The 72,089-nt window shown below is 36.6% G+C and overlaps 2 protein-coding genes across 3 annotated transcripts in view; both read right to left on the bottom strand.

Moving 5' to 3' along the window:
* LOC140153777 (heparan sulfate glucosamine 3-O-sulfotransferase 1-like) overlaps positions 1-869 on the bottom strand; it is a 15,865-nt gene extending 14,996 nt beyond the window's left edge. Inside the window, exon 1 of the mRNA XM_072176630.1 lies at positions 520-869. The gene's annotated coding sequence lies outside the window, so the exon portion shown is untranslated. The remainder of the gene's footprint in view (positions 1-519) is intronic.
* A 22,944-nt stretch (positions 870-23,813) lies between these two features.
* LOC140153782 (inositol-trisphosphate 3-kinase B-like) lies at positions 23,814-58,135 on the bottom strand. 2 transcript variants are annotated; one of them, XM_072176635.1, is made up of 8 exons: positions 56,888-58,135; positions 42,363-42,462; positions 38,740-38,880; positions 33,036-33,108; positions 31,194-31,248; positions 29,360-29,509; positions 28,460-28,633; positions 23,814-24,491 (listed from the first exon to the last, which is right to left on the bottom strand). In XM_072176635.1, the coding sequence occupies exons 1-8, from the start codon at positions 57,110-57,112 to the stop codon at positions 24,117-24,119; spliced, it is 1,293 nt and encodes a 430-aa protein (XP_072032736.1). In that variant the 5' UTR covers positions 57,113-58,135; the 3' UTR covers positions 23,814-24,116. The 2 variants fall into 2 exon arrangements, with proteins under 2 accessions (XP_072032736.1, XP_072032737.1); XM_072176636.1 differs by lacking the exon at positions 56,888-58,135 and adding an exon at positions 47,150-47,391.
* Positions 58,136-72,089: the final 13,954 nt, after the last annotated feature.

Here is a 72,089-nt window from a genome sequence, read left to right as displayed (position 1 = left end):
ATTATATCAAGATACAACTACTGCTGATTTCAAGTGAAAACCATCTCCAACCATGCCATGCATGCTCAATATTGATACTGCTCTACAGCAACAGCTATAGGCTATTATATACTGGGCATGCATGTAGATAAACATCAGCATACCAATTTAACCAACCAGGCAAATTTCAATTTGTGACATGTTTTAATGAAATACAGAGCAGGGTTGGAATTTTTTGAATGGTTTCGAGGAGTACCCAAATTGCAGAGAATAGAATTGAAATCTTATTTTCCCCCAGTTTCCTTCATATTTTGTAATTTCCACACAAAGACTCGTAAACGCCAGCTAACGAAAATAGGAGCAGTGTCACCACTGATCTGTCAATGATGTATGACACGCTGTGAACCATGCATGCATTTGGCATTGTATGTTGAAAGTCCTCCGTATAATACCATTTCTACTTGCATACATTACAGCTTACTGTATATTAGAAATACACACATATCGAAGTGCATGCACTGTTCAAGACTAATAACTTACCCAAACTTATTCCAACAGTTGCCGGCATGAGATATGCATCTGCTTAAAAGTTTCCCCAAGATGAAATGTTATAAAGGCAAATATCCACGGTGGTAAAATAAAACACGTTTCATGTAATGGTTTGTGTTTACAGCGGATTTAATTACATACTCGGCCAATACAAGCGACCTGAGATGATCGCAAATGCGCTACTCTCGAGTGAGCTTGCCCCGTGAGATTACTTCAAATGACCTCATACACGTTTGGGATGTAAAGTATTTTGCTGATTAGTTTGGCAAATTTTTCAGTGAACCCGGCCCTGATTAAGAACTTGACTGAAGTTCAGTGTCGTGTCACATTCACAGTAAATTAGCAAGTTTGGGGTTGGTCATTTATTTATTATATAATCATGATAATTGAATGTGCACCTGGGACGAAACTCTCAGATGTGCGCATCAAATTCAGGGTATACCTGGATTCCGGTTCGAAGCCGGAATTCCGGAAGCACCACAACATGACACAATCATTTCCTGGAATCATTTCCTCTTTAGTAATTTCCACCACGGTCTAAACGATGTGCCTCCGTCGTTTGATATTTAATTTGGTTGATTTATTATTTCATGAAGCATGGAAGTCTAATACTTTCATGTTTAAAGTGACATAAAAACTAGAGCGATAACCGCACCATAGCTGAACCATGTGGCTTCGGCAGTATATTATGGTAGGCCTATACCACTGTCATCATTGCATTTAAATTTCAGCTCAATTGAAGCATTTTGAAAACTTGACATTTGACCCCTTTATTGCCCCTTAATGACCTTAAATGAATTTAAAATATTTTAAACATGTTTAGAATGTCATAAGGATCATTGCGTTTAAATTTCAGCTCAATCGGACCATTTTGGAAAACTTGACCTTTGACCCCTTAATGACCTTAAATGAATTTTAAAATATTTTTAAATGTTTACAATGTCATAAGGATCTCTCTCTCTCTCTGTGTGTCAGGTGGCGCTGTGTAGCGCTGCTGTGGTCTTCACAAGAGTACGCCATCTCACTCGATCCGATGCCAAGTGTGTTGCACCTTGCATTCCCTGGTTAGAAACCAGCTTCACGTCATTAGTCCAAGATGTTGGTGGACGTCCTCTTCCTCGTTTGCCTTCCATGGCCCCTTGCAAAATCTGTTTTCTACACCTCCATGTTTCCTGACAATATGGCCAAAGTACTTCAGCTTTCTCTCCATTATGCTGCTTCTGATGGTTAGACTTGTACCAATCTTGTCAAGGATCCAGGAATTTGTTCTCCTGTCTTTCCATGTCACTCGTAGAAGCCTCCTGTAACACCACATCTCAAAAGCATCTACTCTTTTCCTATCATTCTTGGTCATAGCCCAAGACTCGCATCCATAAGTGGCAATGGAAAACACAGTTGCACGAAGTAGGCGTACCTTGAGGTCAATGGATAGGCCTCTGCTTTTCCATATGCTTGACATGCCCTGCACAGTTGTCCTTGCAATAGCCAGTCTTCTCTTAATTTCAGTTGTGCTGTCACCACTGTTGGATCATTGCATTTAAATTTCAGCTCAATTGGAGCATTTTGACAACCTTGACCTTTGACCCCTTTATGACCCCTTAATGGCCTTAAATAAATTTTCAAATGTTTTAAACATGTTTAGAATGTCATAAGGATCATTGCATTTAAATTTAAGCTCAATCGGAGCATTTTCAGTTAAAATGACCTTTTTTGACCCCTGTGACCCCTGGATGACCTCCGACGTTTGGAAATATTTTTATTATATTCTTTATGTTTTCCTCTTTCATATGACACCACTCATGGGGTCATACCTTCGTGGCATTTAGAGATATGTCCATTTCAGACCAAATGGTTAGTCAGTAAGCTAGTAACTTAGTAAGTAAGCTAGTAAGTAAGCTAGTAAGTAAGCTAGTAAGTAAGCTAGTAACATTCACTCTTATAGGCTGATACCATTTCATGGTTCAGCAAAAACCGGGAACAAAGTCACGCAAGTAGTTTCAGAATAGCTCAGAATGATCACAATATATTAAAAAAACCCAGACAGCATGATATTTTATAAGATTTCTTTCTGGCTTTTATGCATTAATGGTTTTATCTTTGGGATTGTCTATTATAGTGGACCCTGACTTATGGACCGACTGAACGAACAAACACCCCTGACAAACATATAAGCAGTCGCATATTAATATAATAGATTCTATATATTACATAGGAAACTATTGGGTTTCCAGGTATATGGCTAGCAGGAATAAAAAGTGCAATGCGCAATGCTGTTTTTTTTAATACAAAAATTTCAAAAAAACTGCAACGCTCAATGCGGTGATTATTTTATTTGAAATAATACAAGAAGAAAGACACTTCCTTGAACATTTATTAAGAAAATAAAACAAAAAATCAAATGTTTATTAATGTAAGCTAATGTAACTACAAATCATAACAGAGTCGTTGCTGATCGTAAATTATTTCTATAGCTTCTTTCTTTTCTTTTCTTTCGTTTTCCACACAAATATTACAAAAAAATGCAACACGCCAAAAAACCAAAAAAAAACCGGCCGCCAGAAAGCAATACGCGCGCTATTTTCCTTACATTATTTATAGGATTGCATTACATTAGAAATTGGACCTCGGCCATTGTCCAAAATAGGTAATTTCTTCCAATAATCATAAGTAGTGCCGGGTCAGTGCTCAATTGCCCGAGGTCAATTGATAATACCTGGATAAACGAATGCAATGGACTGCTAACACAAAACGTTCAAGGTACACTAGTAGTAATAGATACAGTTAGCATCCTGGACAACCGATTCTTTTGTTTGGCAAGGCTCACTCAGTCATTTAATGAGGCAATACAAACGATCGAATTTGGTGTTGAAATGAGCTAAATTTTTAGTTACACCTTTTCGATGTAAAATTAATTTTCTCGGCCAAATGAAAAGCAATCATTTTAATTTTTTCAGTAAATGTCAGAAAAATTGTAGTGCTTGATACTGTATTTTTTTTCAAATTCTAGTGTTAAACTTAGGCGTGAAATTTAGTCATTTAGTGTAAGATTTTCGATTTTGATAGGCTTAAACTCTGCCCGCGAGCCTTTTTTTTTTCAACTTTTTAGCTTTTCAAAGTAAGATAGTTCGCTAATGAAGGATTTTTCCCAACTTTCTAACGCACATCACCGTGAGCGATATATCATATATAGTTTTGTCAGAATTTGCGTTTTCATTTCACCATTTTTACTGCCGGCTGACCATTTGTCAAAATCAACGAGTGAAATCTAAGGCTAATACTAGCATTGTGGATCGATATCCCTGGGTTTAATAGGAATACCGGCATGGCTACAGTCAAGGGGGTGACACTAAATTCACGGTTGTTCTATTAGCAACGCAAAATCTATGAAAAATTCAGCTGGTTTACTAGCTAGAAAGTGAGGCCAGTTATCGATCCGTTATAGCTCGTTATGAATAATTCATGTTCGACCCTTGGATCATGTTAATTGAGTTTGGCAAATAACAACGTTGTTAGTTTTGCGACCTTTGCCTGGTCAATGCGAGGATAGCGCGACGCCAATACATCTGGGCACAAAACAGGCGAAAACGATCCAGTTTAATGAAATGGCGGACGGGTATTCCCATCAGGCACCAGTGATATGTTTTTTCAAAGAAAGTCTACTAATTTGGTATGAAATGACATTTTGCAATAGCAAAGTCAAAATTAGGACTTGCTGTCAATAATATGAAGGAAATTATGTGACAGAGGCAAGGTGGGAAATACAAGTAGTATTTAAGTTATAATAACCTTTGATACCCGACCTGACCTTCCATCATGGCGCCTTATTCGTCTTCATGTATTTCTATTATGCTCTCAAGTAAAATAAAATACCAATCTGCTCTGAGCAGACAATGTTACTTGGCTCCCAGCATGAATTATTGATTTTATACGGAAGTAAAGAAATGCACGTGTATGTGCATGATGTGCAAGCATACTCCAAATATTTACGGTAAATCTGAATAGTGGTCACATGTTAACATATCATGTGTTCGGGAAATCACGTGGCAACATTTTAAGATTTCAGGCTTGTTTACTAGTTAATTGCCATTTGTACTCTTTATTATTTATCTTTGTTAATTAACATATATTTTAAATGCTGATAAATCGTGGTTGGCTACCCATGATATCTGTTAAATTCAATGTTTTATGAATATAATTCTACCACGCAGAGGGGGTCACGCAGCAGAATTTCACATCACCTGACTTAGCTACATTTCGAAGCTCTGCTCTTCAAATTCGTGTAAATTTCAAAGTTTATACATTTAATATATTTAATATGATACTAATTTTTGTTATAACCAACTGGTACACGAAATATACTAGCTTATTACCTATACAGAAAGGTGATTATCAGCCTTCACTCAGCAAATTGACATGCCCGGCATATGCAGCCATTCTCCGTCTGGATAACATGACTGTCGCCCTCAATACGTCTGGGCGCAAATTTAAATAACAATACGCTATTTACATATCAATGCGGCCTCATGCTAATTAAAGCTGCCCCATCCAGGAGTTCATCTATGCTACAGTGTTGCTAGAACTTCAATATAGCAAAGAAATTCCCAGGCCAAAAGCGCTCCTACTGATCATGTTTAACCAGAACACTCAATTGGGGATTTGGGCTACCAAATCGCTGGTCGGGCAATTTGCTTTCAATGGAAAATTGACCTGGATAAACAACAAAGGAAATATGGACTATTTCTGCTGGTTGCTCTCGAGATAAAAGTACTGAGTTAGACATTTTCGGAGTATGAAGGGAAAAGGGGTAAAATAAAAACGGAAATTCTAACAAAACTATAATATATAGACCCACACGATGTGCTTTACAGAGGTGGGAAATATCTTTCTTTAGCAAACTATATTAGTTTGAGACGCTAAAAATGAATTCCGTAAAAAGCTCGCGGGCGAACTGAAGGCCTATAAAAATCAAAAATATCACACTAAAAGACACAATTTGATGCTTAATTTTAACACCAGGATTTGTAAAAAAATGTATATCCAAGCACCAAGTTTTTAACACACATTACTGAAGAAAAAAAAATATTGCTTTATATTTGACCGAGAAAATTAATTTCATAGCAAAAAGGTGTATCTCTGAATTGTGCTGATTTTAACATGTATCGATCGACTTTCAGCGCGACTAAGCATTTCTAAAGAATCGGTTGTCCAGGTTGCTAACTGGATACACTATTTTAAAGTGTTGCGATTTGGTAGTTCACAAGATCTTGCGAATGGTAGTGAGCTTTGGCAAAAATTACATTACTCATTTCCTTGCGAGCGTGTAGAAGAATTCAAATATCACAGAAATACTTTTGTAGGTCCTGTGGTTCTTGAGTTATGTTGTAAAGAGGGCTGAAACAACAACACTTTTGTAAAATGTATACATAACTCATTAACAACAATAAATTAAGCAAGGTTTCAAAGTATATGATTTGTAGAATGAACGTTTGCAAAACATCAAATTGTTATTTTTCAATAATATATTTATTTAGACAATAAAAATCGATTTTTTTTTGCTGCTTCGACCAACAATACCGCATCTACCCTATAAAACGTCTTATATTCCATTGAAATCGAATCGCTACGCACCTTCGCCTCCGAATATGTTATACTACATGTAGTATTCCGTGTTCCAAAACATATAGACCCAACATGTCGGGCCGTTTATACAGGGTGTATCAAAATTAAGTATACAGTTTGAAAAATGCTACTAGATTAAAAAGTATGAAGTGGTCATATACTTTACTTGATAGTTGAATCAACATCTTGTCATCCCACAAGGACCATAGGAGTCAGTGGCTATTTTTGTGAGCCGTGTAAAAATGCAGTTGCAGTTATATTTTGATACACCCTGTATAAAGATCGTGAAAACGTTTTTAAAACGATTTAGATGATAAAACACTACACTACAATAACGTCTTTATGTTGTAATGTTATTGTAAATTATTTTTGCAAAACATTTTGATAACATTTTAAATTGCATTAGCCTTCTATATACTTCAACACGAAGTACTGCACCGTCACTTTTATTAACGCATTTCTGTGAGTGCACAGTATCGGCCTAACCAGATTCAAATAAGGGGACCTTTGTGTTTTAGATTCTCGCCACCATGCCCCCCCCCCCCGGGCATGTGCCACGCGGACTTTCGGATGCTGATTTTCTCTATACCTACTTTTTGCTGTTTTTGCCAAGAAGCGCGCGAAAAAATTGCATAATGAAGCTGATGGTGCAAAAGTGGAATAAATGCGCGCGAAGCCCGCGAAAAATTGGCACTTTTGGGCCAAAATGGCCAAATATGAGGTTAATTTGGTCGAAACCCATATACAGGCGTCCAACATTAGGGGTGGTGATTGTATGGACCACCCCCCAAGCAAAATATGGGGGGGTTTACCCCCCCATCCCCTAGGATCTACGCCTATGACTAAGATAATCGGCCAAGTGAGTTTGCTTTCATTTTACGTCATTAGTTTGGCTTAAACTTTCCTGACGATTGTTGGTTTGTTACTAATAATATTTGACAAAGAATAACCAATCGATCTGCATTTATAAATGTGACGCTTTATGTCTTTCACATGGATTTGGGGCAATGTGTCTTGCTTTACCACCACCAGCGTCAAGGTCAAGAAAACTTGAGAAACGGTGACCGACCAACCCCGGGCCGACTGAAAAGGACCTACAGAATGGAGAGCTAGAGAACACCTTAGCTCTGCTCCACTCTTTAACAACAGCAATAGTCAACCATCAACTACCATGACTACCTCCACCGGCTGCTCAGGACCTGCCAATTTAGGTCAACTTCACCAACACGTGGGAGCCAAACTCCAATTGAAGAACAACAAGGCTGCACACAGACTCTAGACGTTTCTTGGGATATGTGTTTTAACTGTACCATTATATCTTGGAGCTTCCCGTACTGCAGTAGCCTACACTCTCAAACCCCCCAGCCTACACTGGCCAATGTACCACTAGTGTCAACGTCCCTCTACTTATGAATGGATAATTCGGCCTCGTCCAATTACCGAGAATTTTTCTTCTGTCAATTACAGCTATTACTACAAGATCCTGTTGTCTTTGAACAAGTTCATTTGGAATGTTAGAGAAGTAATTCATTTGCCTCTTCAATGAAGGGCATTATGCCATCTGCTACAGCTTTCAGTGTCTGATCATGTCTCCCCGCATGTCTCCAGTTGTATCTACCACTCTGCAGAGAATATCTATTTAAGATATGGAACAGGGTACTGTTATTATGATGACACAAAAGGCAGGATCCAAGGTTGGTCTTTCCCCAGAGTCTCAAATTAGCTGGTGATGGACGTTAGTCGTGGATAGCATTGACATGGAATGATAGGAGCTCTGGTGTCCATGCATACAGGAGTTTCTTCCACGATGTATCTACTTGCATGACAGAGTCCCATGAACCACTGTCCTTGTTTGGCGCAGCCATAGAGGTACACAAGCATGTCATCTTCATCTACGTCTTTTACTAGACTAGTGAGGAATTCCCTGTGTTCTTGGGGTTTCATGTCTTTTAATAGTTTCTGGTTCTTTTTAAAACCAAGGCCTGCCTGTCTGTTTGACCTCTGCCATTATCATTCAGTATTAGATGTCACTCTCTTTGTTCGAGTTCTCTGACTCCATTCCACCTTGATTTCTTTTCTTTTCTTTGGAGGCTGTCTTTGTAGAGAGTCTGTGTTCTTTCATCTATAGAATACTTGTTGAGATGGTGCTTGATGCCTTGCATGCATTTTACAGAAGTGATGAGTCTTTTAAGGTGAAGTTCGTACTTCTTCCTGCTTCTGTATAGAGCACTGTTGGTGGTACATTTGCTTATTCTGCAGGTTGCTTCCACAGTCTCGATGTACGTAATTGGGAAGTTGTAGTTAACTCCCATGTCAATTTGGGTAAGATTGCATTATTATATATCCACATCTTCATGATTCCATTGAGTATAAGCTTTTGTCTGTCTTTATCAGCATGTCTGTTAGTTTCTGCTTTGCAGACTCTCTGTCAATATTTAAAGTATTCGTTCTCAGTCAGGTAACTTATGGTCCTCTGAGCTAGGAGTCCCATTCCAAGGTTAGCATTTTGTATTCTTAAGTGTGATTGGTTCGAAGTTAGCGGGTTCAGATGTATTTTCATCTTTGGAAATAAGAATGGTTTCTCCCACTCGCCAGCTCATTGGAATATCACCTGTTCTCCAAGCTTCTCCAGATATTGCAGATTACTTCGTGGAGGAGTTCTGTTGTTTTAGGGCACTTCTTCCACACTAAGTAAGGAATGCGATTGATTCCTGGAGCGCTGGAGTTTCTTCGTTTCATAAGATAATCAGTCAGTTCTGTGAAACTTGGTGGTTTGGTATTGAAGGGTTTGTTTAGGGTGTGACGGTCTTTTCATCCCTTTCAGCATGTTCAGTGGGTGATACATATAGCCACGCTTCTTATCATTGTTGACAGAATTGAAGTACTTTTCTGCAGCAGGTTTGTGAAATGTTGGGTTTCTATTTAGATATTTAGAAATTTCTTAGCAAACTGGTGTGGATTCCTTCTAAAATTTGCTGCTTGAGGCATTCTCCAGTTTTCTCAGTTCCAACTTCCTTACTTTGTTATGTAATCTAATATGAAACTCTTTCTTCAGCTCCTTAGAAGTTCATGTCTCCCTTCTTCAGAGCTTGTTTGAACTGACGTTTGGTTTCCTCCTTTAGGTTTGTCGGTTTTCTATCTCGAGGTCAACATAGTTCTTTTTTGTACAATTCCATGAAAATCGTAGGTGTTTACCATGTTTACTCTCATATAGCATGTATAGGCGGTTCTTGTCGCCTATAAAAGGAAACGTCACTATTAATGTGAGTAAACATTTACGTTTTTCCTGGAATTATACAAAAAGAACTATGTTTAACAGGTGATCCTATTATACTGAATCCGAGATCATGTCTACCCTATCTGAAGGAGCAATCATGCTTGATTTCTCTGCTCGTGAATACTGCACTGCGAAATTTAAACATTTCTTTTGCATACTTAGATCAGGTAACTTCAAACCAAGTGATTTATCTTCTTCACACGATTATATAACAAACTGAAATGAAAACCAAATCTCCTTGCTACAAATTTTAAGTTTCTAACAAAGGGTAGAAACAAAGATATCGATAATCATGTCAGTCAAGAGCTTAGGCAGGATAATAGGAAACCACGTCACTAAACCAAAACCAAAACTCAATATTTGAAATGAGGGATTGTCCTTAAAATGACTAAAAATGGGACACAAAATTGACAAATGGGGACGAAAATTTGGCTTTGCGCCCTCCCAAAATCCTGGCTACGCTACTGTGCCATCCGGGGTTGAAACATATCCTCACCGCTCCATATATGTCGTAAGTGTAATTGTAAAGAACTTTCATTTTCCTGATGACATTGCCCTGTTGAAATCCCCTAATTGAGTGTGCAATGCCTGTCTATGTTTGTACAATTGTATAAAAATATAACTCTTGTCAAATTTCCTTTTATGAGGCGAATATATCGAGAATCAAAGCCAAAATTTGGGCATATGCTTCGTGTAAGATGGTACGAAACAAATCCTATCCATAACCCTAAATTTTAGTTGAAAATATCGGAAAATAGCCGAAATAATCGAGCATGATTTAATTAACCCAAATGCATAATGTGAGTTGCCTGCCTGGTCACAAAACAAGAAGAAACACATTTTAATTGTTTTTAGTCCAATTATGACTCGATTGCTGATTCTCACGCTTTATCTGCTAGATATCACTATAACTTGACCAATAACTTCCCATCGACTTGCGAATAGTACAACAAATGATAGGAATGATTACATAACGTAGGCCTACATGTAATTGCACTTTGGTTTGGAAGAATGAGAAGGCACTATTGGACAGTGGGAAAGTTCCTTCTTGTCTTTATAAATAATGTTTATTAAACATCTACCAAAAAGTTTTTTCCCCCCCGTTAATAAATTACCATTATTCCAAAACGGTTGTTTGTATGCCAAATTTGAGATATGCATTCGAAGCAGAATTTAAACTCTTCAACAAAAGTTTGGAAAGTTTTTTCAAGCATCTTTATCTCAGCTTATTTGTGACATGTTCTTATCGTGTTGTATATCAATGGATAGCTACTTTATTCCCCTTAATAATGACATCACATTGAAACAATCGCCTTTTTCACATCTGAGTACATGTCTTGTGAATGTAGTGGGACCTAAAACAGAATGTGCCAAATTGACCATTTATATTGTGTGCAACAAGCTGCAATCCTATATTTTCATAATCTGGGACCTATGCAATCTTCCAAGATGACAATGCTCGCCCCCATGCACAGAGCCAGGGTAGTCAGGAACTACCTACAGAATATGGGAAGCTATGGGAGTAGAGATGAACACTTGTGGGACCAGTTAAGTTTGGTCGTGTTGTGCGTGCCAGAGTAGCCAATGCAACCACATTGAATGACCTGCGACGAATCCTGGTTGAAGGAATGCCATGGAGTAGCTATCCAAAGATATACAACACGATATGAACATGTCACAAATAATCCCGAGTTATAGATGCTTGGAAAAACTACCCAAACTTTTCTTGAGTTTATTTCTACGCATTATGACACCTAATTTGTTGCAATGGTCCCAATATACATTTAAATGAAAGTACACCAAGATTTGAAAGTTGCAGCAAAATCATTGCCTTGTATTTAGTGTCCATGGAAGAGAGTTTTTGTGTATGACCTGTAGTAAGATTTATAAGGCCAAAAAAGTCCAAGGTCGATTAGCATATTGACACAGGGCCAAAGTTGCTCCAATTTTCGTCAAATTGTTGGCAAATTGTTCATCTAGCTTAAGAGGTTTCAGAAAAAGAATAGTTTGCACTATCAGCAATGTCTGGTTAGTATGTTACATAGCAAGAAGTTAAAACTTCAGGGTTGATTAGGATCCAATGGCCTTTGTCTTTATATGACATACTCTTCTGAACTTCACCTTGCAGATAGGGCAAACTATTCTTTTCCTGAATCCCAAGAGCCTGAGGAACCACTTGCCACCATTTTTACAAAAATCAGAGCAACTTTTTAATCTCCAGTACAACATGCAAATTGACTATGGACCTAATGAGCTTCATAACTTAGGGCCATTTTAGGGGTCCATTTTTAGGTGATTGGAATTAAATATTGCTTGGCAGACAAAATATACAAATTCTGCAAACCCGAATTAACAAAAATAAGTCAGTTGCCAACTGTTACACAAACTTGCCAAATGATGATTAAATCAGCACAAATTTCTAAAATAGCCCAAAATGGAAAAATGAAATTTTTTTGATCTTAGAAATGGCAATGACACATTCTGTGCTGCAAAGTAAAATATGTGACCTGCTACCACAATGTGAGTGTAAAGTCTAACTTAAAAGTTGGTAGTTTCAAGATGTCCTGGCTGCTGCTTTGGTGTTCTTTGTTTCACACGCACCTGTTCAAGCCAATAGTATGCAGTGTCTTAGCTAGCCACCTGTCTGCCTGTCATTTCAGATGGGGGATTAGCTCCTGGGACAGGCAAAATTAATGCCTTTGACAGATGCTACATTGTAATTGCGGTGTTATAATATAAGGTGTTGAGAAAGGATATTGACCTTTTTAGCAGACCATATTTGCAAAACAAGGCTATAGCAATACATAATGAACTCATTGAACCCAATGGGCTGCAGAAGTCTGGTAAATGCTTTTAAAGGTCAAATTAGGACAGGCAATTTTATTCAAATGATGAGCAAACCTAGCTAAGATCCTGATAGTATGTCTGATGTCCTTTGTGAATGGGGACACAATGGGCCTTTCACAAAGGACAAACTACTTGTACAGGAGCATATTAAAACAAAGAACATCAACTCAGCAGCCAGGATGTTTCAAAATTACCAAACTTGCGAATTTACGCCCATTTCGTGGCAGCAGGTTACATATTGTGATATATAATTATGTAAACATCGCAAAAATAAATCATACGACACAGTTATTTATTAAATAATTCTTAACGTTTATTTATTTCAAGTTGAATTCAGATAATAAACACACAAAATGGGTACAATTCAAGAACTTACCATGTACCATTACAGTAAAATCTTAGCAAAATAAAAGACAAAAGTTCTCCCCATCTCCGGCAGATATAGTACATGTATATATATATAGTTGGCATTATTATCCAACTATTAACATTTCACAGTTAACTTAATGCTGTAGTACTTTGCTTTGTACAAAATAAATACTGAGAAGTTAATTTATACCAATTTATGCAACATCAAAATTTATACAGCAAATAATTTGCATAAAGTGGCGCATTATATAGTTCTGCAGACAACCCCGTAACAACTGTCTTCTGCTTGAGTTGAGTGTCGTCTGCATAACAAAAAGAAATTATACAGTAGCTACAAAATATACAATTTGAATCTCGTTCTGAAAGCAACAAAATATGGTTGATAGAGTAAATTTGTTGCTATTATTGTTTACAAAATTATGAATACAGACCAAATCAAAAACCTGATCATATAAATATTAAGATAATCTTTGGATATATGCGACTTATTCAAGCAAAATGAGTAATTTGTGAAGCAAATTGTCATTTTATAATAATGAATATTCACACATTGCAGGAAACAACTAAAATAGAAAGAAATTTGAACTTATAGTACTCAACCGGCATCTTCAGTGCGTGTTATTACTCTTGCAGATTTGTTGTTGCTAGTGATGTTCTTCTTCTGATGTCACAGATGTTGATGTCATCATCAAAGAAGATGTTGCACCCCCCTTGATTCCTCTTGGGATAACATCCTGACTAACCCTCCATAACCAAAGGGGGGGAGTGCAATATTTTCTTGCATGACATCATCAATACATGTATGTGATGTCATCCAACGTATCAGAGTAATAATATCTACTGAAGATGCCGGTTGAGCCGGTGAAATCGCTGAAAACCGGTGGAAGTGAGTGTATCAAATTTAGTAGCATAGGCATTTAAAATTACTTCCTATTTAATTTTCATATTGTTTACATTGAACATTCTTGCCCATATAAGTTTTTGAGTGATATTTTTCTGAACACAATGTAATACAATGGAATTGAAACACTTTTTGACCATTATCTTCAAATAAATTTCACAAACAAATTACTCAGTTTGCTTTTATTACATCACAGTTTTACTTTGAATTTCACAAATAAGAAATATTAGCATTTTATTTGAAATCAAGTTTGTGAAACTGCTTTTCGGTTAGTAAACTCCTATTGCAGCTGGAACTACTGATGAGGAGGAGGAGAGCATTTATGAATCAATTCCGGGTGTAATATCCCATGCAAATTTGGGCTGGGGTAAAAAGGGGCTTTGATCAATGGAGCTTGATCTAATTCAACAACCTTACCAATGAGAACCAGTTAATGAAGTGCTAGTACTCAAATCTGACATGCTCAACTGTTTTGCATTCTTATGATATCATAAAGACAGAGGAAATAAACAAAATGGTCCCCTCTGATTACAGGAATATCAGTTATGTCAAGATGTTTAAATCTTCCTTTCCCTGTACAAAAAGTAGAGGAAAATACTAATTTTCAAAATCAGTATTTCAGGATATCCTATTGCCCCTACTTGCAACAATGTCATGAAGAGGAACATCCACTTTAGCCCAGGTCTAATGTTAGTCCCCGTTTTGTAAATACCAACCATTGAGAATACATGGTCCTTGGATAATACCCCAAATCCATGGTATGTTTCCCAACTGCATACTAAGTTATCATGAGTTATAAGGCACTCAAGAAGATGCTGTGCCAATCTTTGGGAAATCAGCTCTTTACCCTCCTCTCTCCATTTGCTGCAATCCCAAAATTAAGAAGGTGTATACCTGAATGCACACAATTGACTACGATATAAATATGCTTCAAATTATTGCGTTTCTTCTCAAAATAGTACTCATTAACGGGACAAGTCTCATATGTGTCTAGTTAGTAGCCGAGTAAAACATACAAAATTAGTTATGGAGAGTACGCAACATTTGACAATTGCAAAATGTTATAGTCCAGCCAGCCAGTCTCATTTTTGACGAGACCAGTATCATGCAACTAGGTTATATCAAGTACTGGTACTTTTGACCCAGTACTGGTATACCGCAAGTTAACATTTAGTTGGCTATAATTTCTGATTTTGTCAAATATTATCTACATCCTCTTTTCCATAAATTATACACCAGTCCTATGAATTTGAAATTATAATCAGATCTATTGGACAACAAATGGCAATATTTCACACCCTATTCCGGATGTATCATCTACTGAATTTCTGCCACTCATAATAGATAAATCCAGTTGATCAAATTATATTCTCAAATTAATAGCTGGATAAAATGATAATCTTCATAATTATACACTACTCCGTAAGTATCCTGCTTACCCAAAAAGATGACACAAGATTTGAAGTTACAAGCCAAAATCGAATAGGTTATGATAACATGACCCATGCTTATCTTAGACACATGCTTAATACGCACATTAGCTCAGATAATCTGGTTTACGATTAGTCCACCAAATTTCAACTTGTCCAGATAGTCGAAAAAATAATGATTTATTTTGCTAAGTGCATGATCACCAAAGTTTTGGTTAATGAGTGCCTTCCGGTAAGATTTTACTAAAATACAATGCTCAAATTTACGACTAAGCAAGTTAACAGTTGTGTTGCAACTTTCCTAACATGTGAACACCTCTCAATTATAAATTAGCAAGTGACAAATTTGGGCCTTGATTTTAAACATCCTTTCATGAATGAAATCATCTTCAGAGATAGAGCAGAACATTTACAGAAAGTAACATAGGAAACAATGGGCTATTCCAGTTGAAATCCTTACTCCCTATGGAAGACATGCCCTTAATCGTACAGGGGTGTAGATTTCCAATGGAGTCACCCATTCAGGTAATCCTATATGAAATTCACACTCCCTGTGTGGGAGATAAATGTTGTGTCTTGCATAGGGGGTGTATGGATTTCAACTGGAATATATCCCAATGTAGGAAATAATTACATAAATCAATACAGATAAACACATATTTTCAACTTAAAACTTTAAACAATGAGCTAACAATGTTTCTGTTGACAGCTCCATTGTTGTCAACTGGCAATTAACATGTTTCTGTCAATACAACCATTAAAGAAATGACAGAATATCATAAAAATGTTTTTCTTCAGTAAATATGGAATAGAATTTTGTTATGAGAACTTTATAGCACTCTTATGTCGATAAAATATATTTACAATTTTTAAGTGCATAGAGTTTCTATTCCAAGTTGGAAAAATGTATCGTGTATGTGACCAAAAATCTTAAAAAGCTGATACAGTGTGTATGATACATCTGATATATATTCTCAATCTAATTAAAAATATAGGTGATTTATACAATCAAAACAAAACAACAACACAGAAAATCTACATTGTGGGAACTATATTCATACTTGCAACATTTCAAGGACTATTGAGTGATTTGCTCATCCAGAGGATCATAAAAATGATCAAAATTCAGCTTTTGGCTTCTTTGTTAGCGTCATAGTAGTGCTAACATAGCCTGCTTGTGGTTAAGCCGAAAGGCCTGGTAGTAAAAACAAAATGAGACATTTTAAATGAATCTGTAATTTCTCTACCCAAGTCAAGAAATTAGCTACATGCATTTAAATGGGGTTTCAACTTTGTCAATACTGCATTTTCTTATTTTTCGCCAAATTTTCATTAAAAAAATACCTGATGTCAATTTTAATGACTTATCCTTCACTTTTAGGCAATTTATACTTGGTTTAATTTTTTCGTACACTTTCGCTGGGATCACTGAATAGGCTTTCAAACAATCAAATATGAACATAGTTTTATAAATATAGATATAATTCACCTGTGAACAAATCTGCACCTGAATATTTGTTCTATCTTATAAAAACTTTGCCATGCTTGGATGTATGTATTAGTTACACGTTTGACAAGCGTCTTATTTGTAATGTATCTACTGGCAGGTGGACCTCCAATCTCTTCTTTTATAACGGGGGTTAGAAGTCGGGCATCATTCATGATTGTTTTGGAATTACTGACACTGTCTAAACAACCATCTTGACTGGGAATTAAAAACATTACAAGGGCATACATGGCACAATATTTAATATATTTCCTGAAATGTCAATTAAAACTACATTACTGTATTATCAAAAATAAGAATCATAATTTGATATCTTGGCAATTATAAGTACATCAAATCAAACAAAACAAAACAGGAAAAGAATTATTTGAATATAAACTCAAACAATAAAATTTCATTGCAGTAAAATATTCAATGAATTGAAGGTTTACATGAGAGGCACTGTTATTGCAGTGAAGGCATTTTCTTTAATCAATAGATCATTCTATAAGCAAAAATCTTACTAGGTTTAATTGACTAAGTACTGTCAGGCATGTGTGTGGCTTGTCCAAACGACGACATAGAGACAAATCGGCAGAGACACTTGACCGTTAAGTATTAATTGCTCTCTTGTAGGCAGGAAGTACCATCAATTAAAAGAGCAGGGTGTTATTTTTACAAATTCGATAAATCAAGTTTCTACTTGAGTGGTGATGGTGTTTTCAAAGGAATTTCTTGTATCATAAATTGATACCCTTTTAGTTTGAATGGTGAAAGTAAAAAGCATGCTATAAAAATACTGAGGCCCCTATTTCAGTGGGCACAGGTACCATTGCACACTGTGGTCATAAGCCTTATGGCAATACAGTATTATTGTAACATGAAACCAAAAAGTCTATACACCATCTTTTGAGAGGGAATCGTTTCTCAGCTTATATTTGGTTATAAAACCGGTTTGCACCTGTCCGTATTTGATGTGTGCATATGAAATGAGATATCAGATCTTATCAAAACTTGGCATGAATGACCAAAACACGACATCATCTTACATGCCAGATCAAAACAATCAAAATTAGATTTAGAAGTAAGGTCATTATGTAATCAAGCTGAGACTAGTAAACCAAATAATCAAGTAGGGAAGAAATATAGAGGGCTCCTGCCTTTGCACTGTATGTCACCAGCAGATGGTAGTCATGAAAACATAATTTGGTGTTTGCTGAGGTACACAATCACATATTTGTTATTCTCCTTCAATCAAAGTAACAAATTAAAGGTGGGTAACCTGATTGACAGCATTATCCCTCTACTTTACCCCATCAAAATGCAGATTTTAGTATCAGGTGAAACCTCATATTTTAACATATTGAAATTAGGTGTTCCAAATCTGTGTATTTCCCAAGAAATCATCAAAAAACCGTTGAATTAGTCTTAACTGTGGTATACCACGTTTGAGACAAATTTTTGACAGTTTTTTGATGATATCTTCGGAAATACACCGATTTGGAACTCCTAATTTCAATATGTCAATGAGAAAAACAGGATCTCTCATTTGATATCAATTTGTAACATGAATATCATTAATAAAAACACTGTAGACTATATTAATCCTGATTATCACGCTGTATAAATGTCAGTAATTAGTCACATTTACATGTTCTTTTTGCATGAATGCATGAAAGGGAGTACATTTTGTGTTATACATCAATTTTAAAGAATTCAATTTTCTAAATATATCAGGTCACCTTCCTTTAACATGATTAAAGGAAATAAAGAACATGGAACAATTTTGAAATCACCTTGAGCTTGTATTCCAAATAAACCAACATCAATAACAAACTGTTTAGTGACAATTATAGCAAATGCATTCGTTGTACTAATACAAACATCGTTCAACAAATTAATGTGCATTTTTAAAATCAATAAAATAAATTGTTAACATCAAAAACTCAAGTAAGCATCACTGATTATATCCGACAAGGTGCGCTGCATAAAAACAAGACTGGCAGAGTGCACTTTATAAAAAGCCGCCTTGGAAATTAAAAAAGACAATCAGTAGACTAAGTAATGCAACATTCATGTGACAAGGTCAAGTGGATCCACCTCATCTATCTGGGGCACAGTTCTTTAACCCCAATACATTTGCACATTCATTGCATGACCTTTGAAAATTTGGGTACAAAAACTCATACTCTGCAACTTGAGGTCAAATTTTGCACTATGATTATTTAATTGAGGTTATTGGACTATGCCATTGGGATGAGGCTATTGTGGTCCATTGTGTAATATCACTAGTATTGATTCCGATTTATTGATACCAACATGTGATACACTCTTATGTTTTAAAGAATCGCTCATAACTTTGTAACCAGAAGCCCCATTTCAATGGGTTTGGGCCATACTTTTGCATTTTTAAATAATGAACAAAGATCAAAATGGTTAAGGGTGTACTACACCCATTGCATTTTTGTATGTTTTTTGCATTTTGTGAAGAAATGAGGAAAAAAATTGGACAAAGTGGTACGCAAAATGAAGGGGCAAATCTTCTCGTTCTATTGGTGGCATCAGTATCAATGTAGCTCACATGCTTTTAAAGGTAGATACCAAAGTGCTACATCACTGATGTGCCACTTTTTGGCTTCTACCTTTAAAAGCATGTATAGTTTATCACCTGGTAATCGGCGGGCCTTATATTATCGCAAATTAATATCGATATATTTTATTTCCAGAATTGTCTTATGACATCTCACCAAAAGCATCAAGTAATATCAATTTAAGTGCTATACTTTGTCTACTTTCTTTAACATGTACACTATAGACCAGACAGGTAAATTATATCACTCTTAATGTGATTCTACTTTTCGGCGTGGTGGTCAAAGCCTAACGATTCCTGCCGATTACGAGCTGATCAAACTATGCCACCAAAAGAACGAGAAGATTTGTTCCTTCATTTCCTCCTCCTTTTGCATACCACTTTAACCAATCGTTTTTCTCATTTCTTCACAAAATGCAAAAAAAAAAAAAAAAATGCAATGGGTGTAGTACCCCTTAACAATGGACTATTTCCTTTTGATTATGTCATATATACGCATCATTCCCAATGTTTGGAGCTCAAGTTGTGAGTATGTTTACGTAATGTCCTTGTGGATGTAACGCACAGCATTATTACAATCCAACATGCTCATCTGTGCGGGCACAATTCTTTGACCCCCCACATGTTTCCACATTTATACAATGACCTTTCACTGTGTTGGGTACAAAAATTCACACTGAAAAACCTGAGGTCAAATATTGAGCAATGATGAGGAATAGGGGTTGAATGAACTGTGACATTCTGTATGAGAGTGGCCACTTTGGCTCATCTTGTATGCAGGAATGAATGCAATGCATTAAGACATTAGGGAATGTTATCCTAACACATGAATGTTATTACTGCCACATACTTCATAGTGACAAGAATGTATTCCAAGTGATTATACTGAAATGTCAAGTCCTTAAACCCAGGGTTTTTTCCCTATAATGTATTACTATCAAAATAGACTTCATCTCATCGTACATTTTATATGTTCCACTTATATTAGCAAAGCATGGTCAGAAAATAAACAGTTGAACTGAGTAGTACCAGTGTACAAAATGAAATAGTAAAATCTTGGATAAAAATTACGTACAATACACGAGGTTGAACTATCTTATTATATTTAAGGCATTGCATTTTAACATTGTGTCTCATGACAGAAAAGGCCTCCTTTGTATACTTTGATTACTGCTATATTATAGATAGGAATCGCCAGGTTTTTGTAACTAGGCCTGTAAAAATTAGACATTTTGGGCAGCATTGTTCTGATTGACATAGAGCATGAAGGCACTGATACGCGTTTCTAATACTCTGAATTTCACAGATGTAGATATCGCTATGCAAGACTCAATATTACAGATTTTGATACCAATCTGCAGTGTTTGCTAAGACCTGCTTATTTGGACCTGATCAAACTGTAGGCATCTCTGGGTTGTTTCGCTCTAATCAATCAAACTTACAGCTTGATAGTTTGTGACAGCGCTATGAGTGTTGCCCACAAAGTCTCAGATTTGGTCAAAATAATGTGCAAATTGTAAATTTATTGGAGTGATTTTGTTCTTATCAGACAGGTTAGCATATATAATACACCTACCTACAATAGCCTACTATAGTCAGGCTCAGTTCATTTTTCCATGCGACGGATCTTCAGTTTGAATTATATGACACCATGATTAAAAACCTATCACAAAAAAAAATGTGCCAGAGTAAAAGATAACATAAACATTATCTGATTGGCTGCTTGGCAGACAACATTACCAAATAAGCCTTTACATGAGGTTTCTATATGGTGCGAAAATAGTCTGCACAAACCCAGCGATAAATAATTTGTCGCATAGAGTATGTCGAATATAAATCAATTATGTGATAAAACCGTGGTGAACATTTCACAGGGGAAAATTCATGTGCACAAATCTGAGCATGAATCGCCCTTCAGCAGTGCTGTACGGTGCAAAAACTGATTGAGGAGCCAATGGCTCCTAACTTTATAAATTTAGGCGCCCAAATTTTGCTCCCAGGTAAAAAATCTGAGGTGCCAACTGAACAGCCACATGCGTTGAATGTTCATAGCTGCTGTACTCTGATCTACATATTCCCATTTCCATTGAACGCTACATACTTCATATGCAGCATGTACAGTGTAGGCCTATATGTTTTCCAGGAAGTCCCCATTGAGACATCATGATAAATGTATATTCATAGCATACATTCGTACTCTTGAATGCTACATTACATACATGTTTTGTTTTTGGCGATTAAAAGCTTCTGCAGTTGGTCGCCATTGGCGCCAGGGATTGAATATTTAGTCGCCATCAGCAAAAATCTAGTCGCCAATGCGCCTAAAATGGTCGCACCATACAGCACTGCCCTTCAGTTCTCACACTTGCATTTTTAATTTTGTATTTTAATGAAACTTGATTTAAGCTTCCAATTGTCATGATTGATTAAGCCGCCAAAAATGTATATATTATGCTGATGAGAAGATGACGATAGCCACAGCTTTGACCAGGGCTATGCTTTGACAAAGCAGTTTTGTAAATTGTGTAGACATACTATTGTCACATCAACAATTTACATCAGAAATTGTTGATGTAATTAATGATTTTGCTTATGTGCAATAAATGCGAGTCCATACTTTCTATATCTCAAAAGAAAATAATTTTTCATATTTTACTCAAAATTGGAAAGTCACACAAACAACATTCGACTACAGATTGATATCAGCAAGCAAAAATTCCTACACAGAACTGAACTGGTCCAAAGAGCCCAATTTTGCTACAACTAACACAAGAGTTAAAAAGACGACACATGCTGCACGATGATTACATAGATGATTATTGTGTAGAAGTACAAATTCTTTGGTCACAAAACTTCCTGTTGCCACATGGCAGCTATTGCCATTAGGCAGCTATAATCAAATACAACTTAAAATACATCAAGTATCAAATTGAATCAATCAAAATGTGAATTATATTCATTGTTTCAGTGCTGTATAAAAAATTAAAATATTAAAAAATGCATGCTTGCATGATGAGTAATCTTGATCAATCCATTATGTACTTTACCCCCTGAGCACTACCTGCTGATCTAACATTGCCCCTGATTGGTCAATTATGTGATATCTTCACTTTAATCACCAATCAGAATGGAGCTTTCCAAATAATTCACCCCAATTTTTTGTGTGGTGAAATTACTCTAACAATGTTGCCGATTGGTCCAATTGATAATGAAAACTTCTTTTTGGCCAATCGGCAGGTAGTTCTCATGGGGTTAACTCAACTGTATCATTACGAGTCAATGTTCTTTCCCAAGATTCTTATTTCAGGCACAGCTAGTTTTCTCAAATTCAAGGTCTTAAAAAAAAAGGCACACATTTCACATATAAACCCAGGCATTATTCGTCTCTGTTGCAAAGGTCTGAACTTAATTGGCAAAGCAATTCATTTACTAAGTACTTATGCACATTATCTGCAGTATTGTGCAGCTTGCGAAAAATCTTTGTAATAAACTAAGTACACTTTACCTTTGGTTGAAGCATAATTTATGGAATAATTATGTTGGATTGTATCAAAAATGACCATTCCATTGTTTGAAAGACAAAAATGACGAGTCTTCTTCAGAGGTTAAATTCAATGTCTTCCCATAATGCGTGACTGTCAACACCATTCATGTGTACTCCACCCAGGTGTAAAATGGGGAGCCGTTCGATGCCAGTCATACTGGCATATTATTGTTGGCTGTCAAATGGTATGATCTATCCTAGTGGCAGCGGAATCAATGTGAACTGCTTTGATATCCGTTTGGTCCACTAGAAACACAACATCAACGCATTTCTTATTGGAATTAATAATAATTGGATTTTTGAATATTGGTTCGAAAATAGTCGTCATACCCAAAAGAGTAAAATAGTTTTGTAATTTTTTAACATTTCAGACATCAAATGTTGGAAAACATGTATCAACAAACTTCTGTAGAAAGTGTATGCATAAAGACTATTGTTTACCTGTGAAGCATGAGCATATCATATCACCTTTGAATAATGGCTTTTCAGATTTGTGTCTTATGCTGCACAGTATTATGGGATTGCATCGGGCTATTACGGATGAAATCCACACACCCTTATGACCGAAATGACCTTAATCTCCCACACAGGGAGTGTGAATTTCAAATGGGGCTACCTGAATGGATGACTCCCTTTGAAATTTATACCTCCTGTGTGGGAGGTTAAGGTCATGTCTTCTATAGGGGGTGTATGGATTTCAACTGAAATAGCCAACTGAATCACCCTCTGAATCTCCACTTGAAGTATTACAAATTAGGGTAGAAACGTATGAATGTTTGTTGTGAATGTCATCGTGTTTGGCAATGTTAGTAAACACTTGTCTGCAGGGTCATTGTACTATTTGTTCAACAAAGTTGTCCCTGTCATACCTGCTGCTTGTTATTTGATCTGAAAGCCACACCCCAACAAAAACAAACTTTTTGGGTGGTGAGCCTTGAAATGATTCATTTATGCCGCATGATAAATATTTTACAAGTTTCCTGATTCTTAATCAAATGTGATATGATCAAGGGGAATGAGTCACATGTCGACCCTGATCGAAAATGAGTTTTACATACGTTTCTAAAGAGGACATTTAGAGGTTTCAGAAATTGAAAACCCCATGTTGATAGGACTTTTCTTTGCAAAGTTACGTCACTTTATCAATCGCTGAAAACAATAGAAAACAAAAGAATTTTAACCCATATTACCACGATAAGATCGGAAGAGCATCGTGTAGCGACATCCGACTCATTCCCCTTGATCGTGTCACAAATAACAAATTCGACATGTCATGTCAGGTACAACTTTCTTGCATTCGAATGACGAGTTATCTTCTTGTGAGGTACTCTATGCTCAATATGCTTGCTTCAGTGGTTCTTACTATAGCAGAAGAAAGTATAATCATTTCTAGGACGACCGACTCATGACTGGAAAGCATGGAATGCTTCTACATGTAACATGCATGTTCACTCCTCTCTAGCCTATACCTTGGGATGGAACTAAGAAAACTATTGCAATTACGACTTCCTTGCATCTCGGTTTGCTATGATAGCACTTCTGTACTGTTTGATTTGGTTGTGCTAGATTGAGCGGTCGTTGTTGTTACGACAGAGTTCGGTGACGATGTCGTCGTCGTCGTTGATGACGATGATGGTACTGATGACGATGTAGCATCTGTTGATATTAAGTTTGTTTCTGACGGTGATGACGACACCGACTGAGGTTTAAGTTCTGACCATGTATCAATAAGACAATCAAGTCCAAACAGATACCCATCTTCGTGATTTCCTTCCACCCATGGTGTCCTGTGATCGTTGGTCAGGTCTTCCGCAAGGGGCGTGGTCTTGCCAAAGTCGATCATCCATATACTTGCTTTACCGTTTTTGTCGTGTACAAAGAGTAATGAACTACCAATGACCTGCAAAAAGAGAAAATATAAGACTGATAAGTCAAGAGGGCATCATATTAGTTGAATTATAATACCGTAAAAACTCGATAGTTAGCATATGTGCTTACTATTGAGCGCTTTTAAAAACATAAAATTGTACCAAAGTCTGGCGCTTTACCAACTCAGCTAATGGGGTTGAGACACAAATTTGCAGGTTTACTTGTTCGTATATAACTATGTGTATCGATGATTTGCTCAAAACCCATTACACTTTTGTGGATGGGGCTCATGTTTGCAAATTTGAATAGCGCTCGATAGTAAGCACATATGCTAAATATTGAGTTTTTACAGTATAATAAACTGATACAATTTCACTGCATGTCACTTCCACCTTCATAAAATGATATTGATCACACAAAATCCCCCCAAAAAAGCAAGAATAAAATCAGATCTAATAATTATGTTTTTCAGGTAACGCATACACTATTTCAAAAATATCCACTGTGTACGTAAAGTGTGCTGAGCTTATGGATCAACATCTAGGCGTACTAAAAATTACTGCACTTTTTTACGTTGAAGGATTGAATTGAAATGTTTGTTTAATTTGCATGTATCGTTACTGTGTCAAGAGCCTTTTGCCTAATTAACAAAATGGATTTTAACCATCCAGGCATGCAACATAAATAAATAAAATATTGCAACGAGGGAGGTATAGTGGTAAGCCAAATTAAATCAGACAAACACTTGATTTCACTGGATTTTAATCCTTTCAATCTTAAAGGCATGTACCGGTACTATTTTCTTTCCACCCACAAAATGTTGGTTTCTACCTTAATGGGTCATGGATAAACAAATTCTTAGATGTAATAAAACATTGTATGGGGGTAAAGTAAATAAAATTTATGTAAAAAGGTTTCCTGCATTAAAAGAAGCCCTGGAAGTAAAATGCACCAGGCTTCATCAATTGATTTGCCACTGATGACTTTGTGCTAATAAATTCATTTCTAAGCCCGTCTACATGGTGACCATGTGTGGTTTTATACACAATTGGGTTAACTAGGAGAAATCAAAGAGACGAAAGATGGGCCAATTTAATAACACCACAACTCCCTCTCTCCATCCTGTTGGCTAGTGTATTTCAACAATAACAAGATTACTTATATATTGGTAGCCTGTAAGATGCAATTATTATGAGGCCATGTCTGGCAATTACTGTTTAAGTGCACATTTGCCGTGCTACATTGAATTTTGTGCTTTCTGTATTCGGCTATTCTAGTTCAAATCCACACTACCCCTGTGGAAGATTTGAGAAATATGTTCCATAGGGGAGTATGTTTTTCAAATGTAATTGGTCAGGGTTAATCATTTTGAAACCCATACTCCCCTGTATTATGGCTTAACCTATATCTTCCACAGATGGAGGGAGTATTTCAGATGGAAGTTACCCCCAATTGTCTATTCTTTTCAAAACTCATACTCCCTCTGTGGAAGACTTTAGCTAAATCTTTCACAGGGGTAGTGTGGACTTTAAATGGAATAGCCCATTCCAAGCAGCTGGGTAAATACATGTATATTACTTCTGTAGTCAGGTCAACGTAAAGAAACTTGGAATCACTAATTGAAAAATGAGTGAAACAGTTCAAAAAATTGATAACAAGTGCTAACCTTCTCAATTTTACAGTAAAGCATTGCAAGACAACATTGGGCAGGAAAATCTCTCATGTACTTGTGGCCCTTGAACATGTTTACAACAAAACTGCCAAGAGGTTACATATTCAGGAGCCAATGACATATTGAAGGTTTTTCCTGCCCAATGATGAAGATTGGATTGATGTTTTATGCAAGAACTGACCTACAGCCTTTGTGAAGTCTCGCATGTGTAGGTGGTAGATTTCAAAAGCTAAAAAGCTTGTCAATGTTTTGCATAATTCACTTAATGCCCACCTTCTTGGAAAAATGCTCACTTATAGTAACAGAACGAATTAAGTGTCTTGCTTATAAAATCAGGAATTTAACTAAGTGTCAAAATAGGCATTGGTAAAAGTTGACCTTTTCATGTTCTTTGCGACCTTTTCATATCCTTTAGCAACTGACACAAGTAGCAAATTTACATTGTTTTTTTTTAAAGTATGAAAAATAAACAAATGCGTTGAGCCAGCAACGGTGTGAAACAATGTTAAATTGGATTTTTTTTAAACAATTGCAAACAAGATAATGTTTGGGGCTACAAAATTTGTACTATGACATTAAAAAATATGTCTAATAATATCTAAACAAAGCATCATATTTGACATATTCAAAAAAAGAGACAAAATGCACAATGATTTATAATGCCCTATGCGCAGCCACAATGCCTAGACATTGATCCACATGCCTCAGGATGCTATACAGGTTGTCACTGACTACTATGGCCCCATATCATACCATAAACCATTTAACAACAACACAGGGACTTGTGAAGCACACACCCAGGAACCTTCGCAGTCAGGATCAACTCCCCAAGTTTCTTACGGGTTACAACGAGACAATTAGCAGTAAGTTCCTTGTCCAGGGGAATTTCAAGCTAACTCAATTTTACACAAGAGCGTACTAACCACCACCAAGGTTCAAACCCGCAACTTCTTGCACCATTCAGCCAAATTGGGTCATTTGTCGCCTGATATTATTATTTTCTAAAAATTATCATTCTTCCTGAAGACAAAAACATACTGAGAGCTACTCAAACTTAGACTTTAACCCTAAGATTAAAAAACCAAAAAGTCATGTTGCGGAAAATTGGCAATTGGAAAAAAAATTCAACACCCATTTCAGCCACATCTGAAAACTTGATTTTTACAATAAACATCATAATCTTGATTGCTTCACTAAATTTGCAGAGCCAATAACAGGTGACATTATACAGATGACATTATAAAAAAAAAAACTTGATTGATTTTTGCATTCCAAGGAAGAGTTAAAAACACGGACGTTTCAAAAATCAATCAAGTATTTTTTATAATCAGTTAATTTAATGGAAGATGGGTATTTAATTTTGACCGTATCAAGAGTGGATGCAAGGGATGTTGAAACCAAGCTCTTCATATGAATGTATAGTGCAAGGTCCACAGTCTATACCTGACAATGCGCATGAAACAAAGTGCCCAAATTCATGTTCATTTTGATATTGTCAAATCTGATGCAAATACTGGCCTTCAAAATAACGCCCAGGACCCGGCCTAACCTTTTGCTGCAAGGAGAAGAGGCTGAAATGAGTTTTTTTTAATTCCAGATATTAATGCATGTATTGTATTATATTCATACAGCCTCCACCAATGAGAAACATGTGTTACTATTCCCAATCCTAATGGTAAAAGAACGATCAATAGTCATGTATATTTAGAGACGTTGTATCACTCTAGCCATGAAACAGAACCTTTTAAAATCCTAATCATTTGCCATATCCAGACAACCTGCCACACTGTGACTTTACAAAATGTCATATACGTAAACTTCTTTTGTCTTTTGTGTTTGTAACTTGTGTCACACCTATTCAACCTATTCATGTGAAAATTCAAAGGAAACTAAGAACCCTGATATTTCGTGTCCTGTACGTATTTATTCAATACACTGTTACCCTGGTTTCAGCACAAAATCGACATCCAAAACCTTGAATTTATAAAGTATCTACTTTTTTCAAAAGAGTATTGCGATACTTTGATGGACGAGATAATGACATCAGGACTGAATTCCTAGACAACGTGCGTCACACATTTTAAACAAGTTATTCAAGGTTGGTTTCATTTTCATTTTATGTAACATCACAAGCACAAAGTAAAGTGATGTTTCTTCCTTAAATCATACACTTTGCCCACATAATGGTAACCATGGTAACATAGTCATAATAAAAAGGAAATGGTATATCAATACTGCAGCTCTATGACATATTTCTTTGTTGGCATTACTAACTAACTCACCCGCTGTATGACATATTTCTTTGTTGGCATTACTAACTAACTCACCTCGTGTTTAAGGAAGAATTCTGATGACTCTAGTGTTGCTCGGATGGCTTTTAATCGGCGTATGTATTTGGCTTGGATGCCTGCGTCACCGTCAGAGAACATGTTGAAGCAATCTTTAATTTGCTCACGATCCCTTACCGTCTTGTAATCTCGACTTGAGTGGCCGTCTCCTTTCTGCAAATGCACATAAAAACACAAAATATTGCATCATTAGAATACACTCAGCCTCTTGATAGATCCTTTAATTAATATTTATGCTTCTCTGGTCGTAAATTGATATGTAATACAAACACCTCACATAAGCGCTTGCTTTAATGGTCTCGGCTGTTTTTAAAGTATGCATAAATTTGTTCGCCACAATTTGATGCATTAAGGTGTGAATAAAGGATCCAAAGTGCTCGCTCTTGAATGATGGACTGAATGAAATTAATGCAACTCCATCTGGTCCCTATGCAAATGAGTCAGCTTTGTAAAATTAACCTATATTCATACACTCCTAGATAGTGAGAACCAATCAGAGCAAGCATTAGTAAATTACTAGCCATGCATAAATATTGTATAATTGCACGGCGCGCAATCCGCGTAGTACGCGCAGTGGTTTTGGACGCGCTCATTTTTCTTGCGAGTGGATGCCTGAAATGAGAGATCATAAAAGCATGATTGTGACTGTCATATACTTTCATTGCCAGCAGCATGTCTAATGGTGGAAACCCATTTAAGCATAACGGCACTGGCCTGGCTTGTAAATTTGCACTCGTCTTGAATTGCAACAATGTTCATCCCATTGTTTGGTTAGAAATTGAATATTTCCATGTTTTTTAGTTTACAAGTGGACTTGGGCAATTTGAAGCCCACATGTGAATGAATCATGTTGAATTAAAAAAAACATGATATTCTTACCTTAATCCCCTCTATTCTGAAGCCCATGGTAGCAGAGGAACTGACATGTTCCCTCCATTGCATATAACGAGGTTTGGTGATGGCACCCAAGGCGTGCTCTTCCGGGGTTGGTTCTTTTGGATCAATCTCAATCATCTTCTGATACATATCCTGGTAAAAGATAAAGTAACACATATTATAAAACTAGCAAGTGAAATGGTAAAACCATTATGTATCAACCTAGAGTTAATCTATTGTAAGAGAATAGGAGCATGCAAAAGTCACCCAGCTGCAAACCATTCTCCGAGGTTCTTTCGTACAAGCTTAAGAAGGAGTCACCTTGAAAACTGTCAACACAAGCAATTCACTATGATTTTACCTTTATAATATTCTCCACTTTTAACAAGGACAATATCAAAGCTGAACAATATGTAACCGATTCATTTGCCAAACTTGGACCAGAATAAAACAAAAGAGTTTTTGTTATATTTGACTTTCCTTGTTTCAGAAGAGGTTAGACAACAGAGTCTGGACTTGCCATGGTTATATGTCATTCGTGGAGGACAAAAAAGTGTAACACAGGATCATTTTGCAATACGCCAGGTACACTTTGATTTAAAGTATATACATGCCTGTGTGTGGTCGGTGCGTAATGCATTGTAGCGATAACATGCACTAGGCTTAAAGATATCTTGTTCTTTTTATTTTCAGATCAAATGCAGGAGCTACAATATTTTCAGCATTTTGCAGATAAACGCAGGAAGAAGTACACTCTTTTTGGCCCCATCAGGGCTATTTGGACTCCAGACTTACTAGGCTAACCTCTTTGGTGTCTCTCATTGAAAAAATATCCATGTATGAATTTGAACAAGTTCCACCTGACATTTAAATATTAGCAAGGTCGGTAAACTCTTTACATCATCTCAGGTTTATGCTTGACATATGTTTGATTTAATTAATGGTGCTCCCCCCCCCTTATCGTTCTCTTCTTTTACAACCCTGGTATATGACTTCTAGATTTGTCTGTAGCTTACCAACTGGCCAATGTTCAAGAAATGGATTCATATGATCCAACTCAATAATAACACCTGGCAATCTGTTGAACTTACTGAATTTTTTAACACTTGTGACGTCAAACCATATAGGTATTATTGTAAACTTTGTAATTGGCAACCAATATCATGCAATAACAGATCTATAATTAGCAGGTGTGTACATAGGACCACTTGATACCAAAGGGTGACAAAATATTTGTTTTGTTCACTGACGTGGTCTCTGGCCCTTGTTATTTACACCAAACTTTTTGGCAGTAGAATTGGTGCACAGTAACAAATAAAGATGACGTCAAAACACTAGATGGTGGTGGAAACAGGTTGTAACTACCTTTTCTGTCACTAATGCAAAACAAGATGTGGGAGTTGAAATCCATTCACCCCTTATGGAAGACATGACCTTAATCTTCCACAGAGGTAATGTGAAATTCCAATGGGGTTACCTAAATGGGTGGCTCCATTTGAAATTAGGTCACACACCATGTGGGAGATTAAGGTCAGGTCTTAGGGGTGTATGGATTTCAACTGGAATAGCCCCTTATCTGTTTCAGCTACTGTGTCAGCTCATTAATCGTGGCTCCGGAACTGGACCCCAGTAATTTTGGTGGTTATGGAAAAGTACCATTGCCCCCACCCCCAATAATTTGAGCTAGGCACCATTGGCCCCCACAATATTTAACATTTTCCGGAGCCTCTGTTTATAATTTCTTAGAATCTTTGGATGAATTGTAATAGGTCCGGTTAACATATCCTACTAGAAGAAATAATACAATAAACAGGTTGACAGTCATTTAAATACAAACCTTTCTGAGTTTCGGCTTTTCTCTCGCTTTCTTCAGCTCTTCTTCTAAATATGTTCTGCAGCATAAAAAAACAAACAAATGTGATTATCATTTTGTGAGCTATTAATTGCACATATCATACTCTTAATTCTCTTTAAATATGTCGAATTTGCACAACCACATTTGATTCAGGTGAATTAATTTCTACCCTGGCACAATGTAACAGCCCATGAGAAATTGATAATTCTAACATCAATGACCACATAGAGACTGAAACTCATCATGCCATATAAGGACCTAGGAAAGTGTCTCTCTTTATTTACATTATACTCAACACATTACCCAGGGGTGGAGATTATATCTTCATGCAAATACATATAGCTGCCTTGTGCTCCGTTTTGACAACTTAACATATCAGTGAATGCAAAATCCTGCCGTAAGTTTTTCTGACTTGCGAGTCAGAGGCCTTTAAAAAAATTTGGGGCGTGACTGAATTACTCCACAAAGCACTACCGGTAACCTAAAGATTCAACACCTTTCCAAGATCAAATTAAAGTGCACAATATGTTAATTCTACCAAATAGTCTGCAACCACCAAGAAAGATTAACTTAAGGCAGCACTCAGAGCATTTGGAGCTTCAACTTTGTTGCATTCCAATTTGTAAACACTCATTTAATGGTTGAGAGATGTAAATATCAGATTGAATTCGGCAATTCCAGTTGAAATACATACACTCCCTATGGAAGACATGCCTTTATTTCCCACACAGGGGGTGAAAATTTCAAATGGAGTCACCCAATCAGGCAACCCCATTTGAAATTCACACTCCCTGTGTAGGAGATTAAGGTCATGTCTACCAGAGAAGGTGTATGGATTTCAACTGCAATAGCGCAATCCATCAGTATTAAAATACGAGTTTAGAGATAAACCCTGGGCAAGCAGAATCTACACAAATGATTGATATGACTACTCGTGGCAGCCACCATGCGCCAGGATTCTTAGGATGTTTCCCGCTTTCTAATAAAACAATCTTTACACTAAACTGCTGCTCAATTACCATATTTGTTCCATTAACCGCCCATGGATCTATAAGCACCCACCCAGCGACTTTACTACGCATGATCCTCCATCATTATGTGTAGGGTCCAACTAAACCATCTGCACATAAAGTACATACTTTGGGCCATTTTTACTCATGCAAAAATACTGTTTCCCACCCTGATGTGGCAGTAACAGCAACGCTTGAGGCAGCCATTTCTGCATGCATCTATGCCGCATCTTTAAGCGTGTGCGTATGTGTACATCAGCGCTTTGAGCAAACGCCTGCAATTTGAAGCTGTAAAATAAAATTGACACTAGTTCACTAGCAATGCATTGCTTTTCAAGAGCCCTGGATTGCATGCTGCACTTACATCACAGTTTTTGATGACCTGGTAGTTCATTTTTGTAATAATAAATCCAGCTGGTAGACTGCAATTTATGCATTTCATGTGACCATGCAGTGTCACTGTTTTAGAGCAGAGTATTCTCAACTGAAGAAAAGCAACCTTGTTTTTGCAAAAGCAATTGCTATCAATTGATCAGCTCTATTCGCCGATCATTACACGGTCATCTCAAAACGAGGTTCTACACTCAAAGTGCATGCATACGCCTGTCAAACGCATGCTGTAATTACTGCGTACACGTTGCAAAAGCCTTCTGGCGCATTACCAGAAAAGTGCGAGAAACAAAAATGCACATTTTGCATATGCATTTGCAGGGTGAACCTCGTTTTGGTAGCAAGATGGCGGATCCGTGCAAAGGGCGAATAGTCTCTATGTTCCTGAAAGCTTGTGGGGGGATTTCTTTTCCAGATGACTCACCTCGTTCCAATCTTGCAGTCCATCACCGACGGATTGTCAAAATCACCCAGTAAATCTTGCATTTGTACATGTTCTGAACAAAGTTTTATGGTTAAGGAAACAACAATGATCAATAATTCATACTTTGATTTGTCAGTATAGACATGTTAATATTTGCACTAAGTTGAAAAAGACTATACTCTGTGAAACTTTAGTTGGAAATTTCAGGCCATGCAAAATTACTTAAAGGTTTACACTCCGGGTGAGCACAGAGGTTCTCAACAGTCAGCACATCTGACACATGCTAAATACGTTCAGCTTAACCTAAAGAACCTTAAGTATAGTAACATACAAAACATATTCAGATCCTTGATTGAACTTGGGTAACACTTTGACTCCATTTACATTCAATTTGTGTGTTTCACCATTTACAGTGTTCCCTACACATTGACTCTTTATGACTTTAGGGGTTTCAGCTGTTGAAAGGGCTGTGAGAACTGAACTTGAAAGGACACAAAAGGTCTATTCCAGTTGAAACCCATACACCACTTATGGAAGACATTACCTTGCACACAGGGAGTGTGAATTTCAAATGGGGTTACTTGAATGAAAATCCATTTGAAATCTACATCCCCTGTATGGGAGATTTAATACGGTCATGCCTACCATTGCATATGAATTTTTACACTTGCAGCTTCTAATCTAATGACAGATTTCTGTATGTCTGAATGAAATGGTTTACATATTATACAGCGGTTTTCTAGATCTGCACTGTTAAGGGTCGACGTGGTATTGTTGGTCGTTGCAGCCAAAAAAAAATTGATTTTCATTTATCTTAATCAATATATTATTGAAAAATAACACTTTGATGTTTTGTAAAAGTTTATTCTACAAATCACATACTTTGAAAACTTGTTTGATTTATTGTTGTTAATGAGTTATGTACATTTAAAAAAAGTGTTGTTGTTTCTGCCCTCTTGAAAACATAACTCAAGAACCACAGGACCTACAAAAGTATGTCTGTGATATTTGAATTTCAATGCAATTTTTGCCAAAGCTCACTACCATTCGCAAAAATGCTGTGAACTACCAAATCGCAACAGTTTAAAATAGTTGCTAACCTTAAGCAGATTCTTTAGGGACAGTGTCAATCTGTTTGTAAATGAAAAAAGTAGACTTCTTAGTTACCCCTTCAAGTAAGAAATCACCAAAACTTATAACCCCTCATTTTTCATTAAGGGGTTATAAGTTTTATCCCTCAAGTAAGTCTTAAACCTAGTCTCACTCTGCATGTCTTACATGAAAATAAAAATATAGATTTCTTTCAATCAAAAAATGCATGAAAGCTTCAAGCACATAAACAGATCAACCTACACTGATAATCGCTTTCTTCTGATATGCATAACAGCCAAACATCTGAATTTCAAATTAAAACGATGATAATCATTTTAAAGGAAACTCCCCACACAATATATCACAAGAGTTTTTACATCTAGCACTAAGCATCTATCTAAAAATAGGCGTAATGTACTCAAAAAGTCATGTTAAGTAGTAATGGAGCGCAAGTGAATTAGCAATACAGGAACCACCCACCTATCATACTTGCATGTCTGCATACCAAATCACTATGGCTGCTGTAATATTGCATGTTCTTTCTATCATTACTATCAAGAATACTTTGATGCACCAAATTTACTTCTAAAATATACCAACAGAAGCCAAAAATGTGCTATTCCGGTTCAAATCCATACACCCCTATGGAAGATATGACCAAATGGAGTCACACATTCAGGTAACCCCATTTGGAATACATACTCCCTGTGTGAAAGATTTAATATGGTTAATGTCTTGAAATAACTTACTTCACTTACAACATCCTTTTCACAAGCCATGATCAATTTCATGATTAGAATATCAACACAGTGGTGTAGCATCATAGGGGCATGGGGACACGTCCCCCCCCCCCAATCGATCTGAAAAATCCATAGGAAAATTGCCGAAAAACGGCTTATGCCCAAAAAATCAGACCCGGTGTGCCCCTCCCAATCGTGGTTGGTGCCCCCCCCAATGTGATGACCTGATGACCCATGCTACGCCACTGTATGAACACTAGGGTGATGCGGTATTGAACCTCCTGGGCCCGGCTCCTGGGCAACGTGATTGTATGTTACAATAAATATCTGTTGAGGAACAGCTATTAATGTCAATTCTTGAGGTAGATCACGTGAAGCGGCTTCACTATCTATAATAAATAAATTTCGGATTTATATAGCGCCTTTTTCCAGGTAGATCTTGAAGGATTCAAAGCGCTGTAATTTCGCTGCCATGGTGAATCATCACAATCACATCGCATCATCTAGGCCAGTTGCAGCCGAAACTGGTGCAGGCCTATCCGCACTTAGATTGTAATATCCACCAATTAGATGTGCAGCTCCCCTAATTCCATTGGGTGAAGAAAGTTTTTGATAACCAAACAACTAATCACCGATTTTTTGAAAGCAGGAGGAAACCGGAGATCCCGGGGAAAACCTGCGAGAGCGAGCATGGAATCGGGATAAACCAAATGCACATACAGTCCTTGGGCACAGCCGGGCTTGAACCCGGGACCTCAGTGGTGCAAGGCGAGGGAACTACCGCTGCGCCAACTCGCTCTCCCAAAGGATCTATGGGTACATTGACTTTTACTTGCAATAAACAAATTTGATTAAATCACAGATAGTGAAGGATCTATGAATAGATTGACCATTACTGGTAATGACCATTGACCACTGGTAATGACCATGTAGAATGGCAGAAAATAAAGTAAGTTGCAACAATGGATGACCACTTGGATGTCCAGAGTCGGCAAGTCCTCAATTGCACTTACACAGAACAAATTTGATTTGTAAGACATGGAAAACACCGATGCTTCAATTTGGCCTCGGGTGAACAATTTTGTAATTTTGTAGCAATAAATATCTCGTAATGTGTCTGGCTAACTTCAATAGCTCACTGCTTTTTAGAAATTGATGAAAATGCATCGATATTCCACTCAGAGGAAATGGCAAAATGTGCTAGGATGAGGATCTCATAACATGCCCATCTTTCAGGACACAGTTATTTTCTCCCAATATGTTTGAACATTCAAAGAATGACCTGTGAACGTGTTGGGAACAAAAACTCATCCTCCATACACCATAAGGTCAAATCGTGAGCAAATGATTGTGAATGGGATTACTGAACAATGCAATGAAATTGAGACTAGTTTGGGCTCATCATATGATAATATAAAGTGGGATATTATTGACTACAGCCATTAGCTTCTCACAGGCAAATGTCATAGTTTCCTCAATTATATGAAATTTTAGAGCCTGAGGGTGTGAAGCTTCTTGACTAGAATGAAAGCTATGGACAATGGTCTTACTAATTGGTAATGAGTGTAACGAGGTGGATGCTAACTTAACCTACTTCTAATGGTTTTCAAATAAATCATATTTGTGGCAGACATTTTAGTTTGATTGTGACGGCCGCCTTTGGTGCTCTAAATTGGCTGAGCACAGACTTGCCGTCATTATTGGAGGATTTCATTTAACTCAATATAATTAAGTTCTGAGACAAGGCATTTACAGATGTCTTTGCTTCATGCATTATTGGATGAACTTGTCTGGGATGTGATGGTTAATTTGAATTAAGCCAATTACAGCACTGAGCAGCTATGAGTGCTACCCACAGAATTAAAGACAGAGAATTGGGACTCGACCGCCATCTTGATACAGGCATGGAACAAAAACTGGGGGTATTCGGTTTCCCTCGGAATGCACTAAGTTGAAAAAAAAAACTCTGTGAAACTTTAGTTAGAAATTTCAGGCCAGGCATTCGTTGTCATGCAAGCGCGACATGGATGAAGGGCGCATTTGAGAGACGCACTTGATGCGACCTGCATGTGAGTACCAAGACGCTTCAGATGAGATGCAGAATTGTTTTCAGTTCATCTCCGCACCGTCGGCACGGACCCGAATACCCCCAATTTTCTCCCCATAGCTGATGGCGTGATTGTATGTGGCGGTATAGGGAGTCCCGGTTCTCCTTCTCTAATTCTGTGGTGCTAACATAAGGGAATCATGGTAAATATAGACTTGCTCCATGTCCTCATGCTTTCTATTAATGGTGCATTTTTCTGTCAGTTGAGCATTTTACACCCATGCAGCTTAACTAAGTCCGCCATTCGAGGGATGTTGCGATCCACAAACTGAACCGATTCTAATCAGAAGTCTGCTATGCAACTGTATATTTACTATCATTATTGTGTGAAATGTGCAGAGTATTGACCTCTTAATAAGTGCGCTTTTGCCGATTGGTACGCCGACCTGAATGTGTGCGTATTAAATGCTAGCTATGTAACAAATGTTTAACTGATTTTTTTATTAAGAAAAGCTTATTAAAATAAGCTTTCGTAATAAAAATCAGCGTCCTTTCTCAAAAAGGTCAAATGCATGGTTGAAAAATGTTGCTGATTCAAAGAGAGCACAAAATGTGTATTAAAAGTAACAAGCTAAACAATTATTGTTGTGAGCAGAAACAAGTGTTTTTGCATACTCTACCATCTTTATGTAAATAATAAAACAAACAACCAGATTCCTACTGCTTCAGCCACCACTTGCTGCCCAGCTACTTTATTGGTGCGCTATTAGAGTACCTGTGTGGGCAGACTAGGGTACACACATTGGAATCATACATGCAGTATACTCACTGGTACTGGATTGGTACTGCAATAATAATTGTACTCTAGAGTAGCCACCAAGTAGCTGCTGGGTGGCAGTGCACCTCTTGGGTCAGCAGCAATGGGAATTTGGTAGTATACATTTGGATGATTTGGTCAACTACTATTGTTTACCCTCCATTCCACCACATGATTTTCTCCATGAATTTTAGGAGTTCAAGGAGTTGAGTGTGCATGGCATGCAATAACGAAGCCATGCAACCAACTTTATCAAGGTAACATAATTTTTTCCAGCGTAGCAATTCATATGAGCGAAGGAAATGGTCATTTTGAGATAATCACTAGTGACGGTCATTTTGAGGAAATCACTCAATTAGTTCTACCTAATCAACCTGAAGTACCTATTAATCAAGAGATAATGGGGAGTCAAATAGACACATGACACAGAACATATAAGGATTGATACATATTCATGACCTTCACGGATCATACCATATGTTCATCACAATCAAATTGCTTGTTACATGACTTTTGCTCACAGTTATTGATCCATCAATGACATCTGCGCATGATGTAATGACGAATTACGCGGCACAAAGACTTCCATGTATGCGTCTTCTATGCGCTGGACCAGTTCACACCTGCTGTATTTGGGTATAGCGTGATTTCCCACGCCTGTAATTGGCCGTTAGCGCTAAATCCGTTATGGCCTGTTTGATTTTTTGAAGGTGCAAAATGTAAGTTGCGATTAAAATTGTTTGTTTTTACCAATCTCAGAGAATAAAATCTTTATTTTGTAAAATGAGGAGTTATAAGTGATGGTTACTGAATTTGGTTAATAACTTTGCATCAGTTATGTGAAAAATGTAAACATTTTGCTTTAGACCGCAGGATATTCCTTGGTTCCAAAGACAAAATGTTTTGACTTGGTGACTTTTCACAATGCCCTTTCTGTTAACCCATGTCAAAATGAAAAAAAAAAATTATAACAAAACAGAACGATGTTGAACTGATAGTAAAGGATACTTTCTGAATTGCGTTCTACTACTCCTTTGTATTCTGGTATATATGGCCTGAGAATGTCTGTCATCAGTTTGGTCAGTGCTTTCTCTTCCTTCACTGTGTGCTTCTTTAAGATGGTACCAAAATCCCCTGCCTGAAAGCTTCCTGTATCACATAACATTGAAACAAATAATTGAAGAAAAAAATATACAATTTATCTGTTCGGTTTGTGCATTTCTTAGGCAAATAATACATACTGCTAATAACACTCAAGAAAGATGAAAGAACAAATATAACAGTGGCAATTTCCGTCAGCATTAATGTGTGTAATTATATTTAACGCAAGCTTGTTTTTACTTTACATATGAAAATGGTAAATTGCCCATAAAGTAACTCCAAATTGTCGGAATTTAAGATCTACTTAATAACATTTCATACATGTTAGCTTAATTGCTTTCCAGAAATTGCTTCAAATATGACGTACTTGGCATACATTTTGGATAAACATGTTTAAATTTGGACAATTATCCTTTGTTTTACAAATATCTGAATATATGAAATTACCCATAAAGTAACTTGGCAATGTCTGAATTTTCAAGTAATGGGTATGTCAGCTTAATTACTCGACCATAATTGCTGCATAGAATGCTTCATTTATGCTTAAATGTTGGATACACATGCTGAATTAGCACTATTGTATTTTGGTTCACAAATATCTAAAAATATTAAATTAATGAAACTTTCTTGATGTCCGCTTAATCACTTTAGCATAATTGCTTTAAATATGACGTACTGAGCATGGATTTGGGAAAAACATGCTTAATTAGCCAAATTAATAAGTTTTTATTTTACTAGTACTAGTATAGATATCAGATCTGAAAATATCAAAGTGGCCACAAAGTATCTCTGGCATGCCCAAATTTACCTTGTCTATACTGAATGATCTTAAATTAATAAGGCAAAAAATAATTGCTTGTTTGCCCTCCACTGACTGACCCAAAATTGTCCAAAATCAAGGTCTTATTTTTTTTCTTGGCCCAATTGTTAGCATTCTACTTTGTATCACATATAGGCCTATACAATGCTTAGATTTTGGATAAACAAGTTTGTTTCCTGCAAAAATCAAACAACTTTTGATTTGATCGTAAAATTGCTGTCACCCTCTACTTTGAGACCAAAGGTATGTTTCGTTCTAGTACAGTCACAGGGATATAGTTCCCTAAACTAACCTGGAGAAGTGGGAGGGGTAGAGAGCAGAGGCTAGGGGGGGAGGATCAGAACTGATACTCATAATCAAATTAATTTGAGATCATAATGATGTATGTGAACTACAGTAGAATTCTGTGTATAAGCATTATATGCCTCCAAATGAAGGATTTTTGATAAAAGAGACATAAGGCAGCAACTCGCCACAAAACATTACAATAGACTTCCCTTACAATGATACTTGTTTGTACAGTTGCCTGTATCATTAATATAGTTGCTCAATCCAAATAATCTTTTTGTGGAGGGCGTCTGCCATTTGTCTCTTTTGTCCAAAAAGCACTCATTTTACATGTTTGGAGGCATATGAGAAGGAATTCTACAGCATATCAGAATCAGTGAGCGTGTTTCTATAGGCGCTCCTATAAGTTTCTAAGTTACCGCCAAATGGATAACGGTATCTTACTGTTATCTTACCGTTTAACCTGTTTCCACAGACAGGTTTTTGTCGTTGGCGTGTTCATACCGTTTAAGCTGAATGACGTCATGTGACCCAGCTATGTCCCTCTCCCCTAACATGCCTAATATTGGTTTTAGTTTGTAATAAAATTAGCATTTCTTTAGCAAACAGTCACGTCCTGCTCCACTTCGGTCAGCATCCTTCGCAACATTAAATTGGCCCTTCAGTGATTTCAGCGTACTAGTATTTATTACTGATATCCATAGCTGTGTGATTGGGATACATGCGACACATTGGGGCATGCATGACACACTGCCTGTGCTATTATATTGTACGCATCTGCATTCCGCTTTGAGCCATCCATAATAGGTTTGACTTGTTATGTTGCCCAGGCTGTTATTAAGGCTTTTGTCATGTTGTCCGTCCAATTAACAGCCATTTTGCCCTGATTTTTTTCTACAGAAAATCTACCCACTTCGTCAACGGCAAAAACATACTCCAACAAGGTTTCCTTGGCGTTAAAAAAGGTGTTGCAAAAAGGCGTTGGAGGCTCTTTCCACAGGAGTGATTAACGGTTCCATACCTCTTGAAACAGATTCATCAGGATCGTTCATAGTTCAATTAAAGTAGAAAAGGTTCTTTTTCAGATCCAATTATTCTGGTACTTACTCAGAAATATTTCAATTCCTATCAGGAATCTTGATCACTCTGTTGTGGAATGTGGTGTTTCTAGATGTTTGATGAAACGGCAACACTGTTTTGTCTTTCCAAACTTCCTGGTTGCCGTTTATTGATGAGTTGATCGTAGATCTTGTCTAGTTTGTAAGCCCACTCGTCTTTGTTCATGGTGATCATTGACCAAGAAGCAGACAAAACTAGATGGACCGCGGTTCTCGGATGTTGCGGTTTTTGATGCACAGCGTCGACCGTGATGCCTCCACCAGAGGGAGCGATGACCCCTGGTGACCCCAAAATCACCTTCCAAAAATCTGGCTTTATATGCTGATTATGCCCCAGTTTCCTGCCCATGTGACTGTTTGTACTAATTTGACCTCAGATGACCCCTGGATGACCTCGGATGACCACGAAATGACCTTCCAAAAATTTGGCTCTAAATGTTGACTGTACCCCCCAACTTTCATGCCCATATGAAAGTTTTTACAAATTTGACCTAAGATGACCCCTGGGTGACCCCAAAATGACCTTCCAAAAATTTGGCTCTAAATGTTGACTGTACCCACCAAGTTTCATTCCCATATGACAGTTTTTGCTCATTTGACCTCAGATGACCCCTGGATGACCTCAGGTGACCTTGACCCACTAACCAATACAAACTTGTTCTGCCTGGGGTCAAGATGCACCCACCCACCAAGTTTGAGGAACGTGCGACCCCTAGTCTCTGAGAAAAGAGGTAAATAAGGAAAATGGGCCCCCTGACCTCAAATGACCTTTGACTTCAGTATATGACATTCAACCCCACCCTAAAAAAAAGTATCCAGGGTTTCTGACCATGACCCACCTATCCTGAAAATCTGAAGTCAATCTGCCCATCCATGCCCGAGATACAGCATCCGGACGGAAGTACGGACATTGCAAAAACAGTATGCCTCGCGGTGGAGGCATAACAACACGCTGGCTGAAGGAGGCAATCTGGATAAGAAGTAGGGGGCATAACACCATGAACAAAGACAAGGGGGCTTACAAACTAGACAAGATCTACGATCAACTCATCAATAAACGGCAACCAGGAAGTTTGGAAACGTCATCAAGACCAAACAGTGTTGCCGTTTCATCAAACATCTAGAAACACCACACCAGAGTGATCAAGATTCCTGATAGGAATTGAAATATTTCTGAGTAAGTACCAGAATAATTGGATCTGAAAAAGAACCTTTTCTACTTTAATTGGTTCCATACCGTTTCCATAACTGTATTTAGCTCTGTAGAAACACGCTCAGTGATATTTCTTGGCTAATAAACCTACCTTGATGACCTGCTAACTGTACCCATGGATATCTCTTGCGGAAAGACTGTACAAACGGCGACCAGTGTACCATGTTCCTGATCTTCCGCCATGAGCTGATCTGTAATGATAATATTAAAAAGCATGTTATTTTGTTTGCGCACACAGGACCCAAGTAGAAGTTAACGGAGTAAATTATATATTTGATATTTAACAGTCCTCGAAGTAAACTAAATCTAATGACATGTACGTAAAGTGTATGTAGCTGGGAGGAAAAGTTGTCCATTATTTGACAATTTTGACCTTTCGTATTGAAGATATACATTTTTTCAACAAAAAAATCCCAGGGATACCAAGTGACTTCTTTGTTCATCTTCTCTCCTTTTTGTTTCTTCCTTCCCTTCCGATAGCAAAAAACCTATGGGGGTGTTACAGTTAACATCATGACACGTCAAGCTGCTTTTCCAAATCAAGCCTTTTGTCTAAAAAAAAAAAAAAAAAAAATAGCTTTATTTGTGTGGGTTATAGCTTTAATAATTGATTCTGCTTTTAACTTTTGGCATTTGCACAAGAAAAAACACCAACAACTTACATAATATGTGAAAACATCATGATTTTATTAAACCACTAGCGGGAGACCCGCGCTTCGCGCGGGTCCCCGCTAGTTGAGTAAACGGGAGCGGTTAGTAAACGGGAGTGGTTAGTAAACATGGTAAACGGTGATGATGATAATCATGGTGTCTTGGTGTAGATTATTCATCCAGTATAGCATGTATAGTAATGACCATGTTATATTGTTAGCTTGATAATCATATGTTAGCTCCTGTCATATTAAGGTGGTACGAAAGGCAAAATCAAGTTGCTCTGATTGAGATTAAAATAGACTTGTTGCAGAGAGATATGCAAAATAATCTTAATTCCAAAATTTGAGCCAAATCGGACAAACGGTTTTTGAGATATTGCTGTTGAAAGATTCTTTGTATTCTATTGTTTTTGCCAATATATTGATGAAGTTAATGAGGAAAATTGGCAAAATGTGCTCATTAATATTAATTTTTGCCAATATTTTCCCAATATTTTATGAATAAACCTTCATACTACTTTTACCTTTAAGAATTTTGACCTGAAACTTTGCCAATGTGTCTCTATGACCTAAACCTTTAACATGTGATTTTCCCGCCCATCTAATTTGCATATTTGCATAATTAATTAGCTTTAAGTATAATGGCAAAGTTTCATGTCAAAATTCTTAAAGGTAAAAGTAGTATGAAGGTTTATTCATAAGATATTGGTATAATATTGGCAAACATGAATATTCATGAGCACATTATGCCAATTTTCCTCATTAAAGCAATATTATAACATTTTCAAACAAAATAGATTAGCATTTCTTTGCCATAAAATGTTAGCTTTTACTGTCAGATATATCCCTTTATTTTTGAGCGAACAACTACGGCAAAGCAAAGAAAATTGGAATTTACTACCAGCGCACATGTACGCTAATACGTACCACTCCTTCGGTCATGTTGTGGTACGACCCTTTGTTGTACACATCACCGTCAAGACGCCGTACATACTGTGTATGCGTTAGACTAACAATTCCATCGTAATAATAAAGGGCTGAATCAGCCTTTTATTTAAAATCTCTGATTTTGACAAAACTACAGCACCTAGAGTCTTGATTTTTGCAGGCTATATTGGTTTAATAAAGTACAATTTAATCGTATAAAAAAAGGAATTTTAAAAATTCAGTGAGGGCGTCTTCCTCAGCAAATGTTATAATATGGCTTTAACTTCATCAATATATTGGCAAAAACAATAGAATACAAAGAAACTAAAAACATGTATATCTTGACAACCGTATGTCCGATTTCCTTCAAACAAAAACTATTTTGCTCAGTGTATTTAGCTTAACTTATTCAATCTATTCAAATGGTTCTAAATTCAGTTTCTGTTTTCCAGAAACATCGTTTCGAACCCCCTTAAAGAAGCTGAATAACTTTAAAGCTGAATTTATACTCGATCGCCGAGCGATGCGATTAATCGCTTTTGAAAAAGCGATTTGCAATCGCCGAATTTTGCGATGCATCGCCTGTCGCTTTTGCATTTATACTTATCACGGCGATAGCGATTGCAGACGACAATTAAAATATTCTAAATGCCACAAAATACATTTTTAAAACATGAGTTGCTGTCAATAATTATTGCTTTGAATTAATTTATCACCAAAAGTTAAAAATCGAGAAAGGTAAATTAATTAGCAAAATAATAGATCCAGTTGGTTGTATATGATTGGTTGACGATTCACGTGTCAAAGCGATATCGCTGGGAAGTTGAGATTTCTTCAACTTGCAAAAGCGACGTCGTTTTTGCCTCCGCGATTTGAATCGATTGATCGGCTTGACGCTCTGGAAATGTAAGTAAACATTGAGCATGCGTGAAAATCGCTTTTCTGCAAAAGCGATCGAGTATAAATTCAGCTTAAGTGAATATCCAGACCTGTGATAATGTTGTTACTCACTCAATCCTCAGATTTCTTTTGAAACAGCTCGTGACAAAATGGTTGATTTTAACTTTATCCCAACAAACATAAAACATTAATGTTAAAGAGGTTGCTAGAAAACGTTTCGGTTATAATGGTATAAAACATGTAAGCATCATGTTTAAAAGTTGCAGCAAAACATTTTAGCGAGCCCGTGTTAAAAGCTAGGCCTACATTATAGCCAGGATTTATTTGCGGAGTTCGCAGAATTTCCAAAATGTGGACTTTCAAGTTCCACTAAAGTGGGCTCACCCACCCCTATCATTTAATCGTTTGGGGCTATACACACCCAGACACCCAGACAAACATACGTAGGCCTACGCGCGGTAAGCCAACATTAAATGCGTCCATACCATGCGCCGCAATGCGCTGCGGAAACCATGTGCCGTGTACGCCGCAGGTGCGCCGACTTCGCCACTTACACACAAGTGTTGGACACCGCTTGCATTTTGACGCGTTTGCTGTCATGGCCTGACCCATAAGGTTATTGACCTCAACGGCCTAGCAACCGAACATTTTTTTTGTTATTTCCATAGTGACTGAATAGTTTTGCAAAAATGAACGTCAGATGGTTTAATGGCAATATGTACCCGATCAATGTACGAATAAATCAGAGCTGAAAGTGAAAGCATCTCGGAGACTGCTTCTGGACAAGATTTAGCGACTTCCTTTTATTTATATAGATATGTGTTTCTTACAACCAACTTGTACTGTTCTCACTTACTGCCTACAACTCTACATTTTTAAATACAGTACTATGCAGAAGTTAGGACTTTATACTATATATATATACATGAGAGGGGGTGTGCAATTGATATTTATTTTCATCATACAAGTACAAAGAAGCCATTCTAGCGGTATTTGCCCTGACATTTTGGATGTTCAGAGACAAATGGCTCAAGACACGTAGATGTCCTACGATTCATTCCTCTACTGAAGTTAATATCTGCTGATAATTTGAACTTGAATTTAGACGAAAGAAAAGAAATGAGAAGAAATGTATCTTCTTTACCACATTTAAATTTATTAGATAATAAGCATATCTTACAGATTCAATAATAAAATAAACCAAGTCATGGAATTTTAATCAATAGCATTGTCAGGTGCGAGAGGCCACAAAAACAAGGAAAAACAGCATAAAATCAGGATATAATGTCAAAAATAAGCGGAAAATATAAGAAAAAGCTTTTGGCACAATTTTTTTAACCCCCTGAGCACTACCTGCTGATCTAACATTGCCTCTGATTGGTCAATTACATGGTACCTTCGCTTTAATCACCAATCAGAATGGAGCTTTGCAGATAATTCACCCTAATTTTTTTGCGTGGTGAAATTATTCTAACAATGTTGCTGATTGGTCCAATTGATAATGAAAACTTCTTTTTGACCAATAGGCAGGTAGTTCTCATGGATAGTATTTAAAGTTATGTCTATTGTGAGCTTTTGATGAATAGGTGATGCAATGAAGCTAAATGAGTATGTCCCAAACATTTTGATATTTGAGTTACATTGAGAAATTTTTTCCCTAAAAAAAGCAACCCGGTTTATGGGCTTTGCCATCCTAGATTTTGCCATTTTTCTTAAATTAAAATCAATCATTGTCAGGTCAACCACGATTGTTTGGAACCACGATCAAAACTTACCAAACGTAAGACATCATGGTTAGTTCAGGGAGTGGCACTTCCCTGGTTAGTTTTAAGATTTTCGATTAATTTTACCACTATTTCATAAGTAACATGTGTCATACATAATCGATAAATGTTGTACATCCAAATTTTATGTTGACATCTGCAACCTTTTCTGATGTCGACAGCGACATAATTGCATGTCGATGACGGCACTACCGTGACGTCACCATCAACAACATTGTTGACGGCATATAATGTCACTCACTCCTATAATTGCATCACAAATGGCTGCTTACAAAATGTTTAAGCTTATAGTTAGGGTTTTACCATTATGCCAAAAAGTAGACCTACGATAAGAATGCTATTAGTTGACCTGCCTGGTCTGTATTTTGTGTGTTAAAGAAAGTAGACAAAATATAGGACTTAAATTAATAATTCGTGATGCTTCTGGCGAGATGTCTAAAGACGATTCTCAAAATAAAATATTTTGATATCAATCCGCGGTGTTATAAGGCCCGCCGATTACGAGGTGATCAAAGTATAGTGCCATTGACCTACCATAATGATATGAAACATTAAGACTACATAAAGAACAACTTAGCTCATTCAAGAGCCTATACAGTAACATGAAACAATACCTGCTGGTCTGTTTGTAAGTGGAACTTCATAGTGCATCGTTTGCTACAGCTCAATACTTGAAACTCTTCGCAGCACCCACACATGATACTGGCATTCTCACACAGAACTAGTAAAGGCCAGATTTGATCAATAGTGTTTATCCTTCAAGCTACCGATAGCAATTGATACACTGATACTGATAATATCTGTTAAAGCCCGATAGTACACCGACGTATTATACAACGATATAACATTATTAGTTCCACCCACACACTGGCTATAGTACTCATTTCTTTATTCAACACTTCACAATTTAATTTTGCCACTTCCCTCTTTTACAACTGATTTCCTGACGTAAGTTATACCATTCATAATAATACTGAAGAGAACAATGGATCATCATATACTAATTGAGTTTCCTCTCTAATATAATTTTGTTCAGTAATTATAGTAAATTGGGACTGCAAAGCAGCATGGGTAATAATTAAATTAGAAGGTTTTACTAATTAGGCCCTATGTGTTTTATCAGAGCTCAAAGACAATGCAAGAGTGCCGTACTCAGAAATATGCCACTTTTATTTCTTTATTGTTCTAAGAATAAGATTCAAATGGGTTTACATTTTTAAAGCCACTTTATATCTTATTTCTTTATTGTTCTAAGAATTAATGGGTTTACCTTTTTAAAGGCACTTTATATCTTATTTCTTTATTGTTCTAAGAATTAATGGGTTTACCTTTTTAAAGGCAATATCTTATTTCTTTATTGTTCTAAGAATTAGTATTCAAATGGGTTTACCTTTTTAAAGCCACTTTTATATTTAAATTAAAACAACCAAATATGTATATCACTTTGGGACTTAAAATAAGTCAATAAATAAGTGAATATAGTTAATAAAGTGATAATATAAATAAAATAACAATAAAATATCACATTTAAAAATAGTAAAATGTAAACCAATTCACAAAGCAATATTGTTGCTTTCATTTTTTTTTGGCCTTTATTTTGTATACTTTTTGTTTTGTGGTTTTTATGTATTTTTTCCTCTTTTCCTTCCTGACCAAATAGTTTGGACTTTCCCCCTAGTTACAACCCCGATCAAAACCAATAGTGGCGCCACTAGATATTTTTTTCAGGGGAGCAAAGAGGAGAAAGGGAATTTCAGGTGGGCAAAAATCAATGTATCATATAAAAAAGTGCTGTTAAAAGTGGACATTTCTGTAATTTTGGGTTTTTACTGGGGGGGCATGGGGAGGGACAAGAGTCCTGACTGGGTAGCATTTGTCACTGAAAACAAAACTAATAAAAATGTTTTATGCACATTGGCAAATTTTCCCCACTGAAAATCACTTTGCTCCAATGTCCCCCTCCTGGTGTTACCACAATCGGCAATCAGTACTAATCATGTCAAAAATCTGGCACTCCCATCCAACCCACATAAAATACTTAGTGAATTATTGTGTGTGTATGTTGAAAGCATGTACTTTCTGGTTAATTCTCATCCGATGCAAGATGTCACAATACACACAGGGTTTGTCAAAGAAGCGTAACTCTTTAAATGTCAATATTTGATGTAATCTTATCTATCTTCGCTATCTTTCTGGTGCAACGTTCAAATAAATAACTGGCGGTGGTTATCTTCTGAAATAGGAAGTATTGCCTCGATTCTTTTACGTATATATATAGACCAGAAAAGTGTGTCACCGTGTGTGCATCAAAATTTATTCAAAGATTACTTGCAAATTTAAATTAAATTTTGAATCCTTCTAGTAATTTATTTAATTTGATCACAAACAAATGCTACTATCAAATATATGCAAAACAAGTACTTAAAATAAACATATTAAATGAAGCGTCTTTGCAAATGTCAATATTTGAATAATTATCATATTTTATTGAAAATTGTTTACCGTCACTGGTGAAGTTCGACAATTCCAGCTGTCGACGACATTAATTCAAATGCCAACATATTGGATGTTTTTAAAATTATGTGATCCACTATAAATAAAATGTTACAAACAAGTCTGAATAGTTATAGGCAATTCATCACAACACATCGAAATAAAGTGTCATCCCGAGTATTAAATAAACCAAAATAAAACTGAAATATAACATAAGTTATCTATATATAAGAGCAATTCCAATGCTGAAAATAAATAGCAGCCTATCATATATTTTGGGCACTTGGAAGCAATAATGTATGTCCCTAATGTGTTTAGTATAAAGAGGTTTTTCAAAACACATTACAGTCTCTATTTTTATCATTCCTGATTTAATATTTGATTTGAAAGCATTTACTTAAAAGTCATGCAAAAGTTAACAGCACTTTTGTCAGATTTGCTTTGTAATAATTGCCACTGTATCATAAATGGAAATAATGCAAAGGGATTCAACCACTCTACTTGCAGTTTTGTATTAATATAGGCAGGGTTCGATTTAACTTGTGTCGTGGAGCAAAATGCTCCCCATTTTGGACAACCTGCTACACAAATATCAGCTTGTATAGCAATATTTTACAATGTAAACATATGCTAAAATTATAAGAACATCACCTAAATAATATTTTCGTTAAAAATTGCTATGCAAGTTTTTCAAAGTAAATGGAACCCTGAATATAGGTCTTATGATCCATGCATTAAGGCTAATAGTATTGGTAAAGTCACAACAAATTAACAAAACAAGCTTTTTTGTCATCCCAGAATCACAAGATATTGGATGGAAGAGCATTATTTGAATTTCTTAGAAATTCTTGATATAAAGAAATATTAGTGTATTTTGTTAACTCCATAAACCACACCAATGATCAAGCTACATCCAAAAAAGGAGCAGAACTGTGATGAAATTCCACAGTAATGTGTTCATCTTCTGCAGTTACCATGGCGATAGCTGATGAGGTAAAGGGCCAAATACGCAAATGCTGTATTCTTTTCTGACAGACTATTCTCTGTAATGCTCTCTCCCGCATTCTTTTTTAGTCAATTTTGTTGCCAAGTCAGCATGTGCCCATAAAATATGATAAGAGCGTATAATAAATTCCCCCATTTTATATCTTTTTACAATCATCTATCTGGCTCTATTACATGTAGATTACAGGGGAATCGTTCAGATATAAGGTGCCACATCACAGTTATCACTCTACCAGTATTTTATTGAATTATTGATCAATGCCAGCTATATTTTTTTAACATGGATAGTAATTGTAATGCAGCCAAAGAATCACGCTGCTAATCTGATCAGGGTATATGGGAGGACTGGGGTCCTGCCCCATCATTCCAACCACACCCAGCTAGCATTCATTCCTACTACCATGACTACTGGAAGTAATACCAGGTTAATACTAGTACCTGTGTACTATTAACCATCTTCCAAATCACCCTAGGACTGATCAGAAAATTAGCTAAATTTCATGCTTAAAGCATCAACATCTTTCACATTATTGTTATTATGCTTCCAGCTTCTCCCGCCGCCGCCAACCCCCCCCCCCTTTACAGCTGTATCCAGATGCTATCACTACCCTATCTTCAGTTTTGGAATAAATTTATCTTACATTCTCGATATCTAACGTATCAAAACACATTCGCAAAATTGTAAAAAAGGGTGTTCTTTATCCATGAATAAAGTAAAATGGGCATATTCAATTATTCATCATACGAGTCATAATATTGCTTGAAATTCTCATTTTGGGAAACAAAAATGTGCAACTTGCAAGCCTCACTCACTTTAGGGAATGGTCATATAAGTTTCTATCACGAAAAAGAAGGTACCTTGAATTATTGTTCATGTATTAACCATAAAAGGGGCATTTATGAAGAGCAACAATTTCACAAAATCGCTCATTAAAAAAAAAAGGTTGTTTTTCCTCTGTGAAGTTCATGAAATCAGATTCAGAAAGGCATGTTTTCAATGTTCACTGACGAGCTTAAGTACTGGCAGATATATGGAGTGCGAGGGCCAGTAATCCTCTGTCCTTTCACACATAAACATTTGCCACTTGAAAATAAAACACCATCGGTGTCCTCTATCAATACCAAACAACAAAACAAAAGCAATTTATTTCAAAATCACTGTACCAATCAAATTTCTATAGAAAAACGACCCCTATATACATACGTATGCTATTGTGTTACCGACACATGGTCTTGCCACAAAACAATAAATGCAGGTGACAAACAAACAATTGCTATTCGAACTCCAATCCAATCCACAATATCAAATTTGTGCAACCAAGTATTTATAGTTCCATCCCAATCGATGCCATGCCACCATCGTTTTTTATTTCTTTTTTTATATAATTCTTATATCTCGCCGTAGTCCAACACCAATGACGTAAAACAGCACAGGTGAATGCATTATTGAACAGTTTCTCCCTTCACAGATTTCCCACCTTTTTTTTATATATATAAAACAATCAATAGTCAGAGCACACTGGAAAATTGAGTGATGAATCTGACAATCTAGAATCTAACAGATATCGGTTTGACATCATCCATAACACATTTCATATCACATGTCCGAGCCTGATTAAAATGCAAAAAAATTATATAAAAAGATTGCTTTGACATCATCCATACCATGTATCACGTTTCCAAGCCTGATTATAATACAAAAATTATCATAAAAAGAGAGTTCTAAAAACCATCCACAAATCACAACAAATACTACTGAAGTTGGAAACATGATATAACCCTTTTGTTTTGGAGGATTTGTTTGTTTAATTTGTTTGTTTTGCTATATGTGTTTGGTTTATTTGTTTGCAATACATTTATGTTTTGATAGAATTGGGGAGCTGAAATTGATATGTGAGTGTAGGGAATACATTGCAGGGATGAAGCAGATAGAGCCCCTTGATGCAGGTCAGGAGGATAATCGTCTTGAACTTGACACATGTAAATGTGCTGAGATTTTGAAAGAACTCAGAGAGTAATATGTTTTAAGGCCAATGTGGACAACACCATCATTTTATGTGGAAATGTTTTTGGTTTTATTATAATGTTTTGATTTGTGTTTCAAAATCTGTCCCGCCGCCCAAAAAACCAGCAGGTATCCTATGTGATGTGTGACACGATCTGGTCCATGGGAGCCAAAGGCGGCAATTTTGAAACTGAGATAAAGGAAAAAATATGGAGTAAAAAAACAATAAAATACATAAGAAAATAGGCATCAAAAAACTTCAGAACTTCTGAACCAAGTATGCTAGACTTTTGGTGTTTTCAGTGAATGATAGCCTATTGTATGTACATGTATAATGTAATAATTACAGTAACTCAATTTTCAAAAATGCCGCCTTGGCCCCCATGGACCAGATTGTGTCACATATAGCAACAGAAAGCTTGGCCGGCTAAGCTACATCATTGTGGCAAGTTAGGCCTGTGCACGTCTCTGGCACCCTGAGGGATCGGTGTTTAAAAACCACACCAGAGAGAACAAAGGTTTCTCTACTTCTTTCTTTTTTCCTTCCTTCTTTCAAAAAGCAACTAGGGCATTAGGTGTAATATTCCAGAATACCAAAGCTCCTAGTTGGTATGGTTAGAGATCTGCTGAATGGTGTAGGGTGGGCAGGGCCTACATTTTGCATATGATGTGAATTCAAAAATAATACATACACAAGACAAACATTCACACATAAAATCGCCATTCAAGCATATTTGAACGAAATGTAGTAGACTATCACTTTACTAATTAACTTCATTAGCAAACAGATCAGTTAGAAACAATCTGTAACCAATTAAATATTAACGTCATCAAACTGCCCGAAAACAAAGAAATTAATAATTTGACACCGAAAAGAGAGAGCTTCATCCCCAGCATGTTTAGAAAATTTGGAATCCTGCAAGCATTGCAGCCATTTTTGGTAACTGTGTTTCATCAACACGCTCTCATCATGCTCATCAGCATTCTCAATTTGGAAAAATAGCTAAGTACTGTGGACACCCGCGGGTACCGCAAAATTCAATTAAAGTCATCTACGCACCTGCATCTTTTGTATTTTGGTGAAAATTAACACAAATGATAAGACCTACTGTATGGAATTTGAAATATTATGTTACTATTAAGTTGTAAAGTATAGCCTATAGGAAATAGACTTTGTGATTTGCTATATACTTTGGTTCACCCCAAGTTTGGTAGTGACGTCACTTCGTTTTTCGCGATTACACCGCAAGTGTGTCAAAAAGCCGCCAATGTATGTACGTGAGCACTCTCCGCGATTAACATCATGTGTGCGATTCAATAACTGCAACCAGTGAAATATGTGCCTACGTCATTACCGAACTTCAGGTGAACCAAAGTTTTGGGTCTGTGTGTGGTATAAACAAAGTAAAGAAAGCACTTTAAAACATTTTTATTGCACACATTGATTGGGAAAACGCAGGCCTATAAAATAGGCTCTTCAGACCTAATTATCCTTACAAAAAGTGCATCGTAAGCAATTTAGTAACAAGACAACTTTAAGTTAACATTTAACATACCATACATAGGAAACACCTGTATAGCAGATTCAAATGTCTTCTAAATTATAGGCCTAAAGTAATGCATGAGCTAGTGCCCATCTGCAGACACATATCATACCCTTTTTGGGAAAGGACTATACTACTACCAGGGCTTCCAGCACAGGGTCAATCGGTACATAACAATCAGTAAACCATATCATTATCTCCATGGTTACCGTGGTTACTTTGACGTCATACAAAATACTCCTACAAACAACACTGGGTTTATACCAGGACAGGGCAAACTTTGCGGGTTGTTGTCACAGACTTGAACTTTGTCACTAAAAAGAATTTAGCCCAGAATTTATGCACAAATTTACTAAAGCTAATTATAAATGTTCAAATATTTACATACTATATTAAAATAGTGCAGAAAATATTACATCATTATGGAGCCTTTGTTCACTGTTTTGGTACTTTGTGTTTGAAATAAATTCATAATATAATTTTTGTTTAGCATCCATAGAGGTTTGGATAATGGTCTATTTCAATAGGCACTGACCTCGCTAAACTACGTCAGAGGCCCAGGGACCATGCTTGTTGTTGTCATTATGGTAATTCAGGTTACCCTGGCAAACCTTATTCCCTGTCAAATTTGCTCCCTGAGATGTTCCATCTACCTTTGGACTTGGACTTGCCAGGCTAAAATCCAAAAATATCTATCCTATATGAGATCCCCAATTGAGGTTTGTTTGAGCATGGAAGATCTCTTCCATATGGTTGTGTGATCATCTGGCTCAGTTCTTCCAGAATGCAACACTATGGACCACAATGGCCTCACCCTAATGGCATAGTTCAATAACTTCAATTAAACACTCTTAGTGCAAAATTTGACCTCTAGTTGCAGAGTATGAGTTTTTGTACCCAAATTTGTTAAGGTCATTCAATGAATGTACATATGTATTGGGGTTAAAGAACTGTGCCATGATAGATGAACATGTTGTGGATCCTAGTGTAACCTGTTATTGTATGGCAAGTGAATAGCATCAGCAGCATTCAGGCCAAGAGCCAGGAAGGCCTGGTCCCTTGTCCCTTGTATTGTAAGGTTGTGAGGTAAGATTAGCACTGTGCCCAAACAATTTCAAAGCAAATTGTTCATCAAAAATTGGAAAGCAAGATCAATGGGATTGTCTCCTATCTTCTGTCAGAGCAGGTGATACAAGCAAGCAAAACAATTTCATCAATTACCGCAATAAGCATTACCATTGAACCAGAGCATTTTGGTAATAACAAGACTTTATAAGCATCATTGCAATACTGCCTTGTACAAAGCAATTTGGTAAATTGTAATCAGAATCATGCAAGACTTGGAAGATACAAGCATAAACCAGTAAGTTTTCCTTTGCAGAGCCAGTCTCATCAACTCATTGCCTGTTTCATCATCTCAATATTGTTAGTTCTCAAAACTAGGCTCAAACCGTGGACCTATCAGACCTTTTACTATCCAGCTGACACGTGATCCTATACCAACAAATGAAACATAGTCTTCTAGTGTATTATGGGCTCCTTTGACATAACTGGAATTTTAAGCACTTAAAAACTGAAAGTGCCCTCCTATAAAAATCCCACCGGCAAATACGGGTACGGACGCTTAATTCTTGTTGGGATTTTCTGAGGAGGGTCAGCTCTCTATATTTTGTATGTGAAATTTACTCCAAGGCAAAGGTGCCCATGTGTGCTATTAGGGAAATCTTTACCGTATGCATTTTTAGTTTGTTTGCGATATATGTATACCAGGTACAGGTAACCGTGGATGTCCTCGGTTTGCAGGGTTTCCATGGTTGCTCTGCTATTTTCATGTGTGCGTCCTCGTTTACAGGTCTTTATAAAAACTGGGACAAAAGCACCCCTACAATCAGAGTCTATATAAAACACATAAGATTCCATGGTATCATTATCTATACAGGCACACCAAGCTTCCCTATCAGTATTTATAGCCCTACTAGTATAGGGCCTTTTGACTGTGGTGATCCAAAACCATGCTATATCACAATACCTGGCTATATCCTGAGAACTGCTAAACCCAGTGACTGCTATTAAATTCCCCAGAAATCTTAGGGTGGAGCGGTTAGTGGGTTTTAGCGGTTCTCGGATATAGTGTTTAAAAGGCCCTATAGTAGGGCTAATCAGTATCATAAATGGATCCAGAAGTTTGTTAGGGACTTTGGCTTTAATCATTAAGTTTCTATATATGCTTTTATCCTTTCCCTTAATCATGATGGCAGTCAGGCACACTTCTAAAATTCATCAGTTGTTAAGATAATGTTTCTAACTTTCCTTGCCCACTTTATATAAACTTGTACATGTATTACATTTCAAATCCGCCTACATATATATCAACATTAATGATTTTGTTTTTTCTTTCAAGTATGTCTTTTGTACCCATCAATACATTATTCACATCATATTGATAAGGTGCTACCGGGGGTCTCTATAAATCTATGTGACGTGCCGAAAAAAGAATCAATACGGTTCTGCCTTATATTATGTTATGACCAGAGAGGACAAGTTAGCAACAAAAATTGATTGAGTACATGAAAGTATAAAAACAAGTCAGTACACTTGTCACCCATTTAAACCCCAAAATTATGAAAATGTTCACTTTTTGTGTCAATTTTGCAAATTTGTTATAAGTTTGCCCCCTGAAATTCATTATTCCCCCAGACAATAAATTGTGCCCCTCTCCCCATGCCCTAATGTAAAAATATTGCTGGTGCCGGCACTGGATGTAGTTGAATTGAGAAACTGCGTTTCACAATCACATAGCCCTGGCAGCTCAGGCCTAGAACATGTGAGGTACACCAAATTTGAAGTTGAAGTGCAACATAATGCTGTATTATTGTGATGTGTCATTGCGTAAACACATTTGTCATTTGCCAACTCTGCAAATAAATTGGTAATGTTTTCACCTTGACTTTTCTGTTCAAAATCTATTGAATTAGAATATAAAAATAGCCTCAGCTCTTTCCAACTTATACTGCTTCTAACCTTTAGCTCAATACTCATTGCAGATTTAATCAAATACAAACTCAGTTGTATTGCTCTTTTTAAAAGTTTAAACATGCTAGAATTTTCACAAAAAGGTCATCAGTTCAAATCTACCTCCAAAAGACATGATACATGGAACAAGTACAAAGCAAATGAGTCAATCAATATCACTTCAACTGGGGATTTCTTTTGTGCTTTATGCACCCATCATGTCTTCTGGAGGCAGATTTGAACGAATGACCTTTCATGAAACAGCCCAATTTTTTTGCCGGGCCGAAACTTACCCTGCCTTTCGGAAGTATCTTTTCCATGCATTTCTCACACATGCATATTCTAGAGCATTCCTCTAATAAAGAGTCATCGCTATCTGAGTCCTGTCCGTCCAAGCCATTATTACTCAGTTTGGCTGCAAGCTCCACAGTGGACAGCACACCACTAGTGGGTGCATTTTCCTTCATATTTTTGGTGGTGGTGGTGTTACCCTCAGAAGAGTCAATTTCCAAACTCATAATGAGACATTCTTTGGTGAACTGCAACTTTATTGCCAAAAAAATATTCAAACAACAAGACTACCTTCTGATGCCATCAGAATGTTGACAGCAAAAATTGTTGATTCAGTTGCTCGAGTCCAATCCAGCAACTGCACACCATTGACAAGTCCCAAAATCCTCTAATACTATAGCACTTTGATCGCTATGGTAACCATGTTGGGATGCCCTTATTTTTGAACCATTAAGATGTTCCCCTTAGCAACAAGAGTTGTTTACTTTCACCTTCACTACAAGTACCACACAAAGGTAACAGTACATCGAGCATAACATCCTCTGTATCTTGTTTTTCAGCAGCATTTCATATGGCAAACCAGCAGCATCAACACCACTGTTGTATGTAGCCTGGTCACTGATTGAACTGATCTTGTTGGCTGATGAGGTCACACTGCTGTGGCTCCATGCTTTACAGCCAACTCCTCCTCTGCTCTGCCTCATCCACCTTTATAGCAGTTGACAGCTTCTCTGCTCAGTTCCAATGTGCACTGCCACTTGATTAAACATCTGATGATGCATTGCAATCATCAATTTGATGAGACAAGAACCATTTCTCTCCTCCTCTCTCTCTCCTCCTTGTTCTGCCAGAGAGTCAATGATAATAACTAGGTGTGTGTGACTATGAATACTGGTACTGATGACACAGGGTGATGATTATCCACTGTTATATATTTGATATTAAACTTCCAATGCAAACAAACTTGTCCTTAAACTCAACTTCAAACCTGTCACACACACCAATGCCAATGAATGTAATGCACTACCAAAATAGCTGGTTCCAAGTCTCCCTGTTATGCACCTGTACCATGAGCTATGGTTGTGTGTTATTTTAACCTTGTTATATAGTGATGTCCAACTTGAAAATAACATACATGTTGTGTTGTACAGAAAAACTAAAAATATACTTCTTTCCCACATGCCATGTCAGAGATATCAACACAAAAATGGCAAACCTAGCATTTACAAAATACACACAGGCAGCCGTTCACAAGAAAAGCCTGACAGGCTCCGATTACCACTCCAACAGGACTGTACCACTATCTTTACGGGGAAAGACTCCTACCAGTATACCAATAACACTCTCGATAGCATTGTCATATATTTCGTACACATACTGAACTTCCTATTGTCGTATATATGTACGTGTGCATATAGCTACACTAACCATCACCACACCTTTTGTGTTTTTGTTTGGAAAGCTGAAATCAATAATCAATGTTGGTGGTGTTTTTTTTAAACGTGTAGGAGTGTCTAGCTGGTATCTATCGCCTATAATGTACAATATTATCCTTTATGCATGAGTAGAGTAACCAATTCTATTAAAATGCTTTCAGCGCATGCATGTAGTAACTATTACAGTGGTAAGCTATCTCACATCTGGCAATTATTTTTCAACATTTGATATTATAGTCAACACTAGAAATAGCTGCATATCAATCAATGTGCGATCAATGTTAATCTAAAGAAATATATGTGCAACAATAACAAGATGTAGCTACAAAACAAAATGTGTTGCACTTAATATCATACCAGGCGATACTACGAAAAGAAAGACCATAGATGTATATAAGGCCAAAAAAAAAATTGTTGTGTTGCCCTCAACCGTCCTACCCTAAATCCGGAAAAATCAGAGGCAATAATTTTTTTTTTTTTTTTTTTTTGAATGATGATTTTTACAGATTTGTTCAAAAACTCAATGTTTTTCACTTAAAATTAATATTTTATCGTAAGACTAGTCTTTAATTGTTGTCTAACAGATATCCAGAAGTCAAAATTGACAAATGTCCCGTAAGCATTATTTAATATTTGAGGGGATTTAAAAAAAACTAAAGGTTTAAAAAAAAAAAAAGAAAAAAAAAAAAGAATCCGACCGTCCTACCCAAATTTCTCATTTTTCCACTTGAGGGCAACACAACAATATTTTTTTTTTGGCCTAAATATGAATGCTGGGTATGAATGCAACAATTAAAGGCCTTGACCTGATCGACAGTCTATCCCCCATTTTTCTTCCCATCAAAATTGAGATTTTAGAATCAGAAGAAAGCTCACATTTTTCTCATTATACTAGTGAAATTTATCGCCTTTTTTCTTCTTTTAATTGGTGTGATTTGTGGTAACCACACCGGAAGTGTATGTACTATCCTAAGGGGCATTGTTATACACATTTTCGTTTCTCATATCAAAACTACTGGACAATACAACTCATTTGGAAACATTGTTTTAGAAATAGGCCTCAATCTAAGATAGAAAACAGAACACGAAAAATCGGACCATGTCTCTTTAAGCCTGACCAAAACCAAAATAAGGACTTAAGTGACAAGCCCTTATTGCATATACAATGCGATCATGCAAAACCTATATGATATACTTACCACATAGGGTACCTTTATTGTATTATTTTCTTTATTAATATATATGGCATTGTCAGTGGGGTTTACTTGGAATTGAAAGGCTGGAGAGAAGGTAAAAGTGAAAAGTCATAATAAGGGCAAATTGCAAGTGTTGCTTAATCAGGCCAAACAAATTGGCATTTATTAGTAAACAGGGGTTCAAATTCGCAATCAATTGCGGGAACCAGTTTAGGTTCTCGCAAATGGCTTTTGCGAGAACCTTTGGTTCTCATCAGAACCAGGCTTTTCGATTCCCGCAAAATATTGAGAAAAAAAAAATAGGTGGGAATTTGTATGCAACTTACTATAACATTATTAATAACAAAACCAAGTTAATTATCTTTTTTTTTTTTTTTTTTTTTTTTTGTTAAAAGCAGTTGTTTCAACTTTGAATCCTGAAAGTAATTATAGTTTACCGAACATAAAATACTGACTACACTGTACACAGCAAGCTCAGCAACTTTCTTTAAGCTTATTAAACTTCGACTATCGCTGTGGCTTACCTATCATGCATTAATGAGACCTCAACATAACATTCATGTATTTTAAATATAGTGCAGTTTAAAAGGTTTTACACCCGTATGACAGGGCAGCGAAAAATAATTTCCTTTCTGGGAACGTGAACTGTTGTTTGAAATATTTTCTGCGGCGTGGAGCCGGAGCCTTGAGTATGAACACAATTATTAAACAGGTGGGGTCCAGGGCAAAGCCCCAGCGCAGTCTTAGAATTAATTTGCGCGAAGCGCACAAAAATTGGCACTTTTTATTTTAAAATGACCAAATATGGGGTTAATTTTGGTTAGAAACTCATATACAGGTGTCAATTTTGTGGGGATGATTGCATGCACCATCCCCTAACAATCTATTGGGGGGATTTATGCCCCCTCCCTCCCCGGATCTATCCCTATGTCATTAGCTAAAAATGACTGTTTGGAGTTATTACTCATTGGAGTCATAATGTTACACCCAAATTGTAAAGTGCGCACATTTTGTTGATTTGTAGCTTGAGATTACAAAATTGAATAAAACATTCATGCGCACGGGGCGTGCAAAATTTTTGGAATGTACATGCCTTCTTGTACATTTTACTCCGAATTTTACCATCGAATTTTTTGATCCCCTCTATTAAGGACTGAATTTTTTTATCCCCCTTTTGGGACCCAAAATCCTAGTTATTTAACATTAATTTAGTTCCAAAGATGTGAACAGTTGAAGTTTTTCCAAAACAATATGCAACAAAAAAATTATTTCCTTGGCAAATCAATGAAAAACCTGCTTTTCTGGGGAACGAATCCTACTTATGCTATATTCATTCCTGTCACTGGCGTTTAGTTTTATTTATCAGTTATCGTCGCAGAAAGTTCGCAGAAAATATTTCACGAGTGATCGTGTTCACAGAATATTTTCAGAGCTTCAGAAAAATGATATTAAAGATTATTTTTCCCGTCTTGATTTTTTCTGCGACTCTGATTTTTTTTCTGGGAACGCCGGTACCACGATACCGGTGATTTCGTAGCCCTGCCGTATGAGTTCTATTTTTGGAGAATTTGAGGCCGCGGATGACCCAATCTCCTACTGCTAGCTACGCGATGAAGAGATGTCAAAACATGAAAATATACCATATACCGCAATACCCCTAATTTCACTTGATTTATTCATACCTAAATTTATTACAAATTTCCTTAAATGTTAAGCTGAATATTGCTTTTAATAGCTTTTGTATGTACTGTTATATGATTCGCAATTTTAAACCATATCTTTTCAAATGAAATGCAAATTAAATTAAATTAAATTTATTCCACGTATTATTTTGTACATCGGGTAAAGGGTGAGCACGTGTGTAATAAAATGACGGCGTCATTTGCCGGGGTCATTTGACGATTAATTATTCATGTTACGATTAATTATTCATGTTTACCAGACACTTTCGTAAGAAAGAGATGCCGTGATTGGTGGAAATAGGCAAGGTGAAAGTGATTGTACAATAAATTGACAGCTAAAATGATGAAATCTTTGCCTTTTCCCCCAAACATTTCAGAATTATATATTTTTTTATGCACTAATGATGTTATTAAGGTGAGCACATGCGTGTAATAGTTATATAATAAGCTTTAAATTGACGATGCCATTTAACGATTAATTATTCATGTCATGATTAATTATTCATATGACCCTACTCTTTGGTAAGAAAGAGTTGCCGTGATTGGTGGAAATCGTGAGATGAAGACCAATGACATAGATGCTTTTATTACTAGCGAGGTGCGAGGTCATATCTATTATTATGGGATGGTGGGTTGTAAACACAGGCCAGGGCGAAACTTTCACGCTCTGTACGTGCGTGATCGTACAATATAAAGTAATCGACAGCTAAAATGATGAAAACTTTGCCTTTTTCCCCAACATTTCAGAATTATATTCATGGATTAATGAGATTATTAAATCACATTTCCGTTGCAGTAAAAAAAAAAGGTAAAAATAACACGAAATGTGATCTTAGACTTCCAAGCTTGTGCGCGAAAAAATTTTAGTTCGCCCAGTTGCAACCAGCGAGAACATTCACGCGAGCCGAGCAGTTCAAGGTTCAGCGTCGGTTTGAAACCCTGGTAAAATTGAGAGAGCTTGTAATATGGATAGTAAGAGTGCTTGATTTTTGTACAGCCATACCTCACCACATGTTAAAGAGAAAGCTCCGCCAGAGCAGTTCTTCTGGGGTGAACCAAACCTGCCTGGTTATCGAATTAATAGTGATACGGTTAACTCTGAATTTGACAGATGCTAATTGATGCAATAACATTAAAACATCAACTAGTAACTGTCCAGTTCATCGATAATCTTATCACTGATTAATTTGACAACCAGGCAGGTTTGGTTTACCCCAGAAGAACTGTTCTGGTGGGACTTCTCTTTAAGGGATGTGGTCCCATTTCAAAGTGATTTTCAGCATATTGTTGAAACAATCTTTTTAAATGAATTTGGTTAACTTTTTTCAAACCTGATTTTTTGCCTTACACACAACATAGGTGGAATCAAATCAAATCTGTTGTATTTTTAGGATAACAGGGCAATTTTGAATTTATGTCTTAAGAAATTAAAATCCCTATAGAGCTCCACAATAAAGGCAGCCAATAAAGTACGGGTGTTTCCTTTCTTTTAGTTTTATTCCACTTAAAATGACCAGAAAACCTTCCTGACAGTTGTTGCTAATATTTATTGCATAACTTTTGGCAAAGGATAACAAAACTGAAAATTTACCTTGCTTTTAAATAAGCAAGAAAATATTGTTTTGATTTTGCTAAAAAAATACTCACTTCGCTTAAAGTGCTAAACATACATTTACATTTGTATACATCCTTGGGCTTGTGGATTCTTAAGCTACATGTATATAAAATAAAAGAAGGGTCTGTGCTTTTAAAGCAGAGGGAGTATTGACCATTCAACTGGAATAGCCCATTTATGTCAAACTCAGTTTTGTTTTTATTCATTATAATACTCCAGTGTCATTGAATCTTCTAAACAAAATATTATTCAGAAAAATGTTTTGTTTTTCCTCCAGGATATTTAATTTGTTTGTCAACCAGAAAAGGTGCTTAAAAGAGCATTTCATGATCCACAGCCTCATCCCCCCACTTTTCTCAAAAAAAGTTGAGATTTTCATACCACTGGAAACCTTTGACTACATATAAATGTTTATGTACAAAAATTTTCTTGCAGATTAATTTGTTTTGTAAAAAATGTTGTCAAATTTGAATTACGTTCTGGTGTACCAGAACAAAATTACAAACTCGCAAATGCAAAAACCAGATTCAACTGAAATTTTGATAAGCTTTTTTTTTCGTGGATATCTACTGAAAAATGTCATAAAAAGTGGATGCTAGGATCACTCCTTTAAATAGAAATTAATTTTGCCCATAGTTTCAAGATGATTTTGTCGCAAAACAAATCCCACATATCTTTTGTATTCACATGCACCCACTGTGATTCACATCACCTTCATTTATCATTTCAATTCATAAAGTCCAATCAAGCAAATGAGTTATCCTTGCAGCTTGCACATAATTACTTTTTACATAATCCTTTTCCGGTGCCATTTTTGAGTCAGAAAACTTCTATCAGAACCCCGGATCAGAACTCGTATTGCAATTTTGAAGACAGGGATGTACTGCCTTATTGTGGCTCGTGATATGATTTCAGTCAACTGGTCCTGGTGGGAATTTAATTTTGCCATAGCTGGGAATACTTGTTTAAGGGAAGACTGTTTTAACATTGTCTGATATCATCATCTGACATTTTACTGCATCAATGGGGGCACACCTGCAACCGAGGACTGTCCACAGTTGCCAGAATCATCCAAAATGCAAAGTAGTGTGTGACATGTGTGATTCGCCCTTAAAACGATTGTCCACATTTATTAGGGTCTGGAGCATTTGGTGGTGTCCTCGTTTAAGTCCACTGTTACAAGTCTATACAAGTAGGGGCATGTGTGTGTATGGTGGGAGGGGGGTTGTGTTGTGTGAAATAATATTGTAATCTTGTTCTAACAAGAATCCAGAAACTTAATTTTTTTTTGTTTAAAAGACACACACATTCCTTAAACAACATGCAATAATCATCCACTTTCATTTGCAATTCTGTGAAATTACCAAAGATGTAACTTGCAAATGAGATTGTAATTGCCGCAGTGTCAACAAGTCCCTGTTAGTGAACCAGTCATTTGTTATCATCATCATCATCATCATCAGTTCCGGCTCTACATTTCTGAAATGCACTAAATGTCCTCTAATGCCTACGCCGGCAACCTTTTAATCACGATACAAATAGGCTACCACATTCTATATTTGTCATGCTCAAATCCATTTATTAAATTATTCTAAAACCCTAGCCATTGATCATTGTCAGACAGTCTCATTTAATAACTGAACGAAATTGAGATTTTCCACAATATTAAAAGCTTCATACATGTTTATTTGAATAGAAATCAATCTTGCCGGGAGCATTTAAGAATTAAGACTTCATTATCGGCGGTTGAAGAGCACTTTACAAAGTACAATGTCAACTGGAACAGTTTTACTTCGCTGAATGGACTATTCCAGAAGAAATCCATACACCCTCTATGGAAGACATGCCCTTATTAATCTCCCACACAGAGGGTGTAGATTTCAAATGGAGTCACCCATTCAGGTACCCCTATTTGAAATTCACACTCCCTGACAGTGTAGTAGATTAACTGATTAAGATCATGCATTAAGGCCATATCTTCCATAAGGGGTGTGGATGACAACTGGAATAGCCCAATATTGAAGCGGGGACCCTGGATATGGGAAAGAAAGATGAATGCACAGACAATAAGGCAGATCTTGCAATGCAAATGAGTAAACACTGAGCACTGGGGACAATAGAAGTTTCAAGTTTTCTAAAAACTTGGACAAACTTGAAAATTCAATAAATTACTGTTCATTTAATTTTTGTAATTAATGTCAACTAGTTAATTACTCATTTTATTTATAGTTTAATTTATAGATGTTAGTGATGTAGCAAACCAAAAACTGGTAAATTTAACACAAAATGACAAAAAGCACAGGAAAGTAGCAAAGACATGGGTTTTTTTTAAGTCGCATAAGAAGTTTTAGAAAAAATACCAGTATTTTTCAGCCCTTTCTTACCACTTTAACCCTAACACTGGACCCTGCTTTTTGGGATCGGAAGTCAAAGAAGATCCGAAAAAGTCAAGGAGAAGAAGAATTTTTGACTTGGCACCCCCGGGATTCGAACCTTTGACCCCTCGCATATATTCCGTGCGCATATAACACTTAGGGTGATTGCGTCATCGCAGACCCTGGGATTCATGCATGCGCAGATTTTTTCATCGTAAGATTTTGAAGGCCAAGAAAAAAAAAAAGGTGTTTGGTTGTCCTCAGCCTCCGTGTGGATGGAAGACAGGGTCAGTCAGTCAAATTTTGTAATTAATTAAAGGTCATTGCCAAAATTAACATAACATAATAAAGTAACACTAATTGGGGTCTTTTTTTTTAGGATTGTAACTTAATTCTGATGAAAAAGTAACATGTAGTTAGTTATTATACAGTTTGATTTCTAATAAAAGGCATAATAATATTGTGATCAAAGTGGTTTGGGAGAATTTTAAATGAAGAATGTTCTTTTTATATTAATCTCTTGCATCTTTTACGAAATTGTACATGCGTGGATTGGTGTTTCATCATAAAACATTTCCACACCCATCCTCTCAACTGACTTATTGCCATCAAATAGACACTTTATCTAATGCTACAGGCATGATTTTTTGCCTTGTATAAAGCCAGTATATTAACCACACGTTTCTCGATTGACTGCGGACTTAATCAATTACTTTCACAGCAATCTCATGTGCTACTGCAGCTCTATTCAAAACACAGCCTTGCGGGAGAAAAGGAAAAAAAATCGGCCTCAGAACTATGCATGACGTCATACAGGTAATATATATATTTTGAAAGCCATTTGGTTGCTTAGCAACGGAATCTCAAAATAATAAGCGATGAGTTTGGGTCAGACTTCTAAATCTATTGAAATCAGTTTTTATTGTATTTTTCTCTCAAACATGGCTGATGAGATCAAACTGTAAGTGTAATTCTAAATGCTCTCTACAGGAAAGTCACTATCGACCTATGCTAGGGACAAATCAGGGAAAATCAGAGGATATTTGATCGTTTGCAGCGGCAGGTCACAAAAGGACATTATTTGCTGCTTTGAAATTAAATAACAGTTTTGGACTCAATTTTCCTGCAGCAATTTCTGATACAATGATAAGTATCGTAGCATAAAAAAATGTCTTTGAATAATAACATACTATAAAAGCACAATATTTTCAATGCACACAATTTTTAAACAATTTGAAAAAGAACCACATTTTTGCAGCCTGTAATTTTAGCAAAATTGACTATATAAAAAAGAAAAATTGGTGAGCATGCATTCAGGAATCTAAGTCACTCACAAAATAGTCATACACACTAACATTTTATGCTTTGGTCCATAGCGGGGTGGGGTGGGGTGGGGTGATGCACCCCCATGAATCTAAAGGTCTAATTTGTCTCGACAAAAATGGCAAAATTGGGCCAAAAATGTCACAAATGTTGATAAAAATACCTCAACCCATGAACTTTCTGTGAAATTTGTTTAAAAAATAGGAACCAAAAATCAATTCTAGAGGGGAAGGTCTCCTTTTGGCCAGAATGAGATTTCTCATGAAACGGTCTGCATTTAGAAAATCCAAACCTCTTCAAATTTCTAATGCTTGTACCCCATCTGCATATAAAAAATTAAATTATTTGAATTGAAAGAAAAATTCTGATAATTTAATCAGGCATTTTCTGACAACCCGTAAAGTATTAGTGGGGAAAAAAAAATTATAATTTTGCTTTTTATTATTATATTATGTCTCAGGTCTGGTGTCTCTATGTGTTTGGTGTTTCTTTCTAATCTTTTTTCCCCCTTCTGGTGTTCCTTTTCATGCCATCTATTTTCAATGGCATAGCCAGCATTTTCAGATGGTAGGCAAGGGGGGGGGGGGGGGCAAGACAAATTTGAGGGGGGAAAAAAGTACCAAAAAAAAAAAGGCTGTCACCATCCCACAGGAGGGCAAGGGGCCAAGACTTCACAGGGGGCAGCCTTTGCCCCCTGGCTACGCCACTGTCTATGCCACTGTCTATTTTCCAGTATACATGCATTGTGCAGAATCTCCCAACACACACAGCTTTAAAACATTGGTCAGTACATAGAGCTGTATATCAGTGCGCCACCTATTAACTTTTTAGTAGATATTGACAGCAAGAGGGCAGCAAACAAGAGGTGTTGAATTATTCAGCTAGCTACAGACAGTGTACAAAATTCTTCCCAGCTGAAAATCTAACTTCAGTATACTTGCCATATGCGCTTTACAGGTTGGGATGGATCACTTTTGATTTTAAATTGGGAGATCTTAGCAAATGCTTTGCTAAGGGTCTGTTTTTACTGGGTTCTTCTTTGTTTCTTTGTCAACATAATGAGCCATCTCAACCATACGCTTTGGGCCCGTTTTTTTACCTTGCCCATTTCCTGTCCTATAAATGAAGAGCTTATTTCCAAACTGGTTAAGTCCACAAACCCATGTATCGGACTTCCCTGTGCCATATTGCAATTGAATACCTGAGTGGAAGAAGGGCCCAACTCCATCAAAACTGTTTTTGAGATATTAAGAAAAAACTTAATATTTGGAAAAGTTTTATAGGCAGAATGTTTTCATCTTCAGGGGACCTTTAATACATGAACATACAATATTACATGCATACAAAATTATATATGATGTTTCCATGGCAACGGTACAGGTCTTAATACGAGCTGGAGTTGGGCCCTTCTTCCACTAATTAGACTACCCCGTAGGCCACTTGCCCATTGTGCATACTCTGGATATTGTATTTAAGCTTAAAACTCTGATTTAATTAATGTGTGCACAATTGATAGATTTTCACATCTGATCTTTTCAGTCACCCTACTCCCTCTGTTTGTTAGCTTCCCAAGTGGACTACTGACATTGGATTGCGGTTTACATGCTTAACACGGCTGTCTATGAGCTTCTATGGATGAGATTGTCGGAAATCTGGCCTACTAAAATTGGCGATGATGTAATGCATCTTTAAATGGATCTGGCTTGTGATTGGTCGCCCAGATCTCGTTATGGTTTAAATCCTCCGGTACCTGTCATTACCATTAATAACTACATGGTACACAAGTATGTAGCCCTCGCCGCCTTTGTGTTGTGTAATTGCATGAACAGCGTCAGTAAGTCAATGGCGCGTCTTGTATTTGCTTGCGGTTAAATTTGATTGATAAACAAGTATGATTGACAGTGTGAGTGTTAGGGACTTTGCCTGTTCAAAATCACGTTTTTAATTGAATGTCCATAGTCTATTTTTAACCTGGAATTTCGCGATTAATAAACTGGCAGATTCTAAAGTCAGAATTGTTCAGTACTGAAGTGCCAATACAATTATGACATTATGATATGTTGCATTCAATAATATAAGCCACTTTACTTTTACTGTCACTAATATAATTATATTAACTTTTTCATAACAATTTTATACTAGTATTTTGATGTATTAAATATCAGTATAATTTCGAGTTCAACTGAATGCTTTCATCATGATTAACATGCTTTTATTTATCAAAAATAGACTATGGCATAGTCTATCCACTAATATACTGCAAATGCCCGTTCCGTAAGCAGGTGTGTTATAAATAGCTACAGAAATTTGGTAATTATCCATTAATTGTACAAGTAGAAGCATGTAATATGTTAGCAAGAAAGTTGATTGTAATGAAAAGCAGATTACATGGATGAACAAAATTCCTCTTTTTACCAATATTTGTGGAAAAAGGGCCCAACTCCATGGAGTTGGGCCTTTCTTCTATGAAAACCATGATTAAGCGTACTTGGAAGACTATTTGGAGGGTGGATTTTGGCTCATCTTTCACACACAAGGAAGCACAATCTGCTGGCAATAAAATGCTGGGTCTAACTCATTTTTGTAAAAAAAGTGGAGTTGGGCCCTTCTTCCACTCAGGCATTCAATTGGTTGTGACAGCTATAGGTATTATAATTTCAGTTGGATGCACGATTACAAAGCAAACAGTGGATTGATGCACAGTATACTGTGTGAGGCCTTTGTTTCCCAAATGAGAATAGTCTGCATATTGTTATGCAGCATTGTTATGGTAAATAATAGCTTGTTGATGGTACAACTCATTGTTGCTAATGTCAAACTTGTCAACGTAAATGAGACACATGCATGGGGTTGTGGACTTAACACATTTGGAAATAAGCTCTTCAAATACTAATGATTGATTAAGACTATGGACCCCAATAGCCTCATCCCAATGGCATAGTCCAATAACCTCAATTACATAATCATAGTGCAAACTTTGACCTCAAGTTGCAGAGTATGAGGTTTTTGTACCCAAATTTGCAAAGGTCATTCAATGAATGTACAAATGTATTGGGGTTTAAGAACTGTGCCCATGATAGATGAGCATCTTGTGGATCCTAGTGTTTTGGGACTTGCTGATACTGGCCCTGCAATACTACCCCATATGATAGTTTATCACAGAGTGACACTGAGTGAGAGAAGAGAAACAACTCGTCTTCCCATGGGTGGTGTGAGGGAAGACTCAAGGGGACACTCATGTAAGCATTCACATGAATTGACTTTCAAACATGATCCTATGTTAAAAGCATGGTTAAAACATGTCAAATTGACCATAAACAAACCCAAAGCCAGTACAAATTAACCAAGTTTCTAGATAATCTAAGTCCTTTTGATTTTAAAATTGCTCTCTAAATTGTATTCAGTATTATCATAGTCCAACACTGACAAGTAAGTTACATAAAAAAACACACCTGTTTCTATGAAATCAAGCTATTTCAGACCCGCGTGGATATCTGTTTTGCTTTTCTAAACCGTCCACAATCTGCATTTTTATCCCCACAGATGCTTACAGGTATTTTCCTGAGCGGCCCTCCACTGAGCTTGTCTTCCGCTGCAATATGATATTGCAAGACCTCCCTCCTCTGGCTAAGCAATGTTTATGGAAAAGTCTGCTGCCCTCTGTTGTTCTACAGGACTTTCATTCACATCAATGAACACACATCAATATTAAACCAAAGAGTGTAAACTTTCCAATTCATTCAAGTATAGAATGCTAATCAGGTTTACAAGGAAACCTTGAGCTATTGAACTGCGATTTGAAATATTTAAAGGCCATTTTAGCATGTTAAAAACCCAACAGGGCAGTATTAATATTGTTGTAATTACTGGGCTTCTGCGTATCTTTGAATGCATGGTTAACCCTGACCTCTAATTGATAATATAATCAATAGGATTTAAATTAAAAAGATAAAATTGTTGATTTGATTTTATTATCGTATTGACGCGAGTATAGTCCCACCCCGTTTTTTGGTGAACATTTTTCAAAATTTGGGGGTGGGACTATACTCGAATTTAAAAAAAAAAAGTTTTTTATTTTTTCGGTTTTGTAGTGTCCCTGGACCTAGACCTATTAAATGCTAGGATCATTTATGGTTGACCTAAAAAAAACCCAATAAAATAAAAAATGTGAATTTTGCATGGTGTTTTGTGTTTTTAATATGAAAATTTATACTTTGTTTTCATGTCATACTCTATTAATGATATCAAAATGCATTGAATTTGAATGCATCATTAATAGAGTATGACATGTATTCAAAGTATCAATTTTCATATTAAAAAACACTAAACACGGTGTTAAATTCAATTATTTATTTATTTATTTTTTAAATCAACCATGAATGATCCTAGCATTTAGGTCTAGGTCCAGGGACACTCCAAGGCCGAAAAAATAAATAACTTAAATTTTTTTTTTTTTTAATTTTTTTCTTTTTTAAATTTTTAATTTCACCATAGATTTTAAATGCTTTCACTCAGTAACCAGGGTTCAATTTTCATTGGGTTTGCATCAAATGTTTCTTATTTGAAGGGATACAAACCGATACATTTAGTGAATGATGTAAAAATCTTGAAATTGAAATATTTTTCCACATTTCCCTTCACTAGTTTGCATGTTCAATGCAACATTAATATGAATGTATATCTTTTTTACAAGACAAACCATCGAGAGCTATAATAGGAGTTGGTTTGTGCACATTTTTGGTTCTATAATTATATTATTTTTAAAGTAAAATTGTGCATTCATCAATAAATATAAAATAATAAACTAAATCAATTACTCCTTTTTTTTATTTTCAATTGTTAATATCATATTAATCAGAGCAAAATGTACGAGGGGGTATCCAAAAGTTTTTGACATCACCTAGAAGCGAAGGAGCTATATCGATGAAATTTTGTCAGTGTAATTACTGGTCCTTATGTACATTATGGTCCAAAAATGGTCTCATAAGTATGTTTACTTTCTTTACAAGTGGCGCTAGATGGGCAGTAGGCGCATAACCTTTTCATGATAAGATCCTCCACTTTCTTGAATTTCTTCACTGTGGCTGCATCATCCGAAAATGATGGACGTCCACTTCTTGGCTCATCTGTGCGGGACATGTGGCCAGTTTGGAAATTCCTTTTTCAAAAAGCAACAGTGCCATATGATGGGCAATCATCACCCTAGATTGATTTCATCTCATCATAGATTTTCTGAGCATTGTAGGCCTAACCCTTCAAATGCAGGAACTTAATCATGCTGCGTGCCTCAATTTTCACCATTTTACAGGTTATGCGCCTACTGCCCATCTAGCGCCACCTGTAAAGAAAGTAATCATACTTAGACCATTTTTGGACCATAATGTACACAAGGACCAGTAATTACACTGACAAAATTTCATCGATATAGCTCCTTCGCTTCTGGGTGATGTCAAAAACTTTTGGATACCCCCTCGTATTACAATGGAATGGCACAGCTGGCATCTTCCCTACTCTTAAGGGCTCGGATAGCAACATTTGCACAGTATTTTTCTGGGACATGAGGCACATCAGACATCG

The sequence above is a fragment of the Amphiura filiformis genome, chromosome 5 (assembly GCF_039555335.1).
Source record: "Amphiura filiformis chromosome 5, Afil_fr2py, whole genome shotgun sequence".
Classification (NCBI taxonomy): domain Eukaryota; kingdom Metazoa; phylum Echinodermata; class Ophiuroidea; order Amphilepidida; family Amphiuridae; genus Amphiura; species Amphiura filiformis.
Note: the sequence above shows the minus strand (reverse complement) of the source record. Positions and strands in the feature narration are given on the sequence as shown.

Coding starts and splice junctions, on each gene's coding strand:
- LOC140153782 (XM_072176635.1), bottom strand. CDS start 57,112: ATGAGTTTGGAAATTGACTCTTCTGAGGGTAACACCACCACCACCAAA. Junction 42,463..56,887: donor AGATACTTCCGAAAGGCAGG/GTAAGTTTCGGC, acceptor TTATCATTACAG/ATCAGCTCATGGCGGAAGAT. Junction 31,249..33,035: donor GACTGCAAGATTGGAACGAG/GTGAGTCATCTG, acceptor TTTATGCTGCAG/AACATATTTAGAAGAAGAGC.